The sequence below is a fragment of the Castanea sativa genome, chromosome 12, assembly GCF_040712315.1.
Source record: "Castanea sativa cultivar Marrone di Chiusa Pesio chromosome 12, ASM4071231v1".
In the NCBI taxonomy this organism is placed as follows: Eukaryota; Viridiplantae; Streptophyta; class Magnoliopsida; order Fagales; family Fagaceae; genus Castanea; species Castanea sativa.
Genome location: NC_134024.1, coordinates 31,224,943 through 31,297,031, shown reverse-complemented (window position 1 = coordinate 31,297,031; position 72,089 = coordinate 31,224,943). Strand labels below are relative to the sequence as shown.

At 36.5% G+C, this 72,089-nt stretch overlaps 3 protein-coding genes across 5 annotated transcripts; 2 read left to right on the top strand and 1 right to left on the bottom strand.

Annotated features, from left to right (window-relative positions):
- Positions 1-13,590: 13,590 nt before the first annotated feature.
- On the bottom strand, positions 13,591-22,911 carry LOC142619690 (uncharacterized). The gene is made up of 4 exons (XM_075792903.1): positions 21,968-22,911; positions 21,707-21,844; positions 13,927-14,166; positions 13,591-13,831 (listed from the first exon to the last, which is right to left on the bottom strand). The coding sequence occupies exons 1-4, from the start codon at positions 22,820-22,822 to the stop codon at positions 13,736-13,738; spliced, it is 1,329 nt and encodes a 442-aa protein (XP_075649018.1). The 5' UTR covers positions 22,823-22,911; the 3' UTR covers positions 13,591-13,735.
- A 27,474-nt stretch (positions 22,912-50,385) lies between these two features.
- LOC142619887 (transmembrane emp24 domain-containing protein p24delta5-like) lies at positions 50,386-53,861 on the top strand. Its single transcript, XM_075793238.1, has 4 exons — positions 50,386-50,810; positions 52,436-52,648; positions 52,762-52,838; positions 53,405-53,861. Exons 1-4 carry the CDS (start codon positions 50,568-50,570, stop codon positions 53,547-53,549), a joined length of 678 nt encoding a protein of 225 aa, XP_075649353.1. The 5' UTR covers positions 50,386-50,567; the 3' UTR covers positions 53,550-53,861.
- A 3,803-nt stretch (positions 53,862-57,664) lies between these two features.
- On the top strand, positions 57,665-66,266 carry LOC142618947 (uncharacterized). 3 transcript variants are annotated; one of them, XM_075792009.1, is made up of 4 exons: positions 57,665-58,021; positions 58,100-58,189; positions 63,038-63,173; positions 66,004-66,266. In XM_075792009.1, the coding sequence occupies exons 1-3, from the start codon at positions 57,782-57,784 to the stop codon at positions 63,137-63,139; spliced, it is 432 nt and encodes a 143-aa protein (XP_075648124.1). In that variant the 5' UTR covers positions 57,665-57,781; the 3' UTR covers positions 63,140-63,173; positions 66,004-66,266. The 3 variants fall into 3 exon arrangements, with proteins under 3 accessions (XP_075648124.1, XP_075648123.1, XP_075648125.1); XM_075792008.1 differs by lacking the exon at positions 63,038-63,173 and adding an exon at positions 60,240-60,355; XM_075792010.1 differs by lacking the exon at positions 63,038-63,173.
- The last annotated feature ends 5,823 nt before the right edge of the window (positions 66,267-72,089 follow it).

Below are 72,089 nucleotides of genomic sequence, written 5' to 3'. Positions count from 1 at the left end.
AATTCAATTGCCAATTTTTATGGGGAGACACAAACCAGCATAGAAGCTGTCATACTATTAGCTAGGAAACTATAACAACTCCTAAGGACGCAGGGGGGACTGGGCATAAAAACAGTTTGCCATATGAATATGGCTATTCTTATGAACTAGGCCTGGAGATTTCAACAATAGCCAAATATGCTATGGGCCAAAGTTTTAAAAGCCAAATATTTTCCCCATACGAACCTTTTTGAAAGTGTAAGAAACCCTCGAGAGTCTCACACTTGGAAAGCCTTGCATGAAGGAATACAATGGTTACAGTGAGGTATGAAATGGATCTTAGGGGATGGCCAAAATATTCAGGTTTGGGAGGATCATTGGATCCCTAGGGGCACACTACGTAGTCGCATTGAAGGGTCATTAATGCCAAATGAAGAACAATGATTAGTTAGCTCCTTGTGAAATGATCATGCTTGGACATTAGATCTCCTTCAAGTTCCCCTCCCAATGCAACTCAAGCAACTTATTAAAGGCAATCCTATGGTGCAGCTTATTAGGATACCTAATTCCTTTGTGTGGCCTCACAATAACGGTATTTGCTTGATTAGTTCGGTTTCGAAATATTTATACCAACAAAACAATGTCTCTATAAATAAACCATTATGGAATTGGATCTAAAAGCTCCACTGCCCCAAAAAAATAAAAATTTTCATTTGGAAAGTCGTGATTAATCGGGTTCCTAAAAGGCAGTATTTGAAATTCTCTTGCCCAAACATGAATGATAGATGCCCTATATTAAGAGATTGCCCTTAGGCTAAGGGGGTCTTGTATCAATCCTCGGGCATCCTGCCACTATCATTTTTCCAAACACCCTTACAATCCTAGCTTCAAACCAATGCTACTTCTGATAGAATTATCTTGCACCAACAAATTCTTTGGAACGTATACTTTCTATTCCTATGTTGGCATTTATGGCTAGCTAGAAATGAGTTTAAAAACCAATCTAGATCCCAACATAGACTTGTCGACAAAATGGTACAAGCAGCTATAGATTTTTTTTACTTAGCTTGCCCTGTTAAAACAGTTAAGAATAGTATCTCTCAAATTATCAAGTGGATTGCACCAACTGAACCATTTAAAAAGCTAAACACGGATGGTAGTTCTTTAGGCAACCTAGGTATGGCAAGGGCAAGGGGTTTGCTAAGAGATAGCTCAAGGTTATGGATATTGGGATTTTCTTTAAGTATGGATATTACAACCAACAATATGGCCAAATTGGAAGCAGTGCGTCAAGGCCTCATGCTGGTGTGGGATTTGGGATTCAAATTTATCCAACTAGAGATTGATTCTATGATGGTGCTATCCTGGTTAACTACTACAACTGCTAATTTCCCTCCTGATGTGTTTCCTTTACTATGTGATTGCAGGAGTCTTATGGAGCGAGCATGGGTGTGTAGGTGCGCCATGTCTACCGTGAAGCCAATGAATGCACAGACGCATTAGCGAAATGGGGAAACCACCAACAACACCTTTTGAAAATCTATGACACCTGTACCAATTTTGTGTATCACTATTTTGTAAGGGATATGGCAAGCCTAGGGATTAGTATAATATGTCCCTTGAGGTCAAATATGGTTGTGGATGTATAAACTCCTTATATAGTTAAATAAGACTTTCCCATTTCTATATATATAAAAAATGAAATATTTAATTGGTTCTATTTTGCATTATTATAGGAAGTTTCTTTATGCGATCATTATTGCTGTAGGAAGTTGAGATTAATTTTAGAGTTTTTGCAATATGGAGTTTTAATTGAAAAAATATTTAGCGTTTAAAATGATGTGACAAATTATCTTAATATTATTTTAAAGTTTTGGATTTATAAAAGGAAAAAACACATTTTTGTCTTTATATTTTGGCCATATTTTTAATTTGATCTTTAACTTTTTACAACTTTTATTTTGGTCCTTATATTTTTAAGTTTGCTATCTTCTTAGTCCCTAGTGTCATCTCACTAACAAGAAACGTCTAATTGGCTAATGGATTGCATAGTGTTTTTCATAAATGAGTTGACAACAAAAACCAAAATAATACCAAGTTTAAAAATATAAGGACTAAAATAACAGTTTTGAAAACTAAAGAACCAAATTGAAAATAAGGCAAAAATCTAGGGATAAAAAAAGTGTTTTTGTCTTTATAAAACATGAACAACGAATTACAAAGGTTTTTCCTAAAGAAACCGGCTTGGAATCAATATACATCAACATTAGATTTGTTAAAATGTTGACACATTAAATATTTGTCATCTATCAAGATCTCAACGGACCTAGTGCACAAGAGCACTAGACCCAAGCTTTACCTTTTCTTAAAAACTCCAAGTTTTAATTTTTATTTTCAGTTTTAAGACCTACTTAGAGCTCTTTAGCAAATTTCCACACGTTTGGCAAATTCTGTTCAAAGAATTTTAAAACTTTAAGTACTGTAATGGCACAGACTCTTAAGTGAACTTCTAAATCCATTCTAAAAAGAGTATTAATTAAAAAGTTAGTTTATATGGGAAAAGTCTCTTGATACCGAGAGTTTTGGTGACCTTTTCACACCATTCATATGTTTGTGTGTTGTGGTGTGCTCAAATGTTACCTTAAGTGAGTAAAATATGAAAAAATTATTGGTGACTTTTTTTTGCAAGTCATTCATGTGTTTGTGTGTTGTTGTGTGGTTAGTCGAGCATTATCTCAAATGTTATATGCCGGTAAATCGTGAAAAAATTTGGTGATTTTTATTTTGTGTATGTTGTTTTATACGCTTATTAGGTAGGTATATTTTGGGATGAGGGAAATCCAGAAGTGTAATAGACATGAGTCATGACACATCTTAGGTGCATATATCCACTAGCAGAATAAAGCTACAAACAAAGTGCCCTCAACCTCAAGAGCTTACCGTGGTCCATCAACGAGTGCTTCCTCATCCCTATCATATCTATTTATGAATGGGAGAAAGATAAAATTATGACAATAAGATCATAAATGCTTCAAAGTTTTGGATTTTTTACTGGGTTCAGATCATATTTGCATGTGGTATTCAAATCCTATATATTCTTGAGCCTTAAGTTTGAATTTTCGAGGGCAAGAGCAAGAGCATGGTTTAGCAGTGAAAGTTCGGATTTGTGTTAAAAATACAAGAGCTGTTTAGACCCCAAATTAATAAATTACGGCTCTATTGATTTTACTCTAACTTAAACTAAGTGCGGAATAGAGTAAATGCGAGCAAACAAACAAAACAACTACTCTAAGCCATATTCAACAAATCACAACAGTAAAATGAAAGCTAAAAGAGTAGGGAAGAGAGATGCAAACACAATATAACACGCCAATGTGTTATCGAAGAGGAAACCGAAGAACTCAGCGAAAAACCTCTCCGCCGCCCTCCAAGCAGCAAATCAATCCACTAGACAATAAGTTGGGATACACGAATAGCAAGAGACCCTCCAAGCCTAGTCTACCCAGTGCACCTAAGCCCTCCAAGCTCCTACTCTAACAAGTCTTCTCGGAACCGTATTTTGTCTAGCTTTCTAGATCCCGCAATGCGCCCGATTGCATCCGCCAAAACTTGGCTTCTTCTAATGCTTCCCAGTAGCACCAAAACCTCACTGGACACTTAGTATGGGTGTGGCAAGTGTTTGGGCTATCAACCTCTCAAGGATTTGGAAATTGTGAGGTAAGAGTAGAGGAAAACCACAATAGATGGTGTAGAGAATTGTGGGTATAACAATCTCACACTCTCAAGGGTTTGAGGCTAGGGTTTTCTCTCTGAAAAGCTCTCTACTCAATATGTGGGTAATGATGGTATATATAGTGTATATGAGAATGTAGTGGAGCAGATAGGACAAAATAGCAAAACAGACTGTTTCGCGGGTATCTCGCAGGAAGGCCTTACCCGCGAGATACTCGCGAAAACCAGCTGTTACCATTTGTCATGACTCTTCACATTCTAGTCATATGCTGGGCACATGCATCACTTCGCAGGATGGCTGGTCGCAAGCTACCCACGAAAACTCCTTTTATCTTCAATAGATGCCTTGAGTCTTCATACACTCTCTCTTTCACACACACAACCCTTACAAATAAATCTCACATAAAATACAAGGTATAAAAGATTGAGCAAAATTACAATCAAATTTGTCACGGAATTAAAGTCAACACAAAAAAGTTGTAAATTACAACTTTACAATCTCCCCCTTTGGCTATTTTGTGACAAAACACCCTATAACAGACTCTAGACTGAAACGTAAGTTTGGAAATAATGGCAAAACTCACTCACACCTAATCTAGAAGCTGTGAAGTACTTGCACACATACACCTGTATCCTAAAATACTTGCACACAAACAAAACTTTCATTAAGCTTATGACAAGTTGAATACAAGATACGTATAGGAGCAAGTATAATGCGATCAAGGTAAACATCTAGATATAAACTATGAAACATAACTTGATCATACAAGAACAGTCATTAAGGAATGACTACAATGATTATTTAACTAGTAAACAATCATCCGGACACACAATGCAATTAAGTGCAAAGCAAAAATCAATTGCATGTCCAAAACACACAACCAATGCAAAATACCAAAGTATTTACATTAAGGATACAAGATCCAACAAGGGCACAAGAGTGTAGTACTTAAGATAGACTAAAAGTACAAAAAAAAATGCTACAAAGCAATGAGATAAACACAAAATACTGAATATTAAACTGAAATTTAACCAAAGTACTTAAAGCTTTAAAAGAAAGCATTGTAAATAAACACATTCCAGAAACTATGGCAAAAGAAAGTAAACAATTAAACCACCAAAAATTAACCAATATGTCTATGAAGTGCATGTGCTACGCTATGCTCCCTCTCTAAATGTGCAATTTCCCCTCAAAACTTTCTCCCCCTTTTTGACCAGAATGGCCAAAGGAGTTAGAATTGCTTAAATTCCGAATCGGATCCTTGCGCTACAGCCATATCCTCAATCTGAGATGATAATGCAGTGATTTGGCCTTGAATGTAAGCAAATTGATCCGCGATGTGCCACATATGAGACTCAAGCATGCCATATATATGTTCTATCGTTGTAAGAAGGCGATCAAGATGATTGGATCCTCGTGGTTGTGCTTGGGAAGATGGCTATGCAGAACTCTCTGGAGCAGAAGTAAATCTGTCAATCTCATCCTCTGTATCTCCACCTTCTTCTTCAACAGCAGCCCTTGGAATTTGAGAAGTGTCGGTCTTTGATCCAGTGATGTGGGCTTGGCTTCAGGTCACCGTATAAGTCTGCTTAGAACCTTCAACTTTGTCTTTGCAGTGAGACTCATGATGATAGTAGGAAACAGCATGGTTGTCCTTGAGTTCCTTTTGGAGATGCTCTTGGTCAGGAGGTGGTATATGTGACCACATATGTTGATCTCCTTATGTGTGAAGAGATCATGTAAGAAGATAGTTCTTGGTGCAGATAGTGTTGTCAAGTTCATCACCGAGTAGAGATTGTGGATCATTATATAAGCCAATGTCCTCATTTTCGCAACGAAAGGAATGGTGTTCATTGACCTCTTGTTTAGTGTACCATCAAGAAGTTTCATCATTGGCTCAAGAAGTTTCCACTTGGATTCAGCAGCTTTGTCCAAGTTCTCTCCTTGAAAATCTCAGGAATGGCAATGTTTTCAAGAGTCTCCATTCTTACAACTCTTTCCATGATGATTTTTCCCCTCTTGTAAAAGTCATTGTAGGCCATGTCTGCCTCAATGGAGCGAAAATTTGTTGAGTCAGTACAAGCACGCTTTGAGGATTTCTTGGAGGCAAAGTGTTTGGTGGGAGACATCTGTACAAATAGACACAGAGCACACACAAACAAATGCAGAAGCACAAAGACAAAAACACAAACTTGATTAGAGTCAAGTTAGTCCAAAAAATAAGCACAAATACTTAAAACAGAACATAACAGTGTTAAAACTACATGCCTTAAGATCTAAACCATGTAAACACTAACAAAGTGCAAGAATATATCAACTGAGTATGTGTGTGCATGAGGTGATGCAAGAAGTGTGCCTAGTGTGTGCCTAGGTGATGCATGGCATGGCATTAAGGCACAAAATAGGCAAAGTGTGTAAAACACACACCCAATTATCAAAACATGTCAAGCATGTTCAATCAAGGGTAAAACCAAACATTGGAACTCATTTGAGTCCAATTCAACACAAAAATGTCACTTGAACATTTTGTCAAACACTTAGCATGCAACACTATACTACATGAATGGACAATGCATGAATACAAAGAAATTTGCCTAAATACAAGAGTAAAATGCCACAAAGGGCCAACACAAATACACACAAACCAAATGGGACTCAGCCCAATCAAAATTTTGAAGAAAAAAAATTTGCCCAAAATCATAATTCCCAACCCCTTTTTCAAAAATCCCCAATTCAAGAACCCTAAAACAAATTCTACATAATCTAGAATGTAAAGCTTAAACGAATGTTAAGAAACATACCTTTGAAGAGATTTGCAGAAATTTGGACTTGAAATTGGAGGGTTTTAAGTGAAACACAAGTATGGGTTGAGAAAGGTTCGAGTGAGGCAAAAGAGGGAACTCAAGAATGTTTTAAAACAAAAGTCTCAGTAGCCCTATAAAACTGAAAACACACATTTTTCACGGGTTAGACAGTCACGAAATTACTTGCGAAAAACACCACTGAAGTACAAACACTTTTGCGGAAAACTTTTAGTCGCGAAACAGTCGTGAGATAGTCACGAAAGTCTCTTTCTGAAATATGTGTTTTTCAGTTTTTGCCTAAAAATCATTTCGCAGGAAGCAAGCGCTAAATAGCCACGAGACAGTCGCGATACTCTCTATATGAAAATGAGATTTTTAGATTTCCCTTAAACTCTTTTCGCGGAAAGCTCTTAGTCGCAAAAATGCCTTTGAACCAGTTTTTGAAGAATAACACAAAAATGCATTTTGAACAAAAACTTAAAGCACGAAAGTATAAAATCACTTTCAAAAACATATGAAATACTCAAAAATCTTTTTAGGTTTGATCGGCAAGTAATTGAGCATACACATCACATTTGAACACGTATAATCACACAAATGAAATAAGCATTCATTGAACAAAGTCTTGTGTTTTGTGTGTAAGTATCAAAAGTGGAATAGTCCTTAGTTTAGAGTGAAGCTTCAATGATCAATTCAATCAGGTCATACACAACTAGTACTAAGTCAAGTGGACAATCTCAATTATAAAAATAAATATATATGATCTCCCACAAGAAAATGATTACATTTCTTTGAAACTTTTCATTTGGCTTCTTTACAAATCATAACATTGATCAATTTTGAACAAAACATCTCATTTTGAGATCGAGGTCTGAAATTTTTTATATTTCAACTTTGTGAGTAAGTCTTTGGCTTTTTGAGGCACCATACATTTTAATACAAGTCGCTTTCCCTTTTTCCTAGTCAAATACTAGTATGTGTGACGGCTTTTGCAGCTAAATATCTCTTTTCGAGATTTGACATTTGATGAGCTCTTTAAGCAAAAACATAAAAGCGTGGGAAAAGATATAAGCACAAGCCTATGCATGTATCAAGACCAACAAGACTATTGACTAATCATTCATGACAAACTTAAAGATTGATTTACAACAATCACACATAGATTTCAAGATTTTTTCCACAAAGATAGATGTGCATACAAAACAAGCTAAGCTCGTAGATGCACTACGCCATTTATACGAAGGTACTAGGCTAAATTCACATGTGATATACACAACACAAACGATCAAACTTTTAAAGATTTTTCAATTTTTTATGAGTTTTTGAATTTTTCAACACACTCAAAAACATAATAACAAAAGTAAGATCAACAAAAACACAAATAAAATGCAGCTAGCAAAAGAAACATGCTATGAATCGAAAGTAATGACACAAGAAGATTTTGCATGACATGATGCATGAACCTATGACCCTAAACATCGGAAAAATTAATGCATGGGCATAGGGAATAATCATGCATAAGTACCCTTCTTCACCCACACTTTTCGAGTGTTTTGGGTGAGAGCCTTAGTGGAGGGGTACGACCAACATAGTTTTCCAACCTCGGAGTGAAGCAAGCAATGCATAAAGAGATGTTCTTTAGCATTTCCATGACATCTCCAATGAGATGTCCTTCATTTTCTCCCTTAGGTTGTGCTCCCTTGGGCCTTTTTGTTAAACTTTCTTGACCACGCATCAATTCAGCCTTCTTGAGTGCATAAAGCTTGAAACAGGTAGGTCTTATGTGCCCTTGAATGCCACAATGATGACACACATGTTTTACTTGAGGCCCCCTCTGATTTTTGGGTAATGACTTCCCTTTATCTTTTGGTTTTACACTAGTGGTTCTCTTCCAAGCAACAAGGGTCTCAATCTCAGGCGTCACTTCTGTAAGTTTCTCAATACTCTTAGCTGATATGAACCTCACTTTCTTCTTAGGTTCGCTGCTGGAGCTTCCTTCTCCGACATAACCCAAATTGGTCTTGTCATGTGAAGATTTTTGTGAGGACAACACGCTGTCAAGTTTCTTGATGGAGATACGCTCAACCTTGACATTAGCTTGGATTATTTCAAGCTCAAGAAACTTGATCTTAGAGTAAGCTTCAACCAGCTCTCCCTTGAGTCCTTTTACTTCACATTTTGCCTCTTTAAGTTGCACAAGAGTACACCTATGCTCTTCTTCAATCTTCTTCATCTTTCTCACAGCATGGTTCGCAACCTTGGCATATTTTCCACAATCTTCTAGCAAAGAATCATATGCTTCTTGAAGATTGCTCTCACCTTCATTTTGGCATACATCTTCATCTTCCGATTCTTTAACTTCCTCACCCTCGGAATGCTCACCAAGTTCATTTACCAAATTGCTCAAATCATCCTTAGATTCAACGGAGGTAATTGCCCTAAAGGCCATGTTCCCATCATTGTCGCACTCTTCTTCCGTCTCTGAATTTGAGCTTTCGGAGTCGCTAAGAGTAATGACAAACACCTTACCCTGCCCTCTCAAGTAGTTGGGACATTCTTTCTTGATGTGTCCATGGTCGTTGCATTCAAAGCACACAACTCCTTGGGGGGGGGGGGGGTTGGGAGTCCTTCCCATCTTTCTTCTTAAACTCCTTCCTACCACCTTTGGATGATGAAAAATTTCCTTTGCTGAAAGACTTCCCACTGTTTTTCATCTTCAGAAATTTCCGGAAGTTTTTTGCAAGGAATGCTACTTCTTTCTCCACATCATCTTCTTCGGAAGAGTCATCAATTCTCTCATTGATGGTTTTGAGTGCAAGTAATTTGCTTGGCTTGTGAGAGGGCAGTCCAAGCTGATATGTTTGGAGAGATCCAATTAGCTCTTGAATCTTAATCTCATCCAAATCTTTGCTTTCTTCTATAGCAGTGACCTTCGCACAGTAGCTCTCCGGTAAGGACCTTAAGATCTTTCTCACCACCTTAGCATCCTCAATCTTTTCACCGAGATTGAACTTGGCAATTACAATTTCATTGAGCTTCCCATAAAATGAATCAAATGACTTATTGTCACTCATCTTGAGCTCTTCAAATCGAGTGGTAAGCATTTGGAGTTTTGTGTCCTTGGCTTTCTTGGTACCTTCATAGGTAGTCTCAAAAATCATCCAAGCTTCTTTGCAGTCTTCACATGCGATATCCTGTGAAATTTATCAGTAGACACACCACAAAAGATAGCATTAATTATTTTGCTATTTGCATTTGCCAAAGCAAGAGCTGCCTTGTCCCATTCGGACTTGGCTGTCGTGGGTCTAACATACCCATTCTCAACGGAATCCCATACGGACTCATCTATAGCACAAAGGAATGCCCTCATACAGACTTTCCAAAAAGCATAGTTGCTCCCCATCAAAGTATGGTGAAGCATTGAGAGATTGTGATCGATCCATCACAAAAGGGGTCTTGGATCGCACTTAGGCAATGAAACCACAACAAGTGCACCTACTCTGATACCAATTGAAAGTTCAGATTTATATTAAAAACACAAGAGTTGTTTAGCCCCCAAATTAAAAAATTACGGCTTAGTTGATTTTACTCTAACTTAAACTAAATGCAGAATAGAGTAAATACGAGCAAACAAACAAAACAATTACTCTCAGCCATATTCAACAAATCACAACAGTAAAATGAAAGCTAAAAGAGTAGGGAAGAGAGATGCAAACATAAGATAACATGCCGATGTGTTATTGAAGAGGAAACCAAAGAACTCGACAAAACACCTCTCCACCTCCCTCCAAGCAGTAAATTGATCCACTAGACAATAAGTTGGGCTACACGAATAGCAAAAGACCCTCCAAGCCTAGTCTACCCAGTACACTTAAGCCCTCCAAGCTCCTACTCCAATAAGGCTTCTCAGAACCGTGTCTTGTCTAACTTTCCGGATTCTGCAATGTGCCCGATTGCATCCGCCAAAGCTTGGCTTCTTCCAATACTTCCTAGCAGCACCAAAACCTCACTGACCTCACTGGACGCTCAGTATCGGTGTGGTAAGTGTTTGGACTATCAACCTCTCAAGGATTTGGAAATGGAAAGGTAGGAGTAGAGGAAAACTACAAAGGATGGTGTAGAGAATTGTGGGTATAACAATCTCACACTCTCAAGGATTTGAGGTTAAGGTTTCTCTCTGAAAAGCTCTCTACTCAATATGTGGATAATGATAGTATATATAGTTTGTATGAGGATGTAGTGGAGCAGATAGGAAAAAATAGCAAAACAGATTGTTTCGTGGGTATCTTGCGGGAAGGCCTTACCCGCGAGACACTCACGAAAACTAGCTGTCACCATCTGTCATGACTCTTCGCATTCCAATCATGTGCTGGGCACATGCATTACTTCGCAGGATGACTAGTCGTGAGCTACCCGCAAAAACTCCTTTTATCTTCAATAGATGCCTTGAGTCTTCACACACTCTCTCTCACACACAACTCTTACAAATAAATCCCACATAAAATACAAGGTACAAAAGATTGAGCAAAATTACAATCAAATTTGGCACAGAATTAAAGTTAACACAAAAAAATTGTAAATTACAACTTTACCAGCAGAACTGAAGGGTTGGTTTGGAATTGTCTTTTGAGTACAATGCACTGTTTTCAGAAACAAAAACAACAGATACACGTAGAATTTTCTGATTGCATTATCTTCTATTTTTAGTGTTTTTGAAAGTTCTGGCCAATGATGAACTTTAAGTCCAAAAGTGCCTCCTTTTAATAATTAGAATAATAATGACATTATTAAATTCAATATTTCCTAACATTTCTAACAGTTTATATTTTTCAAACAACCGTTAATTTATCTTAGTACGTGTCAGAGCAGGTAAAAACGAAACAGTACAACTAACATGGTCATCTTATTTTAGTGGTTTTGTTTCCAGTTTGCTTAGCTATGTTGGGCTTTCAAAGCTTAAGAGAGACTGTTTAGAAGATTCACAATATCGATCATCTTAAGCAAGCTATTTAACTTTCAAGGCTGCAAGGATAAATGTGACAATTACATATATTAACTAACACTATATTAACTTCTCAAAAACCCAAAAACAAAAATTAACACTATTAAAAGACAATCCTAATTGGAACCAAATATGTTATTTAATTATAATCCAATATCATTATATCTAATCCTATTTAGAGTAGGTCCTAGATACCCCGGCTGATGGGCTCGATGAATTTGAAGAATGTGTCATAAAACTAAAAGTCTCAAATTTCATCTACTACACCATTGGTCCATTGGAATTAAGAGAGCGTTTTATTGGTAAGAAGTATGATAGTCTAACCAAAAGTTGAGACACCACTTCTTTATATATATATATATAAGGAAGTATGTAAAATAATCCTAATCCTATTGCAAATATTGCAACTCTAAGTTAATTTATAGTTTTTTTAACCTTTCAATGTGTTCATCGTAAAACACAGGGATTAATAGTAAAGACATTATCATCAAGTACCTTTTGTTCTGAATGTAGGCCTCTAAGGCTGATATTTTCTCATATACATCACCTCACGTAGGCCTCTAAGGCTGATATATTCTCACATACATCACCTCAAAAATTCTCTCTTTCTACATATTATCAAAATTAGGTTGTCTTTTCTAACATGATATTAGAGCTAGTATCCTGTGATCTTCATTAATTATAGAGTCAAGCTTCTACGACCTCCATTAATCAATATCTTTAATAATCTAGATTTGAAGTTCCTTCTCTCATATCTATTGCCATTCACTCTACAGGCTCGTCCTAATATATTCTCTGTCATGGACAAACTTCATGGTTTTCCCTAACCATTGCAGTCATCCACTCTATAAGTTCATCCTGACTCTTCTACGACCTCCATTAATCAATACTTATAATCTAGATTTGAAGTTCGTTCTCTCATATCTATTGTTATTCACTCTACAAGCTCGTCCTAATATATTCTCCGGCAGGAAAATACTTCAGGTTTTCTTTCACCATTTCTGTCATCCACTCTATAATTCATCTTGGTTTTATTTCTTGTCGTGGGCAGCATCTTAACAACCTCATACGTGTCTTTTCTTAGATATGTATTTTATGACAAAAACCTTCTTGGTGATAAGAAGATTTCAACTACATTAATGAGTACATGCATCTTTAGTCTATACTTGTCTTCGGTTCCTTTTGCTCATGCATCCTCAACCATCTTGGCCGAGGATCACAGACCACTTCAATTAGTAGCCTCCTTTATCAGCTTTCTTTCTAGTCATGTCTTTATCATCTTCAACCCGTGTTACTTGGACCATGCCTTCTATTGGTAACCTTTACTTGCTTTAGTCACTTGTTTCTATCATATTTATGTAGATTTTTTTCGAACCACATCTCTTATTAGTAGCCTCCACACATACGATTTGTATTATGCACATTCTATCTTATTATACCTCAAGTAATATATAGATATTTGTCAAAAACATATCCAAGAAAATTAAATCATAAGTAACGCCTAATACATATACACTCCCAACATAAGAAAAATAAACATTAGGTTAAGATATATATTTCATCATTGAAAACGTACCTATATTTCAATTTTACCTCTTGAAAGTATTATGTATCAGAATTTTCATTTGTTTTCCTAAAATTGTCATTTTGTTGTTTTTGCCTTACGCTTGTCTATTGAAAATTCGAAGAGATGGAATTGATTAATGCAACAGTCAAAAAGTCTAATTATAACAGCAAAGGTCTAATATATGGTTCGCTAATTTCTTCTCACCTCCAGCATGTGAGAATAATAGAACAAGTCAATCAATTTTTTCACTTTAATAAATGGTGCAACAGTTTAATGTGACACAAAATTATATAAAAGAAGTAATATAATATATACACACACACGCATACTTGAATTTTTTTGAACCTTTTTTAGGAATAAAACATATGTTAGGCATAAAGCGTGTATTGAGATTATGAACATTAATTTCAGCAAACCATAACAAACTTTGCAATGGTTTCTTCTTTTTTTCCCTGTTCTTACTTGAAACTATGACATTCACTATTTTGTACCTGTCATGGTATTATTTATTTCAGATATTGAAACATGATTTTATTCATAATATTATTGAGATTAACCATGGCCCTAAACAAAAATTCATGGTTCCAACGCCACTGCAGCCAAATGCAACATCACCAATCATACCAGTATAACATTGCCAACATATTGAGTTAATTAACATGATCATTGTTCTCAAAGGAACTCAAAGAACTGATTATGGATTCATATACCTCTATTCCTTTCAAATATACTGTGTCTTTCAGGAACTGCAAGACAGAGTTACGGGAATGAGAAAGGAAGCAGCATTAGATTTATCTGAAAGAGTAAGAGAAATGACAATAGATTGGCAAACTTGTCAAACCTCATCATGTTCATGCAGTAAGATGGGAGTGTTTGCCATTGGAGAGAAACCTAAGGCAGGAATCCCCAACTGTCTTATGAATCGTGCATCAGTAGTTGAAGCCAATATTTCAGGCTTTGCAAGTTTCCCACCAACTGCTGTGATAGCTTGCTGGAAAACAGACCACCATGGATTGGAATTATTGGTTGGTGTCAGTAAAGGGCGGCCCTTGCAGTCTCTCATGGGTCCATTCTCTTTGATCTGCCATATAAATAAAGTAATCAGCAACCTATTTGCTAAGAAGAAAAAAAAAATTTATTCTAAACCTAGTTGACAATAGAATGCTTCTTGACAGAAAAATTGAAACATAAATCCAATTTTTGGCTTCTTAAAAGCATATTTAAATCAAGTGTCTGGCTCCCTTTATTTACCAATTCTAAAGGGGGATTTTGGGCTTAGGCTCCAGTAAGCAAGCCCTAGTTAAGAACAGTCGAGTGGAAAATAGATCCTAACAAGCTAACATCAATCAATGTGAATAGATGACCCCTTAAAAAAATAAAATGTGAATAGATGAAACCTGACAAACAGTATTTTATTGAGTCTGAATAGTATCTACTTCAAAGAAATCACAGTTGTTCTATTCATTTCTAAAAACAAAAAATTATTGAAGCAAACATCACCAAACCAGAATATTTGGGTAATTCAAATCAAAGATTAAAAGGATCCATTACACAGGGATCCTGGTCCTCATTTGATGCTAAGATGACAATTTATTGGTTGCCTAGCAAATGGTCCACTATTAACTTGTTTTGACACAGACAAAAACTGTGACAACTTCTGGAAGATAACTAGATGTTTATTGCATCATAGCATTCATTATGTAGGATCCAATATACTCCATTACAAGGAGAAATTTTCATATCCATAAACATGATGTTCTTGATCCAAATGACCATGTACATGTCACAGGCAGAAGTATGTAGTACTTGTTTTGTTCAGTCTCATAGAACCAGTGGATGCTTGAGTACTGCTCATGTGAGCAACCATTAAAAACCTTTCTCAAGGAGCCAAGTGAATGCCTCATTATATTTGCAACCAGAATAGCACTTTATACATTTGTTGACACAAGCAAACAACCAAAAAAGGTCAAGAAAGCCAAAGAATGATCATGATGCAGGCCATCAGATTCTTTCCCTAAGAAACACCCTCCATCCAAATTGACAAACAACAATTCCAGTGACATGATCACTAAAATCTACACGGTATTGCTATCATCATCAAGGGCCATCCCCCATCTTCCATATAACATGTCCATCAATACAACACAGTAACACTAAGAAAAACCAGCTGGGCCAGCCAGCATCTCAAGACAAAAAAAAACACAAAAAAGGATAGGAAAATCTACTTATTCAACAAACTACGAGGAAGAGCAACACAGTGCTCAAATCAGCCACTGTGTTGCTTTTACCACCTCACTTTTGTAATTTGTATTCTATACTTCAAGTTGTTGCTTTTAATACACAGCATCATATGATATGTATCATAAGGTACACATCCCTACTTACTGTCCAGAGCTTGTGAACATGTGATTTCCACTGCTTAAAAAATTTAGTGTCTCCCATTGCTATCTTGTAGGTATTTTTGTTTCCTAGGGTAAAACATCCTTGGCAACTAAATTAATGCCGGAAGCAAGAAGGAAAATTATTTTTTATTTAGTTTTATTTAATATTAGAAGTCAATTGGATTTTATATTACGCCTTATTAGATAATTAAGTTAATTAGTATTTTATTAATCAAGGGTATTTTTGTAATTCAATAATTGGGCTTTTCAAAGTTGATTAGAATTAGGGTTTAGTCCTAGTAATCTATATAAGAATATTACTGTACTCCTATCGAAAGAAGTTAGACACTTGCTTGATTAATAAATTTCCATTGAAATTTTCTCAACGGTCTAGTATAGTAGTATTGATTCCAACCAGCCTAAGGTGATGATTTCTGGGTTTTGCTTTCTTGCTTGTTTCAGATTCTAAGGAAAGCCTAGATGTTGATTCATAGATTATTATTATTATTATTATTATTATATACTTCAATTTTTAATGTTGCATTAGTTTTGATTTATCCTGTGTCATAAACCTTAATCTGCTAGGTAGATTATATATATATATATATATATATATATATATATATATATATATATATATATATATATATGTATATATATAGACACACAAGGAGGAAACACACCATAAAAGGAGAAAATCCAAGAACAAAAGTAAAAAGGGCGGTGCTGGGGTTGAAATAGATGATCAAACTAAGAGGCATGTCCCATCAAAAGCCAAGTGCTTGCCACATAGGAGTGGGCCCATTTACCAGCACATATAGGGCACACAAAAGCCAGAACAAGGAGATCCCATAACATTCATATGGAAAGTGCAACCAAGTATTTGGCCTTTGAATGAAGGAAAGACCTTATTCTTTCAATCAAATCCATTCAGTTCCTTTTGTAGAGTCAGTATCTATCTTAACTTTGATTTTGTAAGTCATGTAACTCAAAAGCTTTAAACATGAATTGGCCAATCATCATATGTGGCAGTCAAGATATGGGCTTTTCTTTTATGCCTTAAGTATGGCCCAAAATTAACCAATATGAACACCCTCTGCACCAAAAGATATTTCAGATCAAAAGAAAAAAAAAAAAACACTAATTGCACCTGGTATTTCATGAGGAAAAGGCTTGAAAGGTGCCAAATGTAAATCCTAATTGAATGTTTTTAATTGGATGAACCTAATCAATTATATTATCGGTTCGGTGCAATACATGGTACGTATGCTCCACCTGCTGGGCACCCAAATCGACCTCTACAACTGCAAATATAAATTAAAGGTTAACCACATAAACTTCTCCACACTTTGTAAAGCAAAAATAAAATGTTGATAACAGAACATGTCAAGATTTTAACCATTGTGGAGATGAGGAATTATTGAGGATGTGTGGCAAAATTATACATCAGAATATAAAAGAAAAATATGAATGGGGTTGGCTAGAGAAAATTATGGAGAAACTGGGGTTTGATGGCTGGTGGAGAAAATTAGTAATGCAACGTATAACCTCTGTCACTTACTCCATGAAGATTAATGGGGTGCCCACTGGCTGTATTGTTATATTAACAACTCAAACTTCTTGGCTAAGAAATTGGTGGGGTGGAAAGAAAAATTGCTTTCAAAAGTTGGTAAGGAAATTTTAATTAAGGCGGTTGCTCAAGCTGTTCCAAATTACACAATGAGTTGTTTTAAGCTTCCTGATTCCATTTGTGATGAATTGACAAGCATAGTGAGGGATTTCTGGTGGGGTCAGAAAAATGAGGAAAGGAAGATGACCTGGGTTAGTTGGGAGAAATTATGCATTCCAAAAAGTCAGGGTGGTTTGGGTTTCAAGCTTCTTAAGGAGTTCAATCTTGCTTTGTTAGCTAAACAAGGGTGGAAACTGCAGACAGAATCTAATCTTTTAGCTTATCAGGTTCTCAAAGCTAAATACTTTCCGGAGGGTGATTTTGTGAATGCTTCACTGGGGAGAAGACCTTCCTATTTATGGAGGAGTACTATGGCTGCTCAGCATATTGTTAGGAGTGGTTTGAGTTGGAGGGTGGGGAATGGTCACAATATTCAGATTTGGTTGGATAAATGGCTGTCAACTCCATCGACCTTCAAAGTCTCTTCTCCTAAGAATTTGCTGGAAGATCATGCTCGAGTTTCTGAGTTGATTTGACTGTGAAAATGGTGTGTGGAAAGCTGAGTTGGTTAAATCTGTCTTCCTGCCCTATGAAGCAGAGACTATATTGGGTATTCCTATTAGTGTTGCTCTTCCTGAGGATTCGGTGATCTGGAATGCAACTTCAAATGATAAATTCTCTGTTAGAAGTGCATATATGGTGGCTATGAATCTGCATGATAATCCGGAAATAGGCAGTTAAAAAAAAAAAAAAAAAAGTCACCCAAGTACACAGGGAGTATACAAGGGGGAACAAATCAAAGACGAACATTACAAAAGTCAAGTAAATCCAAAATAGAAGAAAAAGGAAGGCTTCTCCATACTGAGAACCAGTCAAGTAAGGTTCGGAAAAAAAGAAGCTTGAGATCAAGCATGGAACTCTCGATGTCTTCCTATGAAGCACGGGTGCGGCGTTTGGGCCGCCGCACCCGCGTCGGACGCGGCCGGACGCGGCGACGCGCAGGCGACGCCGCTGCCTGCGCGTCCGTGCCGCGTCCGGCAATAAAAAATCACTTTTTTCGGCGCGATTCGCGCCGATACGGGCCGATTCGGGCCGACGCGCGCGAAATCGGGGCCGATTCGGCCCGAATCGGTCGGTATCGGGTGAAATCGGCCGATACCGGCCGAAATTCAAAAAAAAAAAAAAAAAACAACAACAACAACAGGTGCATATGGCTGGAAAAAAAGAAAAAAAAAAAAAAAAAGGTGCAAACGCACCGTTTGGAAAAAAACCAAGACCCAACCCTCTCCCTCTTCATTTTTCTTGAGCCTCTCTCCCACTCTCTACCTTCACTCTTCAGCTAGGCTCTCTCCTATTCTCTGTATTCTAGTTATTATTTACCATTTTTCTTAAATTTGGTATATATTTATATAATGTGAAAAAAGTATGTTTAGCAATATATTAAAAATATAAATAAAAATATTTTTAATAATTTTTTAATCGCCGCACCCCGCCGCACCCGCACCCTACTTTTTCAAAAATTGCCGAGTCCCGCACCCGCTCCCGCACCCGCACCCGAATCCCAAAACGCACCCGTGCTTCATAGATGTCTTCAAAACACCTATTATTTCTCTCCTTCCAAATACACCACAACAAACAATGAGGAACGGCCTTCCATATATCTCCATTACGATGGCGACTAAAACGACCTTGCCAGCAAGCCAAAAGCTCAACAACAGACCTTGGCATAACCCAACAAACTCCAAATAAACCGAAAACCATATCCCACAACTCCATGGAAACCGGGCAATGAAGGAAAAGATGGTCAACACTTTCACAATTGCACTTGCACATATAACACCAATCCAAAATGCAAATCTTTCTTTTCTTTAAATTGTCAATAGTCAGACATTTCCCCAAAGAAGCGATCCAAACAAGGAAAGCCACTCTAGGGGGAATCTTCTGCTTCCAAATGCTTTTCCAAGGGAAAAACTGCTCACTATGGCCAATTAGAAGATAGTAATAAGCACTAATCGTGAACCCCTTACTCTTACAAGGCAGCCAACAACTCTTGTCCTCCCCAATCCCCCTTACGAGAGTGCTATAAATGGAATTGATGAAGCTCTTGAAAGCTTCCAATTCACGATTATGCACCTCCCTACAAAACTGAAACTTCCAATGGAGGACTCCATTGGTGAACCTCATTAGATCTGCCACAGTTGCCTCCTTTCTACGGCAAATCCTATATAATTCAGGATAGCGGTCTGTGAGAAAAGAAGTTCCACACCAATGATCTAGCCAAAACTACACTTTTGATCAATCTCCAATATCATACATAATAAAACGAGATAAAGAGTGCCACCCCCGTCTAATATTTTTACACAAACTGACTCCATATGAACCAGAGAAAGAGCTAGAACACTAGCCACCCCAATCACAACCATACTTCACCTCGATCACTTGACGCCATAGAGCATCCTTTTCCTGCCCAAATCTCCATAACCACTTCCCTAATAGGGCTACATTGAAAGTTCTCAGGTTCCTAATCCCCAACCCACCTGAAGAGAGCGGAATACACACCGAAGACCAATCAACCAGATGAAATTTGGGCTCATCTCCTAGACCACCCCAGAGAAAGTCTCGTTGAAGTCTAGCAATTCGATTGGCCACAAAAGCAAGTATAGGGAATAAGGAAAGAAAATAAGTAGGAAGATTAGAGACAGTGCTTTTAATTAAGAACGAACTTTTGGAGGAAGATTTGGAGCCTACAAATTCCTAATAAGGTGAAGCATTTTGCTTGGAGGACTTGTAAAAACATTCTGCCTTATCTATCTAATCTGAAAAGGAAGGGTATTATGGCGAATGATAAGTGTGTGCTTTGTGGTGTGGAGGGATTCTACGGGTCATTTGTTTTGGGATTGTACAGATGCTGTGGAAGTGTGGGAGTTTACTGGTTTTTTTCAGTCTCAACATACTGTACAGGTTCAGAATTTTATGGATTTGCTTTGGTTTCTTTGGGATACCCAACAATGCAGTGACGATGCCTTATCTCTTGCTATTTCCATTGCTTGGGCCATGTGGACAAGAAGGAACCAGAAAAGGAATGGTAAGAATTCATGACTAATTCTTAGCTAGTGCAGTGGGTTAGGCAGTTTATCAGTGATTTCAGGGCTGTAAATGTGAAGTCCCCTCTCGAATCTGCAAAAATGTTCACAAGCTTGGAAGCTGCCTACTGATGCTGTGTTCAAAGTCAATGTGGATGCTGCAATTTTCTCTTCTCAACGTACGTGTGGGGTAGGAGTTGTGATAAGGGATGAGATGGGATTGGTGGTTGGTGCTCTTAGTAAAAGGTTGAACTTTCCCCTGGGTTCATTCGAAGCAGAGGCTAAGGCTTTTGAAGAAGGTGTCTTATTTGCTAAGGACATTGGGATTCATAACATCATTTTAGAGGGTGATTCCCTAGTGGTCTTTAATGCCATTTCAGAGATATCTCCTTCTCCATCATCGATTGCTTCTGTTGTGTATGGAATTATTTCTCTTTCTCATGCTTTTCATAGGTTTGAAGTTTCTTGTGTTTGTAGGAATGGCAATAGGCCTGCTCACTTGTTAGTAAAGCATGCTCAGGGTGTTGAGCATTATGTTACCTGGATTGAAGAGAGCCCTTGTTTTTTAGAACACGCTCTCTCAAATTATGTATCCTCTTTCAACTAATGTCTAAAGTTCCAGTTTCCTATCAAAAAAAAAAAACCTAAGGAAAACTAACAAAGACCACTCTGCAATACTAGCACAGTGCAGGACCCTGCAGAATAGGTACACAATTAAGAAAAGCTGGGACGATGGCAAGTTTATATCAGAGAATGGCATTTATGCAGATATGCGTATGGTTGCTCATAAATGTCTCCAGAAAGAAGTAAAAATTGGTAGTGTATAATTTTCACAACTAAAAGAAATTAACCATAACATTAAATCTGCAGCAACGAACAATAATGAATCCTCTGCTATCCCTTTTCAGAACCTTTGTCTTATAGGAATACCCAGAGCCTACACAGTTTTGAAACCCAAGATTAGGCTCTTATCTTTACTTAGTAAGACCATTATACTAGGTTCTTGACACATGATATTGCAATTACCTGAACTTTTTTATCCCAAAAAAGGAAAGAAACAGAGGATATAGCACATACCTGTGTTATATTATATTCTGTCACAATTCAAATGAGGACAACCGGGCCTTGATTAGGGATTGAGTCAATCAATTGTTGATAATATGGTAATGTAACTCACAGAATGCAAATGTTATGTGTACACATAGCCAAACTCATCAACAAAAACAGAGAAAGGGGCATCCATCAAGAAAGTAACAAACCTAATGGTGAACATACATATTTTTTAGTTGATAGTGAACTAAGTCAAAAAAGGCAAATTGGTAACACGCTCTAAAAGAAAAGGAAAAACAAACATAGTTGCATAAACATCACCAACATATTAATCAACTTGTAATCACTCAAAACAATGATTTGGCATTGTATTGTACTACCAAGTTACTAAAAATCAAACACCAGTATGATATCTTTTTTGTGGTTTCAAAGATTCACCTGGTAAGTCATGTTTCTAGTTTCTGGTGCCCATTCTTCAGCAATTCTTCTCCTCAAAAAGTCCGGGTCCGCTGTAGGAGGCAATCGAAGATTGAACCCGGCTTCGGCCTCCGAAGGTTGCATGTTCATCACAAATCCCTGCACAGAACAAAATACACAAGACATCCTCAATCCCCATCATTCACACACCCACAACTGGACTTGACTGTGAGTGGTGGGTGTGAGAAGAGAAGAGTTAAGTAAAAAGTGTAGTGAAATTACAGTAGGGGAAGGAATTCCAGCTTTGACATAAACAGGACTAACAGAAATAACTTCGGAAAAGGCGGCTTTCCCAGCCTTAACCACATCGAACTGACTCTCTCTAAACCTCGACACAACCTCAATGCTCTTCATCAAATTCTCCATCGCACTATTATCGTACAATCTCGAACCATGCCCAGGAGTCCCTTTAGACTGAATTATGACATTCCACGGCGTCCTATCCGCGTAGAAAACCCTGAACTCATCACCGGGGGAAGCCTGCCCCTCGTCCAAAACAAACCCAACATTCAAATCCTCGAACTCCTTCGACCCAACGAACTTGGCAGCTCCGTCAGACCCACCAATCTCCTCGTCAGGAACGTAGGACACGTGTACGGTGCGGACTGGAGAGAAGTGGTTGGCTTTGAGGTTACGAATGGCCTCGAGGTATTGGATAGCGATGCACTTGTCGTCTTGGGCCCCACGGGCGTAGATGAGACCGTCAGAAGATCGGACGGCGGAGAAAGGGGGTTGGGACCATTTGGAAGGCTCGGCGGGGACGGAGTCGAGGTGGGAGTTGAAGAGGAGAGAGGGGAGAGAAGGGTTGGAGCCAAGCCATGTGAGGAGGAGGATGGGTTTGTCCTTGTTTGGAGTGAAGTGAAGAGTTTGGACTTGGAGGTTGAGAGCTTCAGCTTGGGTTTTGAGGAAGGAAATGGCGGAGGAGTAGTCTGGGTTTGGGTGGGCTGTGTTGATTTGAAGGTAGCGTTGGAAGCGAGTGATGGGGGTGTCTTGCTGTTGTTGGGTTTGGGTTTGGGTTGACAAAAGGAGGAAAAGGAAGAGGAAGGGTGAGAGTCGAGAGTAATGGAGGTTTTCCATGGCTGGAGCTGGAGGTGAAGCTAGGACTGTCCGTACAAGAGTGAGAGCTAATCTTCATTATCCCATATACAGGGCGAAAATGGCCCTCTGCCACGATTTAGCCCAAAAAAAAAAAAATATATATTTAATCTACCACTATTTTGGATCTGCCGTCTTTTTTTTAATTGAAAAAATATAGGCGGAAATCATATTTTTATTCCAGGAAATTCTCATTTGTATCCCTAAATTTTATTTTCACCACTTTTAGTTTCTATTCTGGGAAATACTTTTTATTTTGGTCTCTATCATTATATCAAAGATGAAAAATGCACACGTGACAAACGGAATGCACTGTTGGCACACTAAAAGCTGACATGACCATTAAAATAATAATAAAAATACCACATCAACATCTAAATTAAAAAAAATTAATTTATTAATTTTAACTAAATAAAAAAAATTAAAAACTAAAAATTATATGAATTGAGATTTAAGTATGTCTTGAACAAGAACACAAACTCAGATCCAAGATAACAAACCTAGAAATTAAATTTAAAAAAAAAAAAAAAAAACCAGTAAATCTTTGTCCCTAAGAAAGTTTCTGCTTCGCTTGGTTGCAAGAAAACACAGGATGAAAGATCTAACGTTAGCAAACTAAAAAGATGAAAGATCTAGGTTTTAATCACAGAGTGAGATCTTGGTGCAAAGCTCTTTAGGACTGAGATTGTAAGAGTAATCCACGCTCCCAAACCCCCTAAAAGATAGTCAAACGCATTGCTCCTACTCCCAATCCCGCTACTGCTCCGTTTCGTTGGCGATGAAGCTGCAATTGATGTGAAAACGTCTTCGTACTTCACGTTAGCCGCCGAGCTCTTGAGCCCGAGGACACCGTTCAAAATGTCATCATCATAAACTGGCTTGTCGTAGACATGTGGAGGAGGCGCCGATGATGAAGACGAAGACTTCACCGGAGCACCGAAATTGCAAAACATATCGAAATTGAAGGAGGAAGAAGTCGTGGTGTGGCGTCCGATTTGGGGGCGTAGCGAGCGGAGCCGAAGAGATCACCAAATCCGAAACCAAAATCTTGGGATTTCTGCTCTGGGTTGGCAGTGGTGAAGAGAGAATCGCGATCTTCGAAGGAATTGGAGGAGGAGCGAGGACGCGTTGATGATCCTCCGACGATGGAGGTGGATTTGGAACCGGCCATCGGAGTCGATTTGCCTTGGGGTTTGAAGCCGAATCGGAGGCTAATAGGCCCTCGAAGTCGTTCATTTTGGCCGGAATTTCGGAAGGCAAAATTGGAAGAAGGAAACGAAAATTTTCAAATTTGAGGGATAGGAGAAAGTTTCTCAGGGACAAAGATTTACTGGTTTTTTTTTTTTTTTTTAATTTCTGGGTTTGTGTTCTTGGATTTGGATTTGTGTTTTTGTTATTCTTGTTCAAGACACACTTAGATCTCAATTCATATGATTTTAGTTTTTAATTCTGTTTTTGTTTTTATTTTTATTTTTAGTTTAAATTAATAAATTAATTTTTTAATTTAGATGCTGACGTGGAATTTTTTTTATTATTTTAATGGTCACGTCAGTTTTTAGTGTGCCAACAGTGTATTCCGTTTGCCACATATGCATTTTCCATCTCTGATGTAATGGCAGGGACTAAAACAAGAAGCATTTTTAGGATAAGGACTAAAAGCGGTGAAAATAAAATCTAGGGACCAAAGTGGGAATCTCCTAAAAATGTAATAACAAAAATGTGATTTCTGCCAAAAAATATATTTTGAAAAATTTTGAAAATTTTCTCATGGCAGTTGAGTTTCATAAACTTGAGTAACATGGAAAACTCAATTTCGCCAAGCTTGAGTACCCAAAAAGTAGCAAATTCTTACATATTTCCTAAACAGTGGTAAATTACAACATCATTCGTAAAAAAGTGCTATTTGACTATTTTTGCCTCTATAAACAGGGTGTGTATGGTAATATTTACCCTTAATTTGTAATGGTTTAATAAAATTACATGAATTTTTTAATAAGTTGTATGATTAGTTTAAATAATATATATGGATAATAGTGGATTAAAGCAAATTTCTCCTAGTTTAGAACTAAAGTTTGTACACCCCATTTTTCTCAACAAAAAAAAAAAAATTGTCAATCCCATTTATTTGAACATAAATGATCTTTTTCTGTTTAATTTTTGTTAGGCCAAAATATTTAAACATGTTAATATTTAAGAGAAGTGCTATGTGTATAATATTCTCACAATACTTTCACAATTCCTAAATGATAAGTTGCTATTAGTTCTAATTTGAACTCACAACTAAATTTTTTTTTATTTGTCTACTAGTAATTGGTAGTAACAATCTTACGCTTAAGATCTGTTGTGAAAGTGATGTGAAAATATTGTCAACATAACATTTTTCTAATATTTAAAATGCTTAGTCATTTTTTTTTTATATTGGCAAATTTGAGTCAAAACGCATGTTTTTATGTACTTACGACTTTTAGTTTTTAGTGTCCAAAAGTGTGTCGAAACGCAGTGTTGAAAATATAAGAAAACTGTTTAAGAAACTATTGAATCAGGTATCTCAACTGCACCTCAGTGCCTATTTGACCTATCGACATTTAGTAATTCACAATATCAAGCTTGACTTCTCTCGACTGATCAAGCTGCATGATTCTAGTCTAAAATTTTCAGTTTTATCCCATTATGACTTGCCTTGTCTTGGGATCCATGTACTAGGGTTCTCATACGTGTAAAAGTTATATTTTACAGTGGTTATCTTAAGAGAGAAGAGTTAGTTTCAGCCCATGATGACTTGGCCTATCTTAGGATCCATACACTAGGATTATCATATGTATAAAAATTATATTTTATAGTATCATAAGAGAGAAGAAACATGAATAATGAGTGAAGTTGCTGCAAATTTATGTGCCTAGGGTTTTGTATTGAACTCCTTTTGGTTTGTTGTTGAAGCATGCTGCTATGAAAAATTAACTATGCACCAATAACTACATCAATCAAGGATTAAATGACACAACTCTTCCTTATAGATTTTAACCTTAAGAAGACAGAGGCAGAATTGTTTGGTAATATATAGTGAAATTTTCCGAGATTGAAGGAAAAAAGTGTTGCACAAGATTCTCAATCAATTCAAAGAGGGGATGGGTTGCCTGTATAACTAGGAGCTAGATCTTTGACCCTATTTTGCCAAACCAATCCTGCATGCAGGTACAAGCCTTGAACCAAACTAGGCTAAATCTAAAACTTTATTGATTGATATATGACGAACATGCTAGTTTAACTTAGGGTTTATAGAATATGCTCACATGGTCAAAAAAAATTATAAAACCTTAGGCCTTCATCCATTTTATTGGAATTAAAATAAGAATTCTCTAATATTTTTTTTGATGAACTAAGAATTCTCTAATTTTGTGAAACGTATGGATGTCATTTGCATGATACTACCATAACCACCATATTGTAAAAGACTTGTTCACTTGGTTGGGTGGGTGTTCAACACCTTCTCACTCCATAACTTAAATCATTGGTTCTTAGACTAGGCTTAATCATGCAATATTCTTTTTTTAGAATGTAATTTGGACTAAAGCCATGTAAAGTTTAGATTGTATTTAGGAATCCAAGCTTTGAAAAGTTTTTTTTTTTTTATCAAATGTAAATTTCAACTCAATCAATTAAATAATATATATTTCTCATTAATGGTATTTTTTTCCAAATTGTATAAAAAAATTGGCAACTCCATATGAAACCCTCGATTTAGGAGGACAAATATCATCTATTGGCATTCGCATTTTGAGAGACACTTAACATGATTTCACCTATTCATGTGGGTCAAACTTGAGTAACCCGAGGTCATGACACACAACTAACTAAAAATTAGACGGAATTGGAGAATTTGAAAGAGATCACTATTAAAACGCTTGCCTCCACAAAAGACCATCACAAGTGTCCATTTAGCATTAGCTCATTTGACTTTTTGCTGATTGTATTTTACTCAGAATTAGTTAAAGTGTGGTTGTACTTAAGAAAAATAAGGCTTTAAAAAATTGTATATAAGCAAATAAGTTAAAAGGCTAAATGAAAACATAGATGGTAGATAGACTAAGGTGGAGTTTGGATAGGCGTTTCTGCGTCTGCGTTTTGTGTTTTTTTTTTTTTTTTTTTTTTCCTCCAACCGCGAGTGTTGACCCAATTTTCTGTGAACAGTGCATTCGTGCACTGTTCACGGACCCACAAATTTCACTTTTCAGCAACTTTTTCATTAAAAATGGGTCCCGCGGTACTATTCACACATTTTAAAATTATTTTGCTACAGTGTTTTCAGTTTTCAGTTTTCAGCAATAAGTTCTATCCAAACGGACCCTAAGAGTCCGTTTGAGATCTGCCTATTTTGTTGAAACTGAAAACTTTTTGTTAAAAGTACTATAGATAAAGATAAAAGTTAGCTAAAATAATATAGCGGGATCCATAAATAGTACCAAAAAGTGCATTGGAACCCATGAATAGGAGCAAAAATAATATTTGTCAAACAGACACTGATTGTTCCATATAAAAAGCTTAGCTTCATTTGAGATGGGGAATAGAATGGATATTTTAAGAATATTATTTCCTTTCCTCTCTTTGAAAGATTAAGTGTGCATTTGAATTAAGATTAAAAGTTAAAATTATTTCATTATTCAGCTTATTTTTGCTACTATTCATGAGCCCACTGCACTTTTTAGTACTATTCACGGGTCTCACTGTACTATTTCAACTAACTTTTATCTTTATCTACAGTACTTTCAGCAATAATTTTTCAGTTTCAGCAAAATAAGTGGTATACAAAAACACACCCTAAGTAAGAGAGAATAGAAATGGTAGAAGGAACTCATTTCATTATATTTCCTAAAAATCTCAAATTTTCATTCCTCCAAAATTAGAAGGAATGAAATTAGGTTTAATGAAATTTCACCAAAAGTCCTATAATGTTCTTGGTATTTTGTTATAATCCAAGATTACCCTTATATATTTAGTCCATTTTTCTCAACATTCAGTGCCCGTTTGGGAAGCGCGTTTTGTACATTTCCTAGTGGGTACGTTTTTTTAGTGGGTCCCATGCACTGTTTATGGGACCCGCAAGTACTTTTTTCAGCAAAAACTACTTTAAAATGGAGTTTCACGGCACTATTCACACATTTAAAAATTATTTTGCTACAATGTTTTCAGTTTTCAGCAATAAGCGGTATCCAAACAAGCCCTCACTATTATTTTTCTTCAATCAGCCGTACACAAAGTGATTCTTTTAATTTCTTTTATATTTTTATTAAAAATTATGATTTGTACTGAATTAATGAATAATATCTGCATAGTATTTTAACATTGCCAAAACGCATATGGTGTGCGTGTGTTAGGTTAGAATAGTGTTTTCCAAAATATAGAAAGATAACAAATAGAGAAATATTACAAAATATATAAATAAATAATTAAAACGAGACAGTGCATGAAAAAAGATTATAGGAGTAGAAATTCAAGAAGATAATGATAAACAAATGCCTACTTTTGATTGTGTTTGTTAAGTTATGGCTTTTCACATAACATTTATGTTGGCTTTATTATATGACAAAAAGTATTGTAATTTCATTTATTTATTTCCTTCTATTTTGTGGGATTTAATTGTAATGGATTTAGTTATAAGTTAGTGAAAATTGCTCAAGACAATTGATTTCGCGACTTGGCTGGCGATTGGCTTGAGACTGTAGCACCCACAAAAGGCCATGTGAGGAGCACATGAGGAAGTTCAACAGTCAGTGTGTTTCGCAAGTCACTCGCGACTTGGCTAACCCGCGAGATACACTAACTAGCTGGATTTTAAGTGTAACTTTCCTACCCTTCATCCATGCTATATATACTGTCATTACCCACAAAATTGTAAGGAGACTATTTAGAGAGAAAAAAAAAAAAACCCTAGAAAGTTTCTACAACACACCCACCTTGTTAGGGAGAGCTACTCATCCTCAAGAGCGAAATCATTGTAATCTCTTCTCCTCCCCTCTCCCATTGTTATACCCTGAGAGGAGCTTTGTACCCAAACACAACCCATACATATTCAAAGTGTGGAGAGTGCTTTGGAGCTTGGGTAGAATTGGGTATCTGACAAAAGAAGTCAATGAGGCTTGACAGATGCAGTTGGACGGTATTGCGGGATCCGTGAAGTTAGTGAAGACAAAACTCTAAGAAGTCTGTTGGTAGCTGGAGCTTGAAGGGCTCAAGTACTTTGAGTAGATTAGGCTTGGATGATCTTTTTGGTATCCTTGTACTCCAACTTATTCAATAGTGGATCATTTCAACTTGGAGGATCGCAGAGAGGTTTTTTACCGAGTTATTTGGTTTCCTATTTGATAACACATCGTCACGTTATCTTGGGTTTGCTATCCTTTCACCTACTGCCATTTCCATTTTAGCATTGCACTTATTTGTTCATCCATGCAATTGTTGAGTGCTTCAATGAATTAATTTGCTAATCATGTATATTATGCATCAAGTGTGTTTAGATTAAAATTAATCAAACCGTAATTAAGAATTAGGGGTCTAAACAAGCAATAATGTTTCACATTATTTGAGCTTTCAATGTTAAATAGGAGAAATTACACTATACCCTTTTAACTATACCATTTTTTACACTTACTCTTTTAAACTATTACCCACGTAATACTTCCCCCAAAACTATTATTTGTGTAACACTTTACACTTCATCCCATGAATAATAATTTATGGAAGTAAGTGTGTATTCTCATACATTAAGAGAGTAAGTATAAAAATGGTGTATAGCTTAAAGGGATAAAGTGAACATTCTCATAGTTTATAGCGGCAAGTATAAAATGGAGTACAGTTTAGGGGGTTAAGTGTACCTTCTAATAGTTTATGGGGGCAAGTGTAAAAGGAGGTATAAACGTATAATTTAGAGAGAGAAAATATAATTTCCCTTATTGAATAAGAAAATGGCTACCAAAAATAAGCCTAACAGAGCATCAATCAATTAGTATCTCAACAAGGCATTGAGACTACGAGATTAAGTAACATTGCAAAAGCATCCATATATCCCAAAGATGTCTTTTTTTTGGTAAACCAAGCAAGTATTATACAACTAAGGCACCACAAGTCTATTACAAAAATGGCCAGCTTTATCATTAGCCAGGAGGTCTTCCACCATAGGCGGTGGATTATACAAAATAAGGTGGTCTGAATGCAGATTAGCCCCCAACCTAGCTAATTTATCAGCGCACCTATTCACCTCCCTAAAAACATGTGCCACTGTGCAGTTAAGGAACGTCTTCATAAGGTTCCTACAATCGGATAATAAAAGTTCAAGACTAAGGTTAACCACAAAAGTATTAGAAAGCAAATATACAAGATATTTAGCATCCATATCCACACAAATATTATCTAAACTAAGCTGTTTTGCCAAAAGGAGCCCATCTCTAAGCGCCCACAACTCAGCCAGTATACTAGACGTGTTCCCAAGTTTCCTTAAGCAACCCACAATCCAGTCCCCATTACTACATCTGATCACAGCTCCTCCACCAGCCTTCTTCGAGTTCCCTAACATCGATCCATCTGAGTTCAACTTCACCCATCCCTCTTGGGGTTTAGTCCAGGACACTCGAGTCAACACTCTGCTCAGTTTCATGGGGTTTTCAGGCACAATAGCAAAGAACTCTACTCCTTTTTTAATGCAATGACCAGCTATCTTCGCATCAAAACTTCCATTACGAAAAATTACCTTATTCCGTTGGAGCCATATAAGCCAAAGAGCCTAAGGGAATAGCATTTTCCAAGGAATACGAGGCCAAGAAAAAATCTGGACCGAGCAGCAGTTGCTCTTCAGCCATTCCGATAAAGGGAGATCATAGAACTCTTGATTAGTACACTGGATGCCCAACTCAGTCCACACTCTTTTTGCCCCAGGACAGTCATGCAATGCATGGATAATGGATTCATTCGAGATACCACACACTTCACAAGTTAAACACAGGTTGAAACCCCTTGAAACAAGCACTACACGAGTAGGAATACTATTCCGAGAAACAAGCCACAAAAAGAATTTGATCCTTGGAGTAGTGTAAGCATCCCAAACCCACCTACAAGAATGAGAAGCAAGGTTCAAAGGATTTAGACCTTTGGCAAGGAGATACGCAGACTTTAAGGAGAAAGAACCATCCTTGGAATATGCCCAAATAAGCCTATCCTTCAATTCAGGACACGAAACTAACGGAATACCTTGAATGTCCTTCAAAATGGATTCTGGAAAATTGAATGATAGCTCATTGGGGTTAAATAAGAACATCTTAACTGACAAGTTATTTTCTCCCTCAGCAAGGGGACCCTTAATCTGCTTCCTTAAGGGACCTGAAGGGAGCCAAAAATCATCCCAAAATCCCACCTCTTCTCCATTTGCAACTGCCCATTTCAAACCTTTATTAAAAATAATTCCTCCTTCTTTACAAGCAGCCCAGATTTTTGAAGTGGGGAGCTTTCTACCTCCTTCACTAAGTCTAGTAGCTGTCAAGTATTTACTTATTAGCATTTGTGCCCAAGGGTAGTTTTGGCTAGAGGCAATCCTCCAGCAAAGCTTTGCCAATAGAGCAGAATTTCAAGCTTTCATTTGGAAAATACCTAATCCACCTAGGTCTTGAGGCATCATTACATGACCCCATCCAACCATATGCATCTTCTTCCTCTCCTCCATCAACCCCCATAAAAAGTTCCTAACAAGCTTATCAACTTCATCATAAATTCTAACTGGTATTCTAAAGCATTGCATAGTATATTTTGGAATGGCAGACACCGATGCCTTAATAAGCACAATCCGGCCTGCTGAAGATAGACATTTGTTTTTCCATCTTGCCAATTTCGCTTGAACTCTTTCCACCACAAATTGGAAGTCATTTCGGCGTCTCCCTTTATGCAAAATAGGGAATCCAAGATATTTACCTAGATTAGAAGTTTTATTAATCCCCAACAACTACATTAAATCATCCTTTGATTCTTCAAGTGTATTTGGGGAGAAAAACACCTTGGACTTAACCTTGCTAATCTTCTGCCCCGTGAGCTTACAAAATTCCTCTAACACATCAACTATTGCCTCACAATTACCCCAGTCAGCTTTGGCATAAAGAAGCAAATCATCAGCAAAAAACAAATGAGAAAACCCGGGTCCACCACGTGAAGCCTTCACTTTAATCCACTTACCCTCTTCACATTTCTTATTTACGAGGGAGCTTAAGAATTCCATACAAAGTATGAAGATATAGGGTCGCCTTGTCTCAACCCTTTAGATGGTTTAAACTGAAGGAAAAATTCTGGTTTTGTATCTCATACAAAACCCACAGCGGAAGCAACGAACTAGGATCTATTTCATTCATGATTGATAACGTGCACAATGTAAATTTCAGAATTTAAGAACAAGATAGCGTACCTTGGTGTGGAGAAATTCAAAACAAAGATTAGAAGCACTTGGGAACACTTTTAATCTTCACTCCAATTCCACTTCACGCCCAAGACGTGTGGTCTCTCAATCAGTTTTTCAAAGGGAGAATGAAAGTGTGTCTCACACTCTCTCACACACCGTTTCTTTTTCTTTTCTAATCTCTTCTAATAAAAATTCTGTATGTTTCTCCATTTATAACTAACTGATTATCTAATTGGGCTGGCCTATTGGGCCTTTCCAATTGGGTTTTAGTGTGTGGCTTGGAGTGGGACCAAAAAGGGACCAATAAGACACTAGCTCTAATGGGCCTTGGGCTTTTCCGTCAACTTTTGACAAGTCCAAAGTTACCATTAATTATATTTAATACCACTATATAAATATAATTGCACTCTAGGCCTTATTAATAAATTATATCCCCAGACTTTATTATACACGTAACCCCTTCATAAAATATTCGTAGTAACACAAAGTCATAAATGTAGACTGCCACTTTGTAAATTACTACATCTTATCCTTGAGTACCCGGTTTAATTCTTTAAAGTTATTCATTATATATTTATGAAATCCAATTTCATAAATATATACTTTAGTAATTTCTTACTAAAGTGGTTAGGCCTAACTCTCTGAATAACTGAACCCATAAACTTATCTCAAGGGAATATTTTATATTTCCATCAAGAGACTATGAATTCCATCTTGAGAATATATGTTCCATCAACACTAAATGTGGCTGCCCAACATACTGAGGTTTTGACCATCACTTCAAATCTCACTCCTGATATATCAAAGCGACCTACACTTCATGATCAGGTCCATTATTCTCTCAGGATTAAGATTTCATGCAAATAGAAGTCGTAAGATTTATTATTCATTTGACAGTCATTAGGAGAATAATAAATCTCACAGCGGTCCTGTTCAATATGTTTTAACTCTTAAAACATATCAACATATCAACTAGAAGTCTCCACTTCCATGATCAAGACAAATCATCTTAGTTGACACGTTATAGTCTTCGCAGATGAAATGCCCAATTTCATCACCGACTACGAACTATAAATTCTGAGTTTACAAAGAACTTGTGATTTACATCTTCTATGACTTTTTACATAAATCACATACAATGCATCTCATGGACTATATGATAATGTCCCATATTCATGTTACCATTATTTTAGATAATAATAAAACAACTTTATCAATCACAATATTAAGTCATACATCATGTCATACATAATGTCATATATAATATCATACATAGCATCATACAATAGGATTTAAGGGCACTAATCCTAACATAAACGATTCCAGTTGGCTCCCATTAACTAACAAAGAGGCTGAAGTGGAGGAGATGCAACTCATAACTAGCTCAACCGTGTCTTCATGGAACCCAAAACTGAACAGCATGCTTCTCACAAAGCTCCATTCGAATCTATCATACGCTTTCTCAAGATCTAACTTTATCACCATAAAGCCAGTTTTCCCTCTCTTCTTTTCTAAAGTATACACAAGTTCTTAAGCCATAATGACGCTATCCATACCTCGTCTTCCAGACACAAAAGTTGTTTGCGTAGGGGAGACAAAGGTAGGCATCAGGTGTTTCATCCTTAGCACCAAAATCTTTGAAATGATCTTATAAATGGTGTTACATAAACTAATGGGATGGAAATGATTAATTGTTTCAGGCCCTAATTGCTTCTAAACGAGAGCAATAATGGTTTTATTCAATAGGGGGGATTCTTTTCAATCTAAAAATTTGCTTGACTTTATACTTCACTGACTCACCAACAACCATCCAAAATCTCTGAAAAAATCCCGCATGCAACCCATCCGGGCCAAGAGCTATGAAGGCTTTCATAGAATTTAAAGCAAAAAGGATTTCAGCATCCGTAGGAGCAAGGGTAAGATTGGCAGCCTCAGATTCAGACAACTGATTCCCCCAAACAAAAATATTACTGGGAGTTCTAGGACTTGAAACTTGCTCAGAACAATACAACTTTGCAAACCTTTCCAGGAAGATTCCCTTAACCCTATCCATATCCTCTTCCCACAAACCATCAACATTTTGAATACGAACAATTCTATTCTGACTTCGACAGTTCAGAGTTGATATATGGAAAAAAGTGGTATTCCTTTCCCCTTGAATCGGCCAATTCATTCTAGCCTTCATGCACCAAAGGTCTTCCTCCAACGCAAGAATTTTCTCAAGATCCTCCAAAAGGAAATTATGAAGATGGATCAATCTTTGCGAGGGATTTCTAGCTAAGGCTTTCTCCGCACCCAGCATTCTCGCAATAAGATTCTTCTTTTTCCAAAAAATGTTTCCAAAGACATCTTTGTTCCAAACATTTGCTTTATTGGTAAATTCATTAATAGTATTACATAAACTATGGTGGTTACCTTCCCACGCCTTCCTAACAACACTAGGAAACTCTTCATGACTAAGCCAAATGGGTTGAAAGTGGAAAGGTTTGACACCATTGCTGATATGAGGAGAATCCAAAGAAAGAAGCAGTGGACAGTGATCAGAATTAATTCGAGCTAAGTGTTTCACCAATGCTTCAGGAAAAGCTGCCTTCCAACCTGAATTGGCCCAAACTCAGTCCAATCTTTGCTGAATAAAATCACCAATATCTCTTTTATTAGTCTAGGTATATTTAGTTCCAGAAAATCCTAGATCAATAAGGTTGCAATAACCCATACACCCAGTATACTCCATAACCCTCCTTCTACAAATACCATTACCCCCATACTTCTCTTCTTCACACATGACATCATTAAAATCTCCCATCACAGCCCAAGGGAGATTATGTCTAACAGATAACATTTTTAAATTTCCCCACAGCATGCATCTTTCTTTAAAACAAGGACTACCATAAATTGCACTTAAAAGCCAAGGCTGAGATTGGGGACTAACCTGAACTATCGCATGGATTTCTTGCTCCGTAGCTGAAAGCACATCCATGGATACAATGTCAGATTGCCAAAGGAGCCAGATGCCCCCTGCATGCCCAATAGTCTTTGTGGAGTATGCCTTATCAAACGGTAACCTCCGAATGATATCATCAGCTCTACTACCATCAATCCTAGTTTCCGTGATCACAAAAATTGCAGGCTTATGCCATTCCACCAGGTCCATTACAGTCTTCTTGAAAGTGGGCTTCATTGCCCCACGACAATTCCATATTAAAATATTCATAATCGGATTAGGGGTACAGCAAGCATCAAACCATTCCGGGGATGGTTCCTCCCCTATCACCCTCAATGTCCATGCTTGTCTCAGTGCCATCTTTTCCTTAATGAGTCCCAGAAACAGAGTCACTACATGTTTCAGAATCCTAAAAAGAGACTACTTGCTGAGTATGTTCAGAGTGCATGCTATCATAGGCATTGAAAACTGCAGAAGTTTCACAAGAAAAAGGTTGCCCATGACTACCATCTCCATCGATCTCTCCTGAAGGATTTTTCTCTGACAAATCGCTGTCTCCAGAATCTTCTCTAAAGCACTCATTGATTCTTCGCAAAGGTGCTTCCAAAAGGGACTCCCTTGATACACCGATACCATGTGGGTAGAGGAGGAAACGTTGGTCTGTCCATGAGAAAATGCCAATACGGGTTTGGAGTTTTCAGCCATGCCTCGTCCTCCATGGGTAGATAACCCAGTCGAGCACTCACCTCTGTCAGGGGGAAGATGTTCTTCCAAGCTACAAGAGCCTCCTCTTCGTACCAGCCCATTATGTCCGTTGGATCCCTCTGTATCCCTTCTATTGTTTTGTCTCCAATTGGTATCACCTTGCCCTTTAGAAAAATTGCCCATCTCTCTATTAGTGTATTCATTCTCCTGAGCTTTTGCCTCAAAAGTAAACCCACCAAGGCAACTAGCAGAATTTTTCTTAACTACAGGGCTTTCTGTGGTAGCCTTAACAGGCCACTTTCTACTCTCCCAACCCATAGTATGGTTTTTACCATGGTTAGTAAACACCTTCCTAGAGTTAGGTTTACGGGCCCCACTATTATCAAAATCAACCTCACTCCTTTGGTTCCGTGTATGCTTTTGGTTTGGTTAGGACAACACTTGACCACTATTTTCAATAGCCACCTCACCCCTTTGGTTTCATGTATTCTTTTGGTTCGGCTGGGCCAATACTAGTTCAGCATATTTTTTCACTAATGTCTTTTTCTCCACTGCTTTTCTCTTCATGTCTCTTCTATGGTCAAATTTTGAGTCTCGAGGTGGGTAACGTGAATCAGACCTATCATCCCCATCACCTTTAGACCTTGCTCCTTCACTGCCATAGCCAAAGCGTGCATTCCAACCTCTCTCAGCTAATCTTGTCTTCCGCTTCACTACCATCCAATCTCCATACACCTCTTCCTTTCCAGCCTTGCCATCTTCTTGACCTGTCTTAGTCGTATAAGCTTCCTTGGGCCTATAGTTGGCATCAGTGGCATTAATCCCTTCTTTATCTACTGTTGGTTCTGGTCCCCTGACTAAGGTTGGACATCTATCTTTCCTATGACCAATGCACCCACACGCAAAGCACAGCATTTGAATACCTTCATATTGCACCGATTGCACCATCTTCCCAATCTTTATAGAATTAATCAGTGGTTTATCAATGTTAATCTGGACACAGATTCTTGCAAAACGACCTCTAGCACCATTAAATGTATGAGAAGCAATACGAAGCACAGGACCAATTGTACTCCCCACGTTCTTAAGCATGATGGGATCGTAATACTCAATAGGAAGCTCAGGCAACCTAATCCACACCGCAATAGACGAGCATGTTGCCTTAGACACTTTGAACTCGAGTTCCCACTACCTAATGGCCAAGAATTGTTGACCAACAAACCACAGACCCTTCTTAAGAACCTCATCCAAATCAGTTTGCAAACTTGATCAGAAAAAAATCAGGACCTATATCCACACAATCCATTCTACCAGACGAATTCCACATTGTTCTAAGCTTAGAAGACATATATACAAAGCCCACACTCTTACCAAAAGCTTTAACAATAATAGACTGGCTCCACGGTGCTCTAATCCTCACTTTCTCTTCACTAGAGACTTTAAGTTCAGCCATACCTTCACAGAGTTCATCATCATCCACGTCCAATTCATCTTCCTCATCCAAGGAAGTAGAGAATCCAAAGGCTTGTTTATAAGCCCCTAGGATGGAACCCACCAACTTATCTTTATAACTATCAGCACTATATCTAGCAAATCTATCATCACGTAACCTCTCAGTGTTTACCTCATTCACTGGGTGAATTTCTTTGAACTTCTTTGTACTCCTTTCTAGTGTGTCTTCCTCCTCAGAGCTTCTCTCTCTTTCCATTTGCTTTTTTCTTTCCCTCTATCCCAAAGATGTCACCGTCCTAAAAACGTGTATTCTTATAAAACACCAAGATTGAGATATTGTTGTGTTGGACAACAAACAGTATAGTAATAATTTAAGGGAAATGCTAATGAATGTTCTCAGGACATTGGTTAATAATCTATTTAAAGAAAGTTTTTATGGGAAAAGAAAATAAAACAATTAATGTTTTGACAATTTTTTTCATTTCCCATAAAAATGATGTCAAAACTTTCCTAAATTGGATTGTTAACCAATGTCCTAAGGGCATTTTTTAGCATGACCCATAATTTTAAATCCATGACAAAATGACAAGCAAATTAATCTACTAATGGTTTTGAACTAAAAATAATCGTGACGATACACACACATTTGATCAATTGGGTTGGCAAACAATAATCCTTAGGTTGTGGTTGAAAACTTGAAACTACCATTTATAAGGGGTAATATATATATATATATATATATATATATATATAATAATAATAATAATAATAATAGATAAAGCTGAGAGAAACTCAAATTAAAATTCCAAATTAGAGTTACAATTTTGCACTATGTATCCTAAATTATTTATTCTTAAAGACTTTTATTTCTTAATTTTAGAATCAAATGTGTAACTATATCATAAATATTAATCTAAGTGAGTTATTAAGTATATAAGTATAAAAACCAAAGAGTCTAGAATAAATGAATCGTAAAAAATAAAATAAAATAAAATAAAAAAGTGCTTCACAATTTACATTTTATACCTAGTAATATCCTTAACAAAAAATTTTTAAGGGTTAACAAAGTATAAAAGGGACTATCAATAGTATTTAAATTATATATATAGGAATTAAATTATGCATCTTATTGTATATCTTTAAGTATATTCATAGGGGTGTTAATTCGGGTTAGCGTGTCGGGTTCGTGTCGTGTCAAGGTAGGGGTATTTGACTAATTGGTTCAACCCTAACCCGACTCATTTAATAATCGTGTTATGATCCTTCAACCTTAATCCGACCTGTTAATAAGGCGGGTTGACCTGACCTAACCCATTTGACATGCTTAATAAACAAGTTGTGTTAGGTTGACACGAATGTAACACAGCCCATTTCAACTTGCATAATATTAAAAATAACATCCATCTAGAAATATATATTTTTCTTTTTACATCCCAAAAGCAGTACATATACTTCAAGTCTTTAACCCACATTTAAAATAATATAGTTCAACAAAAATATAACATTTATCTAGAAATAAGTTCTTTACACTCCAAAAGAAGTGTATATAATTCAACCAAAATTCAAAATAACACAGTTTAACAAAAATAAAATAACATAGTTCAACAAAAATATAATATCCTTGGAACTCGCCAAATGCTAAATATGAATACTGAAAGAATTGGAGCAAACAGTAGACTAATCCTGATTATGACTACGATTATCATCCATAAATTCTTTGTTGATGTCCTAATTCATAACATCTTCTACAAGCTTATCCAATTTCATTTGTGCAAGTTCTATGCCTATATATATATAAGTATTAATAGTTACAAAATATGATCATGCCTCAACAGTTTTACAAGAGCTAAATAATAATAATGTAAGAGTTGTAATAACTAATGAAACAAATAAGATTACCTTTCTCTCCATACAGCCAATCTCTAGTGCAAACCAATGCTTCAACAGTGTCTGGCCCCAATGAACTTCTAAATTGATCAGTCACTCTCCCACCAACCCTAAAAGTAGACTCTGAGGCAACAATAGAAATTGGAACACTCAAAATTAGATATTTATAAGAAGGTTTAGAGATTTAGTGTGCATTTGGATACCGCTTATTTTGCTGAAAACTGAAAAAAATAAAAAAATAATTTTTGATTACTGTTCACACTAAAAAAATACTGTTCATTTGCCTTGATGCACTGGTAAAAAAATAAATAAATAAAAAGCAGCCAAACGCAGACGCAAACCGTGAAAAACGCAAACCAAACGGAGCCTTAGGGTTTATAAAGTTTCAATTTTCAATTATATCTCTTGTAAGATTTGTAATTACCCACTTTTCTTTCTAAATTTAAAATATATATGTTGGATATAAAAAGTATTTAACAAATCTAAAATAAATGAATATTTATTTGTTTTACGAATTAAACGGGTTGTGTTAAATGGGTCATTTTGGGTTGACACAAATAAATTGGTGTGTCAAACGTGTCTATTGTGGGTTACGCAAGTTAACTCACTTATGACATGTTTCTTATTGTGTCACTTTCGGGTCAACCCATTTATGACCCAAACCCATTAAGGCCCAACCCTAATCAGTAAATACTCAAGTTGGGTTCATGTCATGTTCGCAGGTTGGGTCAAAAATTGACACCCCTACGTATCCATGCATATGCATGGGGTTACAAGCTAGTTCAACAATAATCAATGCTAATCAATGCTATAATGGAGGTGATTGAGTTGAAATTTGGCAAGAACTTGAAAGAAAAAAATCATGCAAAAAACTAAATAAATAAATAAAAATTGCTGCCAACACTAGGTTCAAGTGTTGATCGGCACTTGTACTACCCCTTCCATTTTCCAATCGATAGAAAGAGGGGGAAACCAAATGTCATCTTTCACTTGCATTTCAAAATTCAAACCTCTTTAATTCCTAGCCAACCTACCTACCCCCTCTTTAGAGTCTTATCCCCTTTGTAAATAGAGGGAGAATTCACATTCTAAAGCATGCCACTCTCCCCTAGAGCTCTAGAGGATTGTGACCAAGCATTTCATTATCTCTCCTCTAGGATTCTAAAGAACTTCCCTCTTTTTTCTTTTTCTTTTTGCTTGTTTCATTTGTATGCAGGTATAGATTATTTTTATTTGTTGTTTCCATGCTTGAGTTAGTTCGAATTAACATGTTTGGTTCTGATATTACCATGATATTTAGGGTCAAAAAGTTATAATGCATAGGATAGTCATTTGCTAAATGTTAGTTTGTTGATGAAATCAAGCAAAATAGTGTTTTTTCTTGCTATGTTCATGCCATTCCTCAATTAACCAATAACATGTTTCAGTTCTCTTACCATATCCACATGCTAGACCCAAGATCATCACTAATCACACACAATTACCTATTTTTCCTTTCAAATTCTGTTTTTGATTCATTTCAATGACAAGTGACATGATGTTGTATATTATGGCATATTAATTGTTTGGATGATGTAACATGTTATTGATCACCACAATCTAGAAGATCGATTTTTACAAGGTAAGGTGGGTGTTTAACACCTTTCCACATTGTAACTTAGCATTCAAACTTAAATCAAGAGTTCATAGACTAAAGTTTTATCTATATAATTTTGCATTTTATAGAATGTAACTAGAACTAAAGCCTTAAAACTTTTCTCTTAGATTGTATCTAGAACCAAGGCCTTGTAATTTTTTACTTTATGTAAAATCATTCAATTATTCAATAAAAATCAAGTACTTTTGATGATAATTTTCTTATTTTACACAATTTAATAAAATAAGTGACAGCTCCATGTTAAAACCTTGATCTAAGGGGAAAATATAATTAATCAAATCACTACTACACTTGGGATCTTCAATACTATGTCTAGTATTGATGTAGACAACTTGAGATGACAAAAACATACCATAATGACAATGTTGACAAAAAATTTCTACAGTCCACTTAAACAAATTTTTGAAGCATTTATGGAGTGAAGAAACGATGTTATAGGTTAACTTACATAACATAAACATAATCATACAATATGTTTGTATATACATGTGTGTCATGTGGGGGAGGGGAGAGGGACCATTTAAATATATTTGTATACGTGAACTTTAGCCACCCAATCAAAGAAAAAACTTAATTATTCCCTTCCCCCCAAATTTCACTTTTAATTTTCTCCACAACCATGCAACAAGGGTATTAACTACATAGAAGTGTGGTCCAAAGTTTTTGGTATTTTTATTTTAAATTTAATGTTACACATTAATTTATAAGGCACATATAGCATAATTTATAATATTATTAGCATCACTCTATTGTACCTAAAAAAATAGATCATTGAAATGTTATTCATAATAATAATTGTGGGGGCCTGAGGATCGAGGATGAAATTTAAGAGTTGTAGTGTGGGGTGACAATGCCACGGGCCCGAAGAGAAGGGTTGCTCAGGGAGATGTAGAGATGAGTCAAAAGTACTCTAAGGCATACCAAGTGGGATCCAAAGGACAAGGGGGGAAGTTTCTAATTTGAGGTAGCTGGTGGCCTCCGCATTGAATGTCCCGCTTCTAGCCTCCTAGCTGCATTAAATGGTGGGCAACAACTTTATCAGCTACATTGATGAGGAAGTGACCTAAACAGTGCAAGTCACAGCTAAGCAGACTCTTTCCATCACATTCTTCAAATGGAAAAGGGGACAGGTGTCGTGAGGGGAGGCTGGTTATGAAGTAATGGACGGCCAAGATGTGAAGAAGGGGAGAGTATATAAGGAGAAAAAATTTATCAAACAGGGGGAGGTCGGACAAAATAAAGAGATCATTGTAAAAAGATCATAGAGAGAAGAACATGAACAATTTTTTTATTTGAGGAACTTTGGCCTCCTCGGGCAAACATATGTTAATGTATGGACTTATATATTTAATTAAACAGGGCCTTCCACCCTTATTCAGATCCTCGGGCTAAGCCCTCCCTTGTTGTTTGATTCCCTCTCTAATAAATATATTGATTTAGGCCTCAGCTAAACTCTGCAAGCTCACTATTCTAAGTGGGTCTGGGGGACAAAATCTTTGGTCCTTACAATTGGCGCCGTCTGTGGGAATAGCAAGGTGTTGTGGATTCGGCTTGAGTATCTATGGCTAACGTAGGCTAGGATAGGGAAGAGTCAGTTGGCTCATAAGGGAAAACCAGTTCGTTAACTTTAAGAGAAGAAGGGATAGGCAACATACTCCAAGTGTTATAGTGGAGACTTATTATATTGAGCGTACTAAGCAAAGTCACTTAGGAACTAGGAGTCGTTCCTCACATGATCAGGAGACACGAAGGTTGCAACAGGAGGTTGATAGCTTGCATGCCAGGCTGAGACGCAGGGAGCAAGATAGGAGAAGTTTGTCCTCCCCACCAAATGATGGTTTTGGGGGAAGCAGGGACCATTCTTATCGTCATGGATATAGAACTCTATCTAATGAGTCATTTTCAGCCCTTTTGCGCCAAAGTAAGCGGGAGGGGGGTGGTCGTAAACGTGAGATAAAGCCTTCTCACCATGGAATGGGGAACGATGCAATGAGCAAGGCTTTATAGCATATTTCAAAATCACCTTTCATTAGGAGAATCGGCAAGGCCAAGCCTCCTCATCGGTTTCCTTAGCCAACTTTTGTTGTTTACAATGGGAGAACTGATCCTGTGGAGCACGCCAGTCACTTTAATCAGAAGATGGCGGCCCATGCCAATAATGAGGCCCTTATTTGTAAGGTGTTCCCTTTTAGTCTCGGGCCTGTGGCCATACGTTGGTTTGATGCCTTAGAGAAGGGGTCAGTGAGGTCTTTCGATGAGCTAACAAGGGCATTTGGTGCCAGTAGGCTTGTCCACGGGTTGTCCGGGTTAGGTTTGTGCCAGTAGGCCTTTCTTTGGGCCTCCAATGCCTCAGCAGCTTGCTTTTCAAAACTTTTAAGGACAGCTTCAACATTCTTCTAAGCCCTTTCCATCTCGGATTGCTGGGCAAGGGTGTCTTTCAGCTTCTTATCCAACTCTGTGTGGGCTTTTTTAGCAGCCTCCAACTTGTTCTTAGCTTTCCTAGCCATGTCCAAAGAGTGGTCTACCCACTCCTCGGCCATGAAGGCAGCTTGGACAGCCTGGAAAAAAGAGAACGTAAGTATTGGGTTGAACTTTGTGAGGGTCGGTTTTTTTGGACGATGTCTAGGCCCAAGCTTAAGCAAGGACCCCGGGCTCTCTTGTTGTAGTTTGAAGAGACTGGGCTTGGTTTACCGCAGTTAAATGAGTTGTTTACAAACCAAGTGGTGCACAGGGCAAGGTTCCTACAATACGTATATACTAGCAAGTGAGAATATATGTATTGAATAACAAGAAAACAGCAAAGGAAGGCAATGTAATAAAGAAACACACAAAAATAATTGTTAGGGATCCTCAAATCAATAAGAAACACTCCATTAGTTTTCTTGATTAGGGATTACAATGTGCTTACTAAGATGTGATACAAGGTCCAAATAAGCTCAAAAATTACAAACTTAGATGGCTATCTAAGTCTTTAAGACTTGCAAAATTTGAATCCTTTTGAATCAAAGTATGTACTATAGTGGCTATTTCTGGAATACTGGGAGATATTTCCTTATTTTCTTTGAGTTTTGACAGAGTTTTTATGATTCTGTTATGATTTCACTATTGCTCAATAATGTCTTTCACTATTGCTGCTTCCTCCTTTTATAGCGTCACCTCAGGGTTCTGGCATACCACTGGTTCCCTCCCTTTGCTTTCCTAGGTAACAGAGCCTCTAGCGTGCCAACAGCTTTGGAGGCTAACCCATTCCTTGTTTCTCATAGTTCTCTTCTTTTGGTGCCTTTTCTCCAAAAGCCCCTTGCTGACCTTCTATTCTAAGGTGTCTTCGGGGGAGCTGACCTTTAATTTCTCTTCCTCCAAGGCTTCTCCATCTTCATTTTTCCAGACTTAGCATTTTGGCCGCCCTCCTTTTTGTCATTTTTTCCGGTAGGCTGAGTCCTTCCCTGCCAAGTCGAAGGTTTTCCTAGCTACTTCCCTTTATGGTTCTTCTTTCCGGGTTCCCTGAGGTACCGGTCTTTTGCTCATGAGTTGTTGCTCTCCAAGCCCTTTCGTTCTGCGCTACATCATTGAGTGCTTGAGAAGGACATATCTGTCCTTCATTTCTTATGCCTTTTGGTTCCCTTTTTGAGCTGTCTTAATCCCTCTTTGGCTGTGCTACACGTCCCAGGGATTCCAGGCCCTTGGCAAACTCCAAGATCCCGGCCCAGCTCTTTCTACTAGACTCTCTTTGGTCCTCTAATCTTGGCAGGCTGGGCCCTTTTCTTTCTTCCCTTTATTTCATGGATTCTAAAACTTGCCCCTTTATGGATCTTGGGTCTCAAATCTATTAGGCCTACCATCCTTTTCTCTTTGTGAGCCCAACACCTTTTTTTCAATTTTACTTTCCATGGATTGGCCCAATGTGCTATTTCTTTGGGCCTTGTGTCAAGATTTTTTTGACCTCAACAAAATTTTTTCAATTAAGTTAAGGGAAGTGATCACGTACCTTAGCTAGATCTTGTTTTAAAGATAGGAAGACCTCGCACTTCCTAAAGGACCTTAGCTCTGCCATGTCCTATAGCAAGCATAAGGCTTTCTCCAGACTCTCGGCCACCAGACCTAAGCTTCCCTTTTAGGGGTCCCTCAAATTGGCGTCATCAAGTACTAGGTTGCCAGAGCTGAGGGTAAAAAGAGGCCTCTAGATGGAAGGCTTCTTGGGCTAGTCTCCCCCAAGATCCTTAGAAGTCCGTGTGGACGAGGACTTCTTTTGTTGCCGCCTCCCTGTCCCGGCATCTTTGGAGGGGGGGTAGTGGGAGGATTTAGTAACCTCCCCCTCCTCGGCACCCTTTATGCCTTTGCCTCATTGGGCTCTTTTTCTTTTTCTGTCCGCAGCTTCGACAGACGAGGTGCGCATAGCAGCAGGAGTAAGTGGTCGGGGCACCACCACCACTGCTGGGATATTGCCCCCAGCATGGGCATTGAGTAGGGCTATGAGATCGGGCGTCTTCTCTTCAAATCTCATGCCTTCTGGGATGTTTGTGGCCTCCTAGTTGACGCTAACTTGTGCAGGTGGTAGGTGTTTGTGTGAAGTGCTGGGAGCGTTCATAGGGTCTTCCTATTGATAGAAGACCTCAAAATCCTTATTAGTGACTTCCTAGGGGACAGGCTCGGCTTTGAACTCCTTGGCCTCATAGTCCGATGGGATGGGGGGCTTCTGCCTGGCAGCTGGTGGTGTTGGTAGTTGGGCGTCCTGAGTTTCGGTAAGAGGAGGTTCAGACAGCAAAAAGCCTGGGACGGCGACGTCTATTAGAGCCAACTGGGGGTCCCTGGCTTTAATAAAGTTCTTCAGGCTCTAGAAACACTTGGTGGAACGTTTGTATCCTAGGATGATATGGGCAGCCCGAAGTTGACCATCCTTGTGCAAACAAATTTTAGACCTAAGGATCCAATTTAGGTCTGTGAAATTAACCAAGTGTTTGGCGGGAGCAGTGTGGTATTCGTCTGCCAAGGAAAACAATAAAAGTAATGAGTAAAAAAAAAAACAAAAACAACGAGAAAAAGAAAACTTGCATGCTAACGAACTCAAGTAATATCCTAAGTGCATTTGGTGTCCTCAGGAACTCTACCTGGTTCCCCTTCTTAGGTGGGACAATGTAGTCTATCATGCTAGTCTCCCGAGACGATAAGGAATTCCTCGTCTATACCCTTGCTTGAGTTAAGTAAGTAGGAGATCAACCTAACGGAGGGGACTCTGTATTTGATGTAGTACTTGGTTTTTTCCTCTTTTTGGCAGTTGTATACCCAGTTTACGTCATGCCAGGTAAGGTTGGTTCCCATTTTCCTATTTAACATATCTACGCACCCAAGGACTCTAAAGACATTTGGGGAGCATTGTGTAGGGGTCAACCTATAGTTTATTAGGTAGTCCCTAGTAACCCTCCCCATAGGAAGTTTCATCCCGCCTTCAATGAAGGCAATCATAGGAATGATTATGGATTCAGGAGGTTTGTTTAAGACCAGCCATTCACCGTCCTCACAGTGTCAGATTTCTACGCTATTAGGAATTATATACTGTGCCCTAAAGACAACCATTGCCTTGGGAGTGTCCACCAACTTAGTGTATCTACCCATGAAACTTGATAGTGTGAAAGAGCAAACTTGTAAAAGAAAAAAGAAACGTGAAGATGAACACTCCTACGAGCAAAGGGAAGAATTCTCCCTCCCCCTTTTATAGGAGTAAAAATTGGGCGGTAAATTTTCCGCTCATAAATGAGGGAAGATAAGGACTGTACGATCCTAATCAAGCCGTAAAACGTGGGGAGACAAGCAGCCACCTGACGCCATAAATATGAGATCGTGGATTCCGAAGCGTCAGGAGTGTGCTAGAAGCAGGTGAAAGGACGTTACTGCGTGGAAATACGCATGGCATGTGTATAGCTGGCTCGTGTAACTAAAAGTTCACTTTTACCTCAGGGTTAATAGTAAAAGTTTTAGGTGGCTATTGTGGGGGCCCGAGGACCAAGGATGAAGTTTAAGAGTTGTAATGTAGGGTGACAATGCCACGGGCCATGGGCCTAAAGAGGAGGTTGCTCGGGGAGGTGTAAAGATGAGTCAAGAGTACTCTAAGGCATACCAAGTGGGAACCAAAGGTCAAGGGAGGAAGTTTCTAGTTTGGGGTAGCCTATGGCCTCCACATTAAATGCCTCGTATCTAGCCTCCTGGCTGCATAAAATGGTGGGCAATAGTTTTATTAGCTGCGTTGATGAGGAAGTGACCTGAACAGTGCAAGTCACAGCTAAGCAAACTCCTTCCACCACCTTCTTCAAATGGAAAAGGGGACAGGTGTCGTGAGGGGAGACTGGTTATGAAGAAATGGACGGTCAAGATGTGAAAAAGGGGAGAGTATATAAGGAGAAGAAGTTTATCAAACAGGGGGAGGTCGGACAAAATAGAGAGATCATTGTAAAAAGATCATAGAGAGAAGAACATGAACAGTACTTTTATTTGAGGAACTTTGGCCTCATCAGGCAAATATATGTTAATGTATTGACTTATATATTTTATTAAACAGGGCCTTCCTCCCTTATTCTGATCCTCGGGCTAAGCCCTCCCTTGTTTTTTGATTCCCTCTCTAACAAATATATTGATTTAGGCCTCAACTGAACTCTACAAGCTCACTATTCTAAGTGGGCCTAGAGGACAGAATCTTTGGTCCTTACAATAATAATAATAATAATCAATTGACTTAATTGGTAGTATGCATAGCATTACTTTATCGTTTTACATGATTTCTTTCTTTTCATAGAAAAAGATGATAAAGCATGATTTTTTTTTTTGAAAAGAATGTCATCAACCTACTTGAACTTTGCAGATTGAAATCTCAAAGTAAGACAATGATAATGTAGGAAATTTTTTTTCAATACTTATTGGATAACTCTATAATCGAGTGATACATTTGAGAGAGAGAGAGAGAGAGAGAGAGAGAGAGATTTCAGATAAAAAATGAATTGATAAAAATTTTCTACAGCCCACCCAAACCAATTTGTGAAGCGTTAATGGATTAAAGAAACAAAACTAAAGTTCAACTCACCTGTGAATGAAACATAACATAAACATACAATATGTTTATGTATATGTGTGTGTCACAGGAGGGGGAACATGTAAATATAGACTAAATTTTAATTGACACCAAATCATTTTGATCTTGCTTCCTAAAGTTTCAAAATATGGATCTATTCCTTTGGTGGCAAAGTCATGCTACGTCAAGAGGAGCCATGCATGCTCCCAAATTTTTTTTATTTTTATTTTTAAATTAAGTGCATGAACTCATATATGAGTTATCCCAAAACTTAAAATTTTTTTTTCTTCAGCATTTATGCTTCTGGCTCCCCCAACTTCGAAGTATTTATTTAAAATATAAATTTTTATAAGAAAGTTAGCTTTAAAAAAAATATTATAAGAAAGTATAAAGTTACAATTTACCTTCATGTTAACTAGGTTACAATCCTATTATTGGTAAATTTACAATGAATATATAGTTAGTTTAACAATTACTTCAAAAAAAAAAAAAAAGGAGAAAGAAAAAAGGTTACTAATTTTTTATCATTCCTTCTTCCAAAAAGAAAAGAAAAGAAAAAACACATTATCTTATGTACTTTGAAGTTGATGGCATAATAAGGAGGTTGTGTTTTGCCACAACAATCTTAGTAGCAACTCGCATCCTTTTCATCCAAAAATAAAACACAATCATATAATATCATCAATAGATTTGTATATGGGTAGATAAACAACACAATTGGCACTCATATCCACGTAAATCCATTTTCGCTATTGCTATTGGTGGCCTTGTCGGCCTCTCTCTTTCTCTTTATATTAACTCCAAAAGAACCACAACTGATTCAACAAACCCTAGTGGTTCATGCTCTAAATTATTTTAATTTTTGTGTAATTTTGTCTCAAATTAGTTCATGTAGTTCCACAATTTCCACCACGATCTACCTACATACTACAATTACAAACAAGAGTTTTTGTTCTACTATGGAGCTCACTGAATATTGGTGATTGGTTTGTGTGAACTTAGAATTTGTTGTTAATTAGTACTGTTAGATAGGAATTGGAATTTGGGAGGTGATGCAATGCCATATGGTGTTGAGTGTTCTGGTGAAGCAAATATAGAAAGGAAGGGGAGAGAATCACTATAAATTCAATGTGTTATGCTTAATAGCAAGCAGCTTCTAGAGAGAGAAATCAAAGGGAGTTAGAGAGAAAGGTAGGAGAGTAGTGGGTAGAGATATTGAGGAAGGTGCTAGTCACTGTTAGCAGTGGCATTAGTGAGCAAGGCCACCAATGACAATGGTTGTAATGGGTTCATCAATGGTAGGAGCTCAATCTCTCCTCTTCAATTCTCTATTAATGGATTTAAGGATCTCAAATTGGGCTTTTAAATTTTTTTTTTTAATAAATGCCACTTGGCATCCAGTCAGCATAAATGCATTTTTTTTTTCTTATTTATTCCACTTGCTATATCAAATTTTTCCATCCAACATTTATTGTTAAGGATCTTTTGACATACAGACAAAAAGTTGAAAACGACACTAAACACTACAGCACATCGTTAGTGCAATGGTCACTCCACAAGTATAAGTGCTTGTAGGGGTGGGGGGCAAATGCCAAGGTTTAAGTCTCAAAGAAGGAATTTTACACACATAGACATTTAGATTAGGTTAGAACAGAACTTATATCTTGTGTGTGTGTGTGTGTGTATATACATGCATGTATACAAACGACACTAAACATTTGAAAGGTTGTTAAGGACCAATGCAGTAATTAAACCTAATTTATTACAGTAAAATTATTAGTAATCTTTTAGGTTTTTCAAAGTGACATATTTCTTATGCCAATTGCTTTGTAACTCAGTCAACACTTATAGATGTTTTTAATGGAGATATTCATGACTCAAAACCTCCGACTCTAATATCAAATTTTTTTTTAATAAATAAAATATATTCCTTATTTTGTACAAAAGGAATGTGGTTTGCAAGACTCGGCCAAATTCTCCTGCAAACGCACATTTTGCCACATACTTCAATACAATTTGCATATTTGTTATAGTGTAATTTTTGTTTTTTGAGAGCTTGTTATAGTGTAATTGAATTACATTACTTACGCACATGAACCGGTACGGACACTGGTGAAGAGTACGTGTCTCTAGACTTTATGGAACCGTAAGTCCAAAACCATAAGCAGCAATAATATGTTGATACATTGTGAAACTGAGATTGCAAAGAGAGGAAGGCGCGTGAACTAAGCGCTTTGCTCATACCTGCTTTGTCCTTGGTGGACAACCAGGCTCAACTATGATTGGAGAAGTAAAACTCTAGTCACGTCAAAGGCAATGAAAAAACATCATCTCCACTTCACACCAACTCGCACCGTACCGACCACGCGCTCCCACCCCCCAAGAATCCCCTCCGCGCGTGTCATATCATTACAACTCTCACTCAAAAGAGAAAACGCAACCGAGAGAAATAGAAGAATTCAAAACAAACCCATATATATATATATAATATTTGTTTTGTTTAGTTTGGTTTGGTGTCCGAAATCTGAATCGAAAACCTCCTCCTCCTCATCAGTTCTCTGCTTCTACGTGAAGTCGTACTCTTCTCTCTCCCTGATGGCCCAGAATTTGACCTCGCGCGGTCGAGCTGTGTGTTCGGTCTTGGTCTTGGTGGTGTTGGTGTTGTTCTTAACGACAAATCTCGTACCTGTAACAGAAGCGATTTGGTTAACAATTCCGACCTCCGGTACCAAGTGTGTGTCCGAGGAAATCCAGAACCACGTTGTCGTTTTGGCCGATTACTATGTCGTTGTAGACGAAGCGCCTCAACAATACCGTACTCCCACTATCTCTGTCAAGGTATGTGTCTCTGTCTGTCTCTGTATATAGATTTGGTAACAAATGCCTTCATTTCAATTTTTGACTTTGCAAATAATTCACACTTCACAACCGAGAAACCCATCATTTTTAGTTGTGATTGAATTTGCAAACGATATTGATCTAATAAATAAATAAATTGGGTTTCGATCAGTTATGGATGATTTAGCCTAATCATTGGCGATTGAAGATACAAGAACAAAGTGGTATCCACAATGAGTGTATAGATAGCCTTAGATGAATGAACCACTAATTTGACAATTTGTTGTCTTAGTTTTGGGTCTTTTGGCATTATTTTTTATTTGGGTGTACATCGTAATTAGAATTAAGTGTTTGGTTTTGAAATTTCTGAGCAAGACTATAACCTGATCTGATATTAGATTGTGTTTTAAGTTAATTGAGTTATGGGCTTATGGCATAACAGAGATACAATTTAGCCCTTTATTTGTGAAACCCTAATTTTTACTTATAAATATAAGCCGTTTGAATGCCCAAGAGCCTTCTAGCTTAACTGGTTGGCACATCCTGATGTTTCTAATGGAGACATCCGGGGTTCAAATACCCTTTCCCTTGTTGTAACCATTGAATTATTAAAAAAATAAAAATAATAAAATAATAAAAGCCATCTGAATGATGTTTAGCAAGCACCAAAACATCATGAATTCCCGGATTTTATCAGATAACAACCTTCAGTTCCTGTTGGAATTTTAAACACCTCAAGATTCATCTAACATAGCCCGCTTTTTTTTCTTCTTCTTAATAATGCTATTTCATAACCATTTTGTTAATTAGGATCATTTTAAAAGTATTTGGAGCTATATCCCATTTGGATCTCAGAGAGACAAATTCCAGCACTGAACTTGTCCACTGTAATTATGAAATTTGTCTCTTCAAACTCATCTCTTCAAGGATACCATTTTAAGCTCCTCTGTTAGGTACTCTTGATACAAATCAAAGCAAGGATATCATTTCCCACTTCTAATTTGTTGCTTGTTGAAATCTGAATGCATTGAGTTCTCTTCAAAATGGTATGATACCTTCTTGCAAATAGTGCATGATTTCTGTGTTTACTGAGGAACATATATAAGAGAATAATCAATTTTCCTTCTAAAGCTATTAGACCTTTGAACACTGCTGTGGAAACAAACAGAAAACAAGTCAAACTTTCCCCAGGATTATTGATGCTTGATGTTTGAGGAATAACACTCAGCTGTCCCTCATCCTATGTGAATGTCCAAAGTCCAAACGTGTATTTTAGATACATACCATGAGGTTCTATTAGAAATTGTATTTTAGATTAGCAATTGTATTTTGTAGATTGTAATTTCTTCACACATTTTCCATATTTTCCACATATGCTTTTGTATTTTCACATGTGATTTTCTAAATAGTTGGAATTAGTTAGTTTGTTAGTGATGTTTTCTTGGTTGTTTGTGATATTTTCTTAGGCTACCTCTTGTATATATAAGAGTCAAGAGTGCTTAGTTATGTAACTTATGCACATCAATAATACTAGAAGTTTATTTATTATACTCTCTTCTCCATTTTTGACAAGTTCGGGTAGTGCCAAGCATAAGTTTTTCACCTCACATTGGCGCTCTCTTCAGGTGACATCTCCTTATGGTAACAATCTTCACCATGTTGAAAATGTTACCCACGGTCAGTTTGCATTTACAACTACCGAGTCTGGCAGCTACTTGGCTTGTTTCTGGCTTGATGGAGAACATCAAGAAGGTGTAGGTGCAACCCTTAACCTTGATTGGAGATCTGGAATTGCGGCTCGGGATTGGGATTCAGTTGCAAAGAAACAAAAAGTAGAGGTAACTTCTTTGAAAGCAGTATTTGCTGGATTTTTAAATGAAATATTTGGATGTCTGTAGACTCTATACAATTGTCTTTCCCTTATTCTTCTTATGACACATGTCAAATGCAGGGTGTTGAACTTGAGCTGATAAAACTAGAAGGAGCAGTGCAAGCCATCCATGATAATCTCAACTACCTGAAGGACAGGTACCTCTCTCTCTCTCTCTCTTTTGGGTTTTTTATTTTTATTTTTTATTAGTAAGTTAACTCACCTATATATTGGGTATTGAACCCATAATCTCACCAGCCACCCCATGCTCATGAGAGGACAAAGAGATATTTTAGCTACTGGCAAATATTTTTTGTCTGTTGAATTTATTGACGTTCTGCTTCAAGATCCCTTGTTTTGACGTTCTTCTCATTTCGATGTTCTAGCCTCAATTTTTCATTTTGCAATTTGTTAGTAAAGATTGGTGAGAAAATAAACAAAAGAAAATGAAGTATTAGTATCTTTTCCTCCTAAAACCTAACTTTATTTCCAAAACAAAGTTATTGATGGACTACTAGAGAGGAAAATGCTGGCATATTCCTCACCCTTTTTTGAAAAGATGAAAATTTTGGATTTTTCTCTTCTTTTGTTTTCTCCGTGTCAAACAAAACATAATGTAAAAGATTAGGAAGCTTGTAGAGATGATAAATAATTAATTACTTGAGGTCTTGAACTATTGATATTAGTGCAAACATTTAACATTTTCTTTTGGGGAATCACACAGGGAAGCAGAGATGAGGCAAGTCAGTGAATCAACCAACTCTAAAGTTGCATGGCTCAGTATAATGTCCCTTGGAGTCTGCATCGTGGTTTCAGCGTTGCAGTTGTGGCACTTGAAAACCTACTTTCGAAAGAAGAAGCTTATATAGATCAATCTTTTATTAATTTTCTGATGCAAAAATACTGCTCTTTTAGAGTGAAAAAATTAGTATGAGTCATCTGTCCTCGTTGTACCATACTTGTTTTAATTTTTAGTTTGTTTTTTAATCTGTTTTTTTTCCCCACATTTTTCTTTGTTACAGAGAGGGGGTGGGGGTTTGATTCTTGTATCGTAACGGGCAATTGGAATTGTCAGTACGATATATGGATTTAGGGAGAAAAATGAATTTATAATTGTAGTAGTATCAGTTGTAACTGTAAGATTGTTTCAATACACAAAAGCAGATAAATGTTTCGTTCCAGATCCATATAGAGGGGAGGTTAAAGATGTGTTGGAGCATTTTATTTTAGCTCCAGCAAAAATTTCCTTTTATTTTAGCATAAAAACTTATTTTTAATATTTTACATCCTTAATTTTTAAATTACCTATATACTTCATTAAAATATTAATTTTTTTAATAATTGTTTTACTTTTTTTACACACAACGGCAATCTACTCCTTTCTTACATCCTTGAGATATGTAAAGAAAAAAAAAAGTAAATGTAAAACAAATAATATCAACGAAAATTTACCGATTATTGTTGAAAACTGGTAAATTTACAAAAGTGTACATTAATTGATGTGAATCATTTATATCTTAAATTGCGTAAATTTTACATATTTTTTTTATTATACATTCGCTGATGCAAAGGCTCTTAAATGTTATTTCTCTTAAATTCCTTTACTTTAAAAAATATGTAAAGTTTTTCTTCATTCAAAATCCTCCCGCTGCTTCTTTACATTTCCTCATCTTGAGGTTACTTGCTAGCTTGACAACCAACCCTTAACCCAAAAATGATTTTAAAAAAAGTGTTGAAATTCGATAGGAAACAGTCAATATAGTCCTATTCTATTTTCAATTCGTTTGTTTGGTAGGAACTATCTTCTTCCTTGAAGCGGCAATTCTTATGATAGAGAAAGCCAATAAAATAAGTTTCTTGCTGCATTGGAGGTGAAACTGATAATACTGCCGTGAGAGTTACATAAAGTGTCTCTATGGTAATTTTTTTGTTAGTACCATTTTAGACATGAAAGTAAGCATAACTTGTACATGTGGGTATTCTGTTGCTTCAGCAATCACCTCTTTCCAAAAAAACTCTTTCCATAAGATAAGTCAATCCCTTCACCAAAAAAAAACTGAAATTTTGTGACTACCATTTTTTTTTTTTTTTTTTGCTATCCAACCATGGTGGATGAGGTTTGACTCATTAACCCATGGACAAGGTCTTTGGCTAGTGTTGAAGGCTCCACCTTGATAAACCCAACATAAATTCAATCACTTTTATTGTCCACATGGTAACAAGCCTGTAACTACAAATTAAGAAAAGCATTTTAGTTTGCAATTTACCATTGTTTTAATTCCTTTTTTGTGCCAATTTTGTGTTTTTTTTATTAGAATTGAATATTTTGGTATCAGTTGTAGATGCTCATTTTTTTTAGAAGCCCAGCAGGAAGAAAAGCCCAAAGACATGGGCAGAAGAGAGTGGGATAGAAAATATTATTAAGCCCAAGTGGCAAGAATAATGGATCATGGGTCCATAAAGCAAAAAAATTGACCCTAAATGAGTAAATGGGCCTAAGAAGGCTCGGAAGAAAGAAATAACAAACCCATGGGCAGTATGGATGTAGAAAAGTGAGAATGGACCATGGCTGTCACAGCAAGCCCAAAGCAATGTAAGTAAAGAAAGTAAGGGGCAATGGAGAATCCATGATCCCCAAGGATGAAGTAAAAAAGTACTTGGGTCAGGGAAGCCCAAGGAGTTAGTAAAAGCCCATGGGAAGTATAGAATTGGAAAGGGCCAAGGATGCCCCAAGAAAGTAAATGGGCCAAGGATGCCCAAAGGAAAGTAAGCGGGACGAGGAAGCCCGCAAGTAGTAAAGAACCTAATGAGTTTTTTGGGCCTTCAGAGAAAGAATGAACAGAAAAGCCCGAAGAGGTCCAGCAGACTTGGGTCAAGCAAATCTCATGGCAGGCATAACAGAATGGTGTGGGAAGCAAATAACAAGAGCTGAGAATAAAAGCATGAAACAGCCCACAATCAGGCAAGGCACAACCCCTAAAAGAAGCAAGCAATAAATGAGAAGTCAGGAAAAGCAACCCACGCCACAAGAAGTCAAAGATGAGCGGCAAACTAGGCAGATAGACCTTCAGACCGCGGCAAACACATGAGCAGTGGACAGAATTTGGACGAGCATGGAAGTAAGGCATGCACAAGGCCCAAACACCACCAACTTGTACCCAGCTAATACAAGAAGTAGTGAGGTCATGGGTCAGAAGTAAGAGGGCATGGTCTGGCGATGGGGAGGGGGAAAAACTCATTTTCGTGTTTCCTGCTCAAGCTCTTTTGGAGGCAATGTTTTGCTAGGATGACATACCACTTAAAAGAGGCAAAGCTGAGTTGGAACCACTAGGTGCATGCTATGAGGGACGGAAGAAAGGAGAGTACTTACATTGTGGCCAGTAGGAATGCCACGGCAAACAAACAAACAAACAAAGGAGCCTACTTTGTCTGGTGAGGTGGAATGGCACGGCCAGCGCAGGTAAGTGGCGCTGGCTGGGTGACTGATCAGTCAGTAATGGTCGACAAGGACACCCACACCGGACAAAAGCGGTTAAGGGCTAAAATGGTAAAAGCCAAGTACGGCTTGCACTATATAAGGAGCCTTTGCTATGCACGGCAGGGGGACGGCAACCTCTGGGGCATAATCGCTAGAACCAAAAAAAGGCAGTAAGCATAAAAAAATCGAAGGAAAAAAGAGAAAGAATTAGAGAAATAGAAAGGAGAGTTAACAAAAAGAAAGAAATGAAAGAACTAAGGAATAGAGGGAAGAAGTGAAGGAAAATAGAGAGAACAGAGTGGTAGGCATGCACTGAATGGGTCAATTTCCCTCTCCTTCTCCAATCCATGTTCTCTGGTAACGGAGAAAGACCTCACTGAACAAAAGTCATTCAGGCCCGCCCCTTTATAGCAGTTAACTTCTCATTCAGAGAGGTTAATTGCATTGAAGAGGTGATCCCCCTTCTTGACTTAGACTTGGCAACATAACTTGATACGGCAGACTGGTATTTACTTCTTTTAATAAGCTAATTGTTGTTCATTCAATACCTACCCTTTTTTTTCATTGTTGTTGCACAAAACAAGTATTCCTTATCAAAGCTCATTATTTACTTCTGTATGAATTGTAAAGGAATTTTTATTATTGTCTTTGTTATATCTGTCTGTCGTAGTTAATGTAACAGCTCTGCCTGCCATGTGCATATGATAAAAACTTGACTAACAGGGGCATCGTTTGCATACAAGCCGGACCAAGGAGAGTTGCTCTTGGACCGGTCCCAACTCCTTGATCTAGAAATCTTTGGGCCTAGTGTAGCAACAGGCGATCTAGCCCAATATTTGCAAAAAATGCCCACACGCCAGTAAATTGAAATGTGTATACCGTTAATGTGTGTGTGTGTGTGTATATATATATATATAATTTTTATTTTTAAAGAGAGTAAACTAAAATGAATTGGAATGATCGGAATTAGCTGAAATGACATGAAATGAAGTCCGAGATAAAGCATAAATCTTTAATTTATGTTTATATTACTTGGTACAATCTATGTCGAATGATGTCTTATGAAAATCAGCCAATCACATGATCCTACTACCAATGTGGACACAATCGATAATTTAGAGCTTTATTTAAATTTTAAACCCACAAAAACCACTGAGGGGTGTGGTCTAGTGGTGTTGGGTGAGGCATAGGATGCACCAAGTGTGAGGTCCCATGTTCGAGTCCGAATATGGACTTGTGTGGGGTTGCCTCCCTTAGCAGCCTATGATCATTAGTGTCCTTCGTGAGGTTAGGAAGTTATGGCTCATCGTGTCCCCTTGCACCCTAGCAGGGCCTAAACTCAATGGGTAGGGTGCTACTATAGTCACGCCCAAGTAAGATTGCCACGTTGGTCGCCCCTGCCCATTTTTTCGTTCATAAAAAAAAAAAAAAAATAATAATAATAATAAAAAAGAAACCCACAAAATGGGCCTTATTTTATAACTCATACCAATACCAGGTGAAGTGTCTTAAAATTTGGAGAGCGGCTGTAACGAGTAACGAGTAACGACTTTAGCTTTAGCAATAGCAACCTCAGAGCGGTTGAAGCTATCCTGAGGTGAGGACTGAGGAGGATTTGGAAGAATGGCCATGGCAGCAATGGCAAGACCATCCTCAATTGTAATGCTAACAGTAAAAAGACAAAGACCCAGGTGGGTCTTCACTCCTCTGGCTCTGTCTCTGTCATCTTCTTCCACTTCTCCATCTAGAAAACTCATTCTCTACTCAAAGCCTGGTTGTTGTCTGTGTGATGGCCTCAAAGAAAAACTCCAAGCTGCTTTCTTAATCTCCGGCCCTGATTCCCTTCACGATGTTGATTTACAGGTACCTCCATTTCTCTCTTTCTCTCTCTATTTGTATCTATGTGTGTATTGTTGTGAATGTGTTGGTGGGTTGTGTCAGATAAGGGACATCACCAGCAATCCTGAGTGGGAAAGGGCTTACCAGTATGAGATACCTGTGTTGGCCAAAGTGCGTTCTGATGGCACTGAGGTCAGTTTTATTGTTAATTTTGGTACTCCGTTTTTTTTTTTTTTTTCATTTGTTTATGCTCCCACTTAAGCTTTTTCAAGCTGTGTATGTCTGGTTTTCTTTGTGTTTAAGTTATTTTGTGTGCTACTAATGTCTTCAAAATTATATTTTTGAGTGCCCAACAACTAAGATATTAACATGTTAAAATCATTTCTCACCCGTGTTGAATTTTTGCTTTGCTACAGTGCTTATGATCATGATATAGCTTCTGAGCCAACATGTTAGCCATAAAAACTGAAACTGGTGGTTTTCATGAAATGTTAGTTAACATGCTTGCCACTTAGGTTCTTATTAATTGATCAACTTATGATGGTAATTGGATGCTACGATTCACGCTTTGTGTGTGGGATTAGTCCTAACGGTGGTTAAAAAATTTACCATCTCAGACTGTTTAAGTATAGTAGTAGGATATGTGAGTATGCATCATTATACATAATGGGTGCTACATGAGATTTTCCGGTATGACAATCCAACCAATGGTTATGATGGTTAAAAAGGGTAAGAGGATGGTTGTATGGTAACCCATGGTTTCTATAAGTAAACTGAGGAATCCCTTAATGAAAGCCATCTTTTTGGCACATCAATAACTTCCATAACCCACTAAAAGAAAGAGAGATTGATAACTTCCCAAATGTTCATCTTTGTAATTCTTTTCTAGAGATCCAAGACTCCCTTCTTTTTCTGTATGATTTTTTGTACTCTTTTAAGACTCTTCGTGTTCATCATCGTGAGAATGAAGTGATCTTCTTTCTTAATAAAACTTTGTTACTTATAAAAAAAAAAAAAAAAAAAAAAAATTCAAAGTTTATCTGTTCTTCACCATTTTATTGCATATCCAAAGACCCTATTAATCTCACATTTGAATATTTGATAAAAATTCTTATGATGAAGTTTACCACCATCTCTTGGACCTTCAACATATTTTTAGGGTTTTTCTTGCTGTTGCCATTTGATGGGCTTTTTGCACCATCAATTTTTTCATGGTAAATAATATTATCTTGAAACCCCTTTTTTATCTCCTAATCCTCCAAAGTCAATCAATATAATTTTTCTATTGCAAAGTAATCCACGAGATCATTTCAACAGTAATGCTAATGTAGAAGAGCTCTTAGATTCCAAGATTAGGGATTTTTTAGATCAATATATGTGGATAAAAGCTTTAGATTTTAGGGATTAGAGGATTAGTATGTGGGTTTTATGGTGGGGAAAGGCTACAAAATGGTGGGTTTTACAAGTTTCTACCAGTGGAAGAAGAGGGTGCAATGAAAAGGAAGTTTGGGAGTGCTTTTAAGGGACTGAAGCAGTGCACCAAGTATAGTATTCAAGTATTTTTTGGGTTTTTTGAATGTCATTCGGAGGTGGTTTTTCCGACTGGTTTTGTCACGACCCAGGCTTGATTTAGGTTGTGAGTTGCTTTGAAGTAGTAATAAACTTTGGTTGTAATTTTTTTGGTGGGATAAGTGGTTTTGAAGTGCTAATATTTAGAAAAAAGAAAAAGGAAGATGGTGATGGTGATGGTGATGGTGAAAGAATTAGGAAATCGTGGAATCACACTAGGCATTCTAGGAATCTCACCAAGAAAAGTCTTTTTGTATAGAAGAGAGTTAGCTTGCAGAAAAGTTACATTCCTCAAAGCTCAATGTTTGCTTTCAATACTTGCTTACGTGAAAACAATAAACTAACACCTGACAGAGTCTTTTCATACTCTGTGCTTTGAAAATAAGATGGCTAAGAAAGACTTAAATTACAAGCAAATAAGAGAAAATCAAGTTTACAACACATTTTTTCTTTTTAATTTTATAAATATATTTTTTTTATCGAAACAGAAAAAGCCTATGCATACAAGAAGTACACCAGGGATGGACAACTCAATGACATTGAATGTGCCACAACTCAATGTGCGATTAAATGCATTATTTTCCCTTTCTCTCTCTCTCTCTTACCATATTGTCCACGTGAGGCAAAGGGGGGCCATTTCCAAAATATAACTGTTTCTATGCCTTCCAAACAGACCCTTTCAACTGAAGTATCCTCAACTGTTCCATGCAAGGAGAAAGTTTATCCTAACAGGCTCAAGAACATGAACAAAGGCAACACAACCCAACACGCAAGGAGTGAGTTGACAGGGTGAGCAGCACACATAAACTACCAACCTTGGAACGGCTTGAATTCATCCATTGTACTCCCCACTTTATTTCAACTGCCATAACATATGCTACTAAATCACTGCCTTGCGCATAAGTTGTAGATGCACCAGTCATTAGAAACATTGATCCATTATCAACCTCATATTGATAACATGGGTGATCATCAATCTACTGTAAGAGGACTCGTGTAGGTTGAATTGATCTATTTGTTGCTTTGCTTCAATGCAGTAGTAGGACTATGTTGCAATATCTTCTACAATATCTTGCATCTCATCAATTCTCTTTTTCTTCTTCATCTTTTTTTTTTTTCATCTTCATTCTTATCACCCTTGCTTTCCTAGTCCTTTCAATTTTCAGAGGTGAGAATGAAGTTTTGTTTGAGTTTTATATGATTCAACCTTCCTTCAGGTGTATAGCAGAGGAAACCTTAGGTATGATGCCTAGAAATTTTTTATTTTTATTCATTGTTCTTAAATTTCTAACAACTTAAACCTTGCAATCACACATTGATTTATTACCCTTTTTTTTATAAGTAACAAAATTTTATTGATCAAAAAGGAAACACCCGTGTACACTAGGGTTGTACTCGGGGAGCAGTACAATTAATTTCTCAAATTACAATGCTCAAGCATATCTAATAAATTAGAACAGGGAAGAGATTTAAAAGCAACACTCCAACCCAGTAAAGTATGAAAAAAAAGAGATTTAATCTCAAGAAGAGACCGTTTACATCCCTCATCGCATCTCGCATTCCGTTCCTACCAAAGACACCACATAATGTAACGTGACACAACCCTCCAAAAAAGCTATATTTGGTGTCTACCAAAGGTACCTTGCCAAGCTGCTAACAAATCAAGCACCCTCTGTGGTATAACCCAAAGAAGACCAAACAAACTCCACACCCTTTTTCATAACTCATACGCTATGGGACAATAAAGAAGAAGATGGTCCACCAACTCCCCACTCTGTTTACACATATAGCACCATTTTTCAACAATAATACCTCTCTTCTGTAAATTATCAGAAGACAAAATCTTCCTTAAGGCAGCAGCCAGCAGTCCATGAAAAGAAAGCTTCTCTAGGAGGAACCTTTGATCACCACACCAACTCCCAAGGAAATGACATGCCAATAGTCAAGGAAATGGAAAGGTAGTATCCACGCACCTCAAAACCCCGACTCTTCACTGGCTTGATTTGTAACCTTTAAAACCCTAAATCCAATGCTTCGATACACTAGACCATGCATCCATCAAATAGACCTAAATAACCCACAAACAACCACATAATTTTTCTCGAGTTACTTTTCACTGCCTTGGAACAACAACCCAAATCTAGGTTTTCCCCATTATTTAATCCACAAATCTTACCATTCCTTTTCCCAATTTGAAAATCTATACTTCCTTGATTTTTTCAGTCCTTTTTTATGAAGGAACTTAGAAATTCAGCATTGTATTAGGGTTTTTGATAAGATCTTGAAGGGTTCTTGTATGGTGTTTGATTTTTATGGGTTTAGGTAGGTTAAGTAATAAAAATATTGGATCTTAAATGTGTTTGATGGTTGTTTGGAGTTAAACAAGTAATAGGATGAGAAACCAAGAAATATAAAACTTAGGAAATCACACATAGATTTCCTAAGCAGTCACAAGGGTTACAGGATCTTATCAACAAAGTGAAAAAATCTACAATATCTAAGTCTAAACAGAGAGCTGAATTTCAAGGCATGCTAAAAAGCTAGAACAACCTGTTGTAATGTTTGAACAAGAAGAAAATTGAGAAGAAAATTCCAAACAAGTGTGCAAACATCTAAAAAGATCATGAAGATGAGTCCAAACAACAAGCTACAAGTTTAAAAGCCAAGAACCTAAAATTTCCATTATAACAACAAAAGCTACCATACCAATAGTTGATCAGCTTAGAGAAATCAGAAATGCCTAGAGTTCTAGCTGAGTTGTCCAAGGCTGCCCTGATTTCTCTTTGAAAGATCTAATGAAGTCCTTACGTCCTATGCATGACTACTCCACTGATTTTGTCAAAGATACAAGTTGTTTGGAAATAACATAGGACGTGCCAAGTTAAAGATACATGAAGATGAATAAGGGGCGCTTGAAGTCACAATCAAAGGAAAACGATTAACGTAATCAGAAGTTGCCATCCATTCAAGGATTGAAAGTGTTGAAACCAGTCTTGACTACCATTCTCATTAAAGTTAAAATTGAAACAAAATTTCAAAGAGATGAAACCTATTGATGAAGGTACTTATAAAAAAAAAAAAAAAAGGTAATGATATAGCCACAAACTATTTTACAACATTTTTACAAATTGATGATGTGACCTACTTCTTATTGGTTTTCATTTAGGCCCACTATTAACATTACTTTTTCATTTACCAATAACTATTCACCACATCAGCAGTTTGTAAATTTTTTTGTAAAAAAGTTTGTATCTCTAGCATTACTAAAATAAAAAATAAAAAAAAAACTACTGATAAAGTTAAAATTGAACAAGCAGTAAATATAAAGCCCAAAGACTAGGTTCATGTTTCATATTAAAGCAAGGTCATATTGCTTGCATCAACTTTCAAGATATTGATTTTGTTATATCTGAAAATTTTATTTGTTCAATTGGACTGATGAATTTATCATTATTATCTTTGCTACCTCAGACAAAGAAAAGAAAGAAAATTCAAATTCAAACTTTTTATCTAATGTCAATGATGCACTTCAAGAAACCAAGACTCTTCCTACTACAACACTCAAAAACTTGAGTCAGTTTTCTTTAAGCAGGGGAGAACAAAGCAGGTAGCAAGAAGTCAATTTTCATTTTAATTTAATTTTAAGAGTTTAAGGCAATACTGTAGTATTTTGGTTTCTGGACATGGATTGTACTATTGGTCCATTGGGTGTTTATTTTTGGGGTTTGATTAATCTTTGGGTTTTATTTGTGAGTGTAGTTATTTAGTTTTGGCTATCAAAGCCCTAGGAGTCCAAGTCTTGTTAGGGTTTGGTTTATCCCATCTATATATACTAACCCTTTCTATTCAAGGGGAGAGAAGATGTTTTTTCAAATTTCTCAGAGGATATGAAATTTTGTTTGAGATTTTGTGATACAACATTCTCTAAGGAATGATGCTCAAGTGACGGCGTGTGATGCCTATAAGTTTATCTTTTTTTTCTTCTTTGTCCTTAAATTTCCAGTATTTAAAAAAAAATCCCAGCAACTTGAAATCTCGCAACCACGCATTGATTTGTCACCCTTAAAACCCTAAAACATCCATCCATTAATGGATCCAAATAAACTACAAACAGCCAAAGTACTATTCTCGAGTTACTATTCACAGCCCTGGAACAGCAACCATAATCTTAAGTTTCCCCCTTTATTTGATCTACAAAACGTACTGTTCCTTTGCCCACTAGAAACCCCATATTCCCCACTATTTTCTAGCCCACTTTCCCACCAAACACAATCCGAATTCCTCAAAATTCTAGCTGTCCAGAACTTCTTAATCACATTTGGCTTCACCCTCCTTTGTCCTAACTCACCAGCCCAACATATGTGGGCCTGGACAAGGTTCTATTTGACTATACACTAATGATTTCTCCCAGATCCAATAAATATTGGACTGTGGAGGATAGATACAGAAGAAATGTTCTGTTCAATATAAACTACCTAAAGGCCATGATTTACACATCCATTAAGCAACTTGGAAGTCATGGAAATTAGATAATGTTTCTCCAGGATTTTGGCTGGAAGTCTGAAGGATCTTGTTGACAGAAGTCTTAACATATCCTATAGAATGATTTCTGTAGAAAATCATGTCTAAGATGGTGGATTTTTCAAGGAGCCATGTCAAACAGGAGTTAAACCATCTTATCGCTTAAGAGTGGCTTATTACAGCTTTTATTATTTTAATATTTTATAGGAAGCAACCCAGTGTATTAAGACAAAGGCTTTGTTGAGTTCAGTATTTTATGGTTGAACTATCAGTTGGTATAAACCTGTGATGGGTTCTGCAAGTGCTACCCATGCATCCTTCATGTTGTTCCTCAACTTAAATTTGATACTGTTCCCCTAATGTTTATTTCTCCAGTTACTTTCCATCATGCTGTTTTTGCCAGAGATAATTGACTAACAGATTAGCTTGCACATAATCAATATATATATATATATATATATATAAAAGCAGAGACCTCATGCGAGAGAGTATGAGGTTTTGCTATATGGCGCACTCTGTGAAGAGAATTGTAATATGTTTAAGCTACATCAAAGATAAGAACAAATTTAAAAATATAGACTCTTTATTCCTTTGGTTCAATGTTTCAAGGCCACTTATTGTTATATTTTTTATTCAATGTTTAAAGACTACCATTTATTTCATTTGGTTCAATGTTTTAAAACTTTTCCTCTATTTTACACACAAAAAATCTTTTTGCCTTTCCATTCGCCCTTTTCCTTTCTACTCCTTTATGTATGCACTTAGCCCAATACGCTTTAGACTAAAAACGATGTCATTTACCTTCAACCTTTCAACGATATCAACATTGTAGTACCATTTGATCATAGCTTGTATGAGTAGGCTATGACTAAGGAAGGTAGTTTACGTTTTTTTATTCAATGACGGTAGCTTACGGTTTTGATATTGAAGTCAGATGTTGTGGATTCTGTGAAGGTTATGATTCGCTTTGAGTCTTTGGGTGTTTGAGATTTTGGTTTGTAAAAGTCATAAATATATTTTGTTTTAGAACTAATCAACCTGATGTACAACAATTTACCCTAGTAACTTAACTTTGCTAAAGTTGATTGATGTCAGCAAAGGCTGTGTTTTGCTGTGGAAAAATAAAAATCTTCAATAATTTTGAATTGATTAAAAATCAAAGCATTATGTTATTATTATTATTTTTTTTCATTTTATATCATGTTTATCCTCCCCCATATGTGAAACAAATGTCAAGCAGTCCACATTTTTCATCTGTTCTTTTGATATTATTGTCAATTCCCAGTTGTCTTTTGTTCTTGATTTTGGTTTTCTTTCTTTTCTCCTGCTGCTGTCTCCTAATCTCACATCGCACGTGCAGATGCACGAACCTGACTCACTCTGCCACAATGAGACGTTGATCTGTTTGGATCTTCTCTATCAGGCTTTTTATCTTTTTAGTCAGATTTGTCATCCTGTTCATGGTATTAAAAATTTGATTAGATTAGGTTTCCGGTGTTAAAGTTTATTGTTTGCATTTGGCAAGCTGAAATCTTATCATCCAGGCAATTTGCTTTAAATGGTGGGCATTTCTGTTTACAATCAAATTATGAACAACTTCTGAAAATAGGCATTAATATATCAATTGATTGGCCAATAATGGCCAGAAGCTTTTCCTTGCTCACAGACATGTGTTAAGTGAACTAACTCATGGGGCTCTTTCTTCTCTCTTTTCTATCTGTGTCTGTTTCCCTTTCTTTTAAAAGGGTTTAATTAAGCCCATCACCTCAATTCATCAAAAAAGAAACGTGTTGAATGAACTGGAAGTTTCCCTTGCTGCAAGCATGGGCCTTGTTAATCAGTATTGAATAATGCATTTTTTTATTCATACACAAAGCCAAAGGTGATGTCTGACACAAAATGAATCACTGTTTCAGGAAACCCTACCAAGACTATCTCCACGTCTTGGAGTGGAGCTCATTCAAAAGAAGATAGCAGCTGCTTTGAAACAATAGGAGGTTATCTAAGGCTCATGAATGATTGATATTCAATTATATTTCATCTTTTTATATATTTAAGTGAAAACACTGATTCTATTATGACTTTTTAACATTAAAGGCAGTCATGGACTGAGTCTGAATGTAGGGACAGACAATTTTAAACATTGATTATAGAAAAATCTGTTTCTTCTGTTACGTCATACTACATTCTCCAATCTCCATGCTCTGATTCCCATCAACAAATATGATTCTCTCTTATTTTTCCTTTATTTTGTGGCCAACTAAAGATCACTATGGGTTGCAGAAAGTGATTTTTTACGTCATTTTCATTGTTTTTATTACTGACTAGTCCATGATTGCAAAAGACAAGTGACCATTCCTTGCACTTTGACTGTCATGCCAATTGCTGACCATTCCTTGCCACCTTTTTCACTTTTTTTTTTTAAAATCTATTAACACACCATGATAGAATCTGGCAGCATTTAAAAACAATGACAGAATGAAGCTGACATCAAGGTTTGTGTGTATGTGCCGCACACTAGGCTTACCAATCAAATAAGGACATCAAATGATGAAGGAGCCATGAGGTGGTGTCCTATGCTTGTGAAATTATGTCTAGAACACAGTGTATAACAACATCTGAGGTTGCAAACAAGGATAATAATGTTCTGCACCTAATGCTTCGTGCTTGCAAAGCTGAATTATGATAATGCAGCATTTTAAACCAGCCCCATGCTCTTCATGTTAAGCACTTGGCCAGCAAACACTTACAGCATCATTCTCTTCATCTTTACTTTTGAAAAAAAAAGCCTTATGCTCGACCAGAATGGTTCATAAAAACATGCTATCTAAGAATGGTGCACTCTATTATTGTTTGGAGTAATCTTCCACCAACAAAGAGATCATATACATTAATTTCAGTCAAATTACTTTTTTTTAATAAGTCAAATGACTTGTTTAAATATGACACATGAATAGTCTTATAAATTTCTACATAATAGGATAGAGGAGATAGTTCCAAACTGATTTAAATCAAATCTTTGTCCATTTGTTATTATCAATTAATTGGAAGATAACCAACAACAAAACAGTCATAGTGAATCATGATTCAGAATGTCATCAGACACGATTGTAGAGGAATTAGAAGAACTTGAATCCCATATAACATATTCTACTTTGAATGCCCTAAACTAGCCAACTGGACTGAAGTTTAGCTGTATTATGAGATTCTTATAATCCTCTACAGGATAATATCATATCAATCTCTTTCTAAATATAAATTGCTTACTAGTCCTTTTTATTATTATTATTATTATTTTTTATAAATTGCTCACTAGCCTCCACAGGCTTTGTCTGACATTGCTTAGAAGAGAGTTGAATGTCGGCTTTATATGTGTCTAAGCTAGCTTGGAAGTTAGATCTTTTTGCAATGAGCTTGGGGCTTGCACTTATAAGGGCTTTATCCGCTCTTCTTATTCTCCTTACTTAATTCAAAAGAATTAAAGAAATTTTTTTTTTGCTCCATTGGAGCATAGTATCCCTTCTCTTAAACATCCCTCCCCTACTAGGCGACTTCAATCCCAAATGGCTTACTAATTGAGCTATCTAGTTGACATCTACAACTGAGGAACATGTATTAAGGAAATTAACAGAAGGATCTTCCTTAGTTAATTTTTGCAATTTTAATTTGACCAATAAAATTTCCCATGGGAGAAAAGATTTGTTTCTCTTAGAGCCATGCATCAAAATGTAGTTATCTAATATTTTATTCATTTTACAATCACACCAAATCGTGTACTCATGTTGTCATATCGGACATAGAATATATTTTCTCAACCAAGGAAAAAAGAAGAGACGTACGACACCCAGCCACTTCTATATCCGTCTTTCTTTTTTCCTCGTTGCCTCTCTTTTTTCTTTTTCTTCACCCAATAATACTAGAAATAAAAGTATGTGCACTAACATATTGATAGATGATAGGGTAATAATTAGTGCGCATATATTATTACACACAAGTACACATGTTCACTATTTTGCACTTAACTCATGACTTGAAGTCGTGATATCTAAATTCTAAGCGAAATAAACACCACTCTAGATATTATCCATCCTCTTAATCAGAGTCCCTTTGCAGTTCTGCCATGACCAAACCTATCATTAGCCATAAATATCATGTATTAATGTAATTAATAACCTTACCAATATGTTTTCCATAAGATAAGAGAACTTTGATTGCACGATTGGTTTGCTACTTTTTTGAACACCTTTTCAAACCATGAACAAGAAGAGTTTTCCCTCTAAAGAATTCTTTCTGCAAAACCATGGATGTATGTAGTTGATTCCAACTTACAAGCCCCACATATCCTTTTACAGCACTTTACCAAAAGTTAGGGAATTTGCCTGTTGACTACAGACTCTTAAAGGTCCCTTTGTTGGGCCAAGTGCAAAACCAATGAGCATTACATGTGTGGCATTTGAGAACAGGTTTTGCTAATCCTTCTCTCTGTGATATTTCTAGTTCCTCACTTCTTGCTGAAAGCAACGAAAAGGCAAAAAGATGGTATAATTAATAGCCAATTAAGATATTTAATTTGTGCAAAAGCTAATTAAGATTAGATTATCTTTCTTCATGTTGACAACCAACAAATGATGGATTATATGCAATCACTTCGAATTGCAAAGGAAAAGCACGGGCCTCACTTCAAATTGCAATCAGTCTTATAGATTATATAAAGATAAGCCTACAAAAATAAAGCTTTTCCTACTTTGGAGTCCTTCTTGCTTTAATTTTTTGGAAGCAGACATTATTTCTATCACTTTATTTCTTTTAACTTTATATTAGCTTCAATGCAAACATCCTTTTCTAGATTCCCAGGATCATTACGTTGCCATTACGTGCCTTTATAATATATACTTATCATATGATTAGGAAAAAAAATGTATACACATGCATTCTGAGTGTAGCATAATCAATTTGGTGTTTTGTTACAAAATCTTGAAAAAAAGAGATCATAATAGTTTATAGTTCCATACTTTGCAAACTACTTTTATGATATTATACTAGTAATTGCACATCTTCATAATGCTAAGAATATATATATATATATATATATATATATATATATATATGGAGTATTAATTATAGTTCGCACTGTGACACTCTTCATTAATTACCAAGATGAATTAGGGATATAACCAAAGGTTGAGTTGAAGTTTGAACCAACTTTGGTTTGTGCAGCTTATGATTAATGGTTTTTGTTTTTTTTTTACCAATTTTCTAATTCTAACATAGACATTTTTGGGACTATATTATTAGATATGAAATTGAGTGTAATTAATTAGGTACTGTTTCTTGCAGGATTGATTGAAACATACACGATTTATAATAATAATAATAATAATAATAGTAGTAGTAGTAGTAGTAGGTGAAGCTAAGAAAAATTCAAATTAAAATTTCAAATTAGAGTTCTAATTTTGCACAATATGTCTTAAATTATTTATTCTTAAAGAGTTTTATTTCTTAATTTTAAAATCAAATGTGGGACAATAATTTTTTTTTAAAAAAACATGGATAATTTACATTTTATACCTAGTAATATCCTTATAAATTTTTTTAAAGAGTCAACAAAATATAAAAATGACTATCAATAGTATTTAAATTATATATATAGAAATTATATTATGCATCTTATTGTATATCTTTACATGTATCTATGCATATGCATTGAGTTACAAGCTATTAATTTATAATTTGGAGTAAACATTTCTAAATGGTTGGCCATAATTGAGAGACGAAATTGTTGGTGTTTTATTTTCTTTTCCCTAAAGGCTAAATCTACTTTCATAATGAAGATAAGGGTATGTTCATATATTGCCAAGTCATGAGTAGACGTGAAAATTATAGAGTATACAGCAGTGAATGAAAACGTAGCATTATAAAGTATAAACAATCATCAATTATATAATTGTGGTCGATCAAATTACCTTAAATTTAAAAAATAAAAAATAAATAAAAAAGAAAGAAGAAGAAAGATTTCACTTTAAAGTTCTTCTGTCTCATCAAGAATTCATGTTGGACACGCGATTAATCAATTTATTTATAAAGCAAACCACTTACACAACCAAAAGTAGTCAATGTTGATATTTTTTTGACCAAGTTCTTCATCAAACTATTCCTTTCCCCGGCCTTTTGGCAAAGACCAAGTTCTTTATCAAAGCAAATCATGTCTTTTCATTAGTTTGTATTTGAAATTTACGCTATTTTCTAGATTATTTTATTTATTTCCTTAGGTATAGTTTTTAAAAATATCTCCTCTTAGGTATAATTCTACTTTATATAATTTATTTTTTAAACAAAATAAACCAATAAAAAATAAGCTCATTTAACTTCTAGCCATTCTCTTTTCCTCCCCTCCCCCCCCCCCCTCCAAAAAAAGAAAAAACTCTGTTCTCCATCCCCTTTTTATTTTTCTTTATATGCGGGGGATTATGATAATTTTCTTTTACTCTTTTAAGCAATTGATCTACCTTTCTTCAATTAGATTAGGAGGAAGTTACCCCGATAAGATTAAAATACCCAAAAAATTTTGGGTACTTTCACATTCTATCATGCAAATTCTAAAATTTTATATGTTTCAATTTAAAATAAGTGAATTAGATTTCATTACATTATCAATATTTAAATAATTTTTAATCATCATTATTTTGGTATATACTTATACTTAAATTATTGATATCATGGTAAATGGATACTTGAATTATTAAGTTCTTGATATTATGATTACCCTAAAAAATTTTGAAGATCTTAATTCATCTTGAACCTACTTAAAACTTGATTGAAAGCTAATGCTATTAATTTCTTAATCGTTCAAGCTTTTTGTTTTTCATTTTCAGTTAATGGATGTGAATTGTTTTTCAAGAAAACTATATTTCTAGTTTCTATGAGAAAATCATGAATTAAGCTTCTATATGCAATGCCCTCATTTCTATTTTTAGTTTTTTTAGATTTTTTTTTTCAATTTTGAGCTAGAATCCTACCAGTTTAGTCATTACTATGTGCAAAATTAAATTTGCTTTCTCGAGCCTTTTAATTATGGGTTTTACTAATGTGTGCTTCTAGGGCATACATTAGTAAACAATTTTAAGAAACTTTTTATGAAAAAAAAAAATAATAATAAAATTTTTTGATAGTTTTGTTTTTAAAAATAAATAATTAATGTGTGCTTAAGGGCATAAATTAACAGTACCCTTCAATTATTTTAAATTTTTGAGTATACAAGTACCTTTTATATGCAGCGACGTCTCAAAGGTAATTGCTGGTACAGTTTTACTTTTACACTCACTCTCTCCATTGATGATGACTTCTTTCTTCCACTGGATTGACAAAACCTGCACAAAAAGTGGATTGCTTCCCTCAAGCCTGACATTTTGCCTTCTTCTTTTTATCCTCCACCTTTTTTCTTTTTGGGCTATGCACACAATTTTTGCAATCTTTCTTGCGTAGCCAGACAACTCAAACACAGCAAGGAAAACATGTTTGTCCATTTCAGTCTCTAGTATTGGTCTAGACAGAGTCAATTATCATATAACTCCCTGCTTTGATATCCATATATATTTCCATTAGCAGCCACCTTGAACATCTTAATTAAAGCTAGACAAGCAATTGAGCTTTGCAATGGGATGATAAATATATATGAACTGAAAAGTGACTAGTAAACTTTATTATCTTATGACTTATGAAGTTATGAGGATTTGCAAATGGGTCTTTGGTTCCTTAGAATTATGCAGTCTATACTATGACTCTATATCAAGGCGCGCATGAGCATGAGTGCAGTATATATACCTGTATACGCGCTTATATGAAATTTATTTATTTTCACAACCCATGCTTTCATTTAAAAACTGCATACGAAGCCATTAGAATAAGCATTTCAATGGCATTATATTATCAACAAGTTTAATTTCATTCTCTATCAAATCAAAACTTATTTAAGAGTATGGAAAGAGAAAAGAAGAGGAAGAAA

Excerpts from the sequence above, each read along its gene's own strand:
- LOC142619690 (XM_075792903.1), bottom strand. The coding sequence starts at position 22,822 with ATGGAAAACCTCCATTACTCTCGACTCTCACCCTTCCTCTTCCTTTTC. Across the intron at positions 21,845-21,967 it reads CTGGAATTCCTTCCCCTACT|GGATTTGTGATGAACATGCA; the intron begins GTAATTTCACTA and ends TGTTCTGTGCAG. Across the intron at positions 13,832-13,926 it reads TACTGCATGAACATGATGAG|TTCCTGAAAGACACAGTATA; the intron begins GTTTGACAAGTT and ends TCTGTCTTGCAG.
- LOC142619887 (XM_075793238.1), top strand. The coding sequence starts at position 50,568 with ATGGCCCAGAATTTGACCTCGCGCGGTCGAGCTGTGTGTTCGGTCTTG. Across the intron at positions 52,649-52,761 it reads CAAAGAAACAAAAAGTAGAG|GGTGTTGAACTTGAGCTGAT; the intron begins GTAACTTCTTTG and ends TGTCAAATGCAG. Across the intron at positions 52,839-53,404 it reads CTCAACTACCTGAAGGACAG|GGAAGCAGAGATGAGGCAAG; the intron begins GTACCTCTCTCT and ends GGAATCACACAG.
- LOC142618947 (XM_075792008.1), top strand. The coding sequence starts at position 57,782 with ATGGCCATGGCAGCAATGGCAAGACCATCCTCAATTGTAATGCTAACA. Across the intron at positions 58,190-60,239 it reads TGCGTTCTGATGGCACTGAG|ACCCTTTCAACTGAAGTATC; the intron begins GTCAGTTTTATT and ends CCTTCCAAACAG. Across the intron at positions 60,356-66,003 it reads GCAAGGAGTGAGTTGACAGG|GAAACCCTACCAAGACTATC; the intron begins GTGAGCAGCACA and ends TCACTGTTTCAG.